Consider the following 72,089-nt stretch of genomic DNA (forward strand, 5'->3'; position numbering starts at 1 on the left):
TGCATTTGGGAAGGGAGACACGTAATTAAGACTTTGGTCAAAAACATCTAATTTTGCATAAAACTGATAGGGTTCTAGGTGCCAAATATTTTGCACCCTCAGATTCATATATTCATTTTATTTTTATGTTTATTTCAGCAGAATTCTAAAGTTACAGAATCACAGAATCACAGAATCGTCTAGGTTGGAAGAGACCTCCAAGATCATCTAGTCCAACCTCTGTCCTAACACTAACAAGACCTCCACTAAACCATATCACTAAGGACTACATCTAAACGTCTTTTAAAGACCTCCAGGGATGGCGACTCAACCACTTCCCTGGGCAGCCTATTCCAATGCCTAACAACCCTTTCAGTAAAGAAGTTCTTCCTAATATCCAACCTAAACCTCCCCTGGCACAACTTTAGCCCATTCCCCCTCGTCCTGCCACCAGGCACGTGGGAGAATAGACCAACCCCCACCTCTCTACAGCCTCCTTTAAGGTACCTATAGAGGGCAATGAGGTCTCCCCTGAGCCTCCTCTTCTCCAGGCTAAACAACCCCAGCTCCCTCAGCCGCTCCTCGTAAGACTTGTTCTCCAGACCCCACACCAGCCTCGTTGCCCTTCTCTGGACTCGCTCGAGCACCTCCATGTCCTTCTTGTAGCGAGGGGCCCAAAACTGAACACAGTACTCGAAGTGCGGCCTCACCAGAGCTGAGTACAGGGGGACAATCACCTCCCTAGCCCTGCTGGCCACGCTGCTTCTTATACAAGCCAGGATGCTGTTGGCCTTCTTGGCCACCTGAGCACACTGCTGGCTCATATTCAGCTGCCTATCAACCAGTACTCCCAGGTCCTTCTCGGCCAGGCAGCTTTCCAACCACTCATCTCCCAGCCTGTAGCGCTGCTTGGGGTTGTTGCGCCCCAGGTGCAGGACCCGGCACTTGGCCTTGTTGAACTTCATACAGTTGACCTCAGCCCATCGGTCCAGCCTATCCTGATCCTCCTGCAGAGCCTTCCTACCCTCAAGCAGATCGACACACGCACCTAACTTGGTGTCATCTGCAAACTTACTGAGGGTGCACTCGATCCCCTCGTCCAGGTCATCGATAAAGATATTAAAGAGGACTGGCCCCAGCACTGAGCCCTGGGGGACTCCACTAGTAACCGGCCTCCAACTGGATTTGACTCCATTCACCACAACTCTTTGGGCCCGGCCATCCAGCCAGTTTTTAACCCAACGAAGGGTATGCCAGTCCAAGCCACGAGCAGCCAGTTTCTTGAGGAGAATGTTGTGGGAAACGGTGTCAAAAGCCTTACTGAAGTCAAGGTAGATCACATCCACAGCCTTCCCCTCATCCACCAAGCACGTCACTTGGTGTAGCAATTGAAAGTTGTAGCAATTGAATCTCTTTCATCAATATCTTTTCTTTAATCTTTTTCTGAAAATACAAAACAAAATACAAAGATCCCTAGCAGGGTTATAGAGTTAGGCTGGGGTTAAATGAATCTTGACTTCAGATACATTCCCTTTGGGTTAAAAAAAAAAAAAAAAAAAAAAAAAAAAAAAAAAAAGGAGAGAAAAGAAACGAAAAAAACACTTCATTTTAAATAACAAAGTTATCTACACTAACTTTCAAAGCCAGGAGGAGCATATTAAATTCCACCTATATTTGCGGATGCTTTGAGATGTTTGAGATGCTTCCAACCCTTTGCTTTAGTGCAACTATAGAATACCTGAAGTGGTTTGTTGCACAGCATGCTTTGCTGAATAAGATTGTGATTGCTCATGCCTCTTTGCTGGAGGGGAATGTTTTCCTGAAAGAGAGCTCAATTCTTTACTGATTCTGAATGCAGACCTCCCAGCCTTCTTTTTTTTTTCTTGAGAAAAGACAGTGTCCTGTCATGTCAAGCGATGGGGAACATGTGTTCTCAAAGGAATTACCTTCCTGTACAGCTTCCTTGAAAACAGCTGTACCGTATCTATCTTTACACTTGGTGATCTCAAGCTGCAGGTGCAGAAGGGCAGTTTGTGTTCAGATGAGTTGTCTGGTATTTGAGGAAGTTCCAGTCATGGTGGCAGAGGACATGGCATGATGCTGTGCATGTTTTTCGCTGTCAGCCCCAGATCAAGAAGGAATATTTAACTAGGAACTTAAGAGAACTTAAGCTTTTAAGGTATGGCCTAAAAACTGATAGTGCTAAGGTAATAGCAATGTAATTTGTAAGGCAAATATGATTCTGCCCAATAGCATGTATGAATTAGTTACATATCCTGAATTTAAACTAGGTTTTGTATAATGAAATATAACAGCATACAGGCTAGAATTGTGGTGGCTCGCTTGTAGATCCCAGGAGCTCCTGGAGCTCTAACTTAAGGCCATGGAAATTAAAGAAGTCCCAGAAGCTTTCAGGGGATTATTCCTGCAGTAATTACTATTACATAAAAGAGAAACCCAAAAGAGAGAGACTGCGCATATATCTTTACCTTGATCCCGCTTTTTCTAGTTCAAATTCACAGCATGATTATTTAGAATCATGAGCCTAAAGCTATGTAAAACCATAGGTCTTGTTATTTATTTAATCTGAAGGTTTTGTTTTTTTTTTTTTTTTTGCTCTAATGGTTTTTATGATCACCCACTACTTCATTCTCCACACGTACTTCATGAGGACAACCGGAGCTGAAGCTGTCTGGAATGAAGTCTCTCTTACTGGGTATTGTATTTGGACCTGAATATTTTGCATTCTTGCTTGGCTGTGATTTAGATGAATGATAAGATGTAGAAGAGTACATAATGTTAACCACATTGAAAAAAAGTTAGCGACTCTGGTTATAGTTCACATCCACTTGCTGTGCATCAGTCTCTGTGTTGGTGAGCAGACCAACAGATGGACCCCAGGAATCACAAATAGTTTATCCAGTGCACAACTCTTCCTCCCTTCTGACATCTTACAATATTCTTACTCTTTTCATCTCTTCCAATGACCCTCACTGTTGTTCACAAAGCTCTTCCTCATCTTCTTTTTCTCTCTCTGATGAATCTTCAGTAAATATTCAGAAAGGAGACTGATGCTTCCTAATTTTCACCCTGTTTTTTAATCCCGAAAACCATTCCACTTTTAAGATTTTTAATTCTTCCGCCTGTAATTTTGTTGACACAGGACCAACTTCCTTCTTTGTTTCTCTCCTTCTGGTATCTTCTCCTTATCTTCAACTACATTAAAATGCATTTCTTTCAGAAGTCAAGCAAATAGATAGAAAACTGTGAAGAAAAGCATCTGTTTCTGTTGTTCCGAAAACACGAGTAGCAGCAGGATGCCAAAGGATACAGAGTAAAACCACGGAAGTGGGGAAAAAATAATTAGAATTACTGAGGTTAATGGCTGCCAAGGATTCTGCAAAATAGATCTGTAGATCTTGGTATCCTCAAATGGTGACAAAGAGAAAGGAACAAAAAAGTCCTCTACATCTCCAGACGACAGTAATTCATCAGCTTTAAAGTTGAGAGAGAGATTTTGGGACGAGAAGGTTTTGAGAAATAAGAAGTTCCAATAATAAAATTAACCTAAAACATGTGTTGAGTAACGTTCTAAGTTTCAAGAGCACATTTCTCTAGAAAAGAGTTGGAAAAGGCATCGGCTGCAGGTTGTTTCTTGAGTTCTTGCTTGCACGCATTGAATTGTGACTAAAAAGAGAGAGAGAGAAAAGAGGAACGGCGCTTACTGTTTTTTCTGTGGCAAAGTTTGCCACATTGCAAAGACCTGCAGCTGGCATTATGATCATGCCAATTTTGGCCATCTAGTGGCATCTTTTTCACAATGAAAAATAAATGAACAATTACCAGCCATCTCTACTTTGAAGACATACAACCCTCACGGTACCACACGGTACAATGTATGTCAAGTACAATTCAAGAAACTTGCCTGGAGCTACTGGATTCTGACTGTCTTATTAATGCTGTGGGACAGAAAATGTTCTGTTTTTTCCAGTTCTTTAAGAACACATGGGAGCCAACCTCTTTCCCTTTCAACACAACTGAATAAAACAACATGAGCACACGGTGCCTTCTGACTGCTCCTGGGTTTTGGCAGGGATCGCCACATACAACTTGAAAGAAAAGGCAAATGCTGCCATTCCAGTTTAATTGAAAAGGAAAAAAAAATGGGTATTTTGCTGCTTTGCATCTTGATGCTTGCCAGAGCAAACTCACAATGTTCCTGCTGTGGGATATGTCAGCTTTGATGGCATTACCAAGTATATGTGACAACTGGAACAGGCCCAGGCTGGAGTGTGGGCTGTGTTACAAAGGACGTAGCACCTCAGAGTGCAAAGTGAATGCTTTATGTTGCTGCTGAGGCACGGAGCAGCAATTTTTTTTTTTTTTTTTTTTTTTTTTGCAGGTGGGTTGTTGCTGTTGCCTTTCTCCATGTAAGAGGTGAGTTTAGAGCAAAGATGACTTTGGTGATAGAAATTTGCTGGGTCTGGTAAAAGGTTCTGCAGCATCCATGAATCCAGTGAACTGACACAGAGGGGTTTCTTGGGGGACAGTCGGATGTCTTTGAGGTGACAGCTGGCCCTCTGTTCTGAGGTGATTTCTGGTGTCCAGCTGCACACAGGCAGCAGCCATGTCTTCTCCCGGAGGCCTTCAGCAAAGGCAGGCAGGGGCTCGGGGATCCCCATGCTGTGCTTTCCTACTGGGCTGTATTGATTCCAAGTCAGAAGGACATATGGTTCTCTCCCTGATAGCATAATAGAGCCAGATTGGAAATGTTTTATTAACAGATAGGACAACCCTTTACAATGTTTAGTGAGATAGAAAGAAGGTTGTTTTGATCCAGGAAGAGACAGTTTTGATCCAGGAAGAGACAATTAGAGACCTGCTCCTCCATCTGGAATGTCACAAGTCCATGGGACCAGACAAGCTCCACCCTAGGGTGCTGAGGGAGCTGGCGGAGGTAATTACCAAGCCGCTTTCTATCAGCGTTCCTGGTTATCTGGAGAGGTCCCAGAGGATTGGAGGCTTGCTGATGTGACTCCCATCTACAAGAAGGGCTGTAAGGAGGACCTGGGGAACTACAGGCCTGTCAGCCTGACCTCGGTTTCAGGGAAAGTTATGGAGCAAATCATCTTGGGTGAGATCACACGGCACCTGCGTGGCATCCAGGGGTTCAGGCCCAACCAGCATGGGTTCATGAAAGGCAGGTTGTGCTTGTCCAACCTCAGCTCCTTCTATGATCGTGTGACCAGACTAGTAGATGAGCGAAAGGCTGTTGATGTAGTCTACTTAGACTTCAGCAAAGCCTTTGATACAGTCTCCCACAGTATTCTCCTGGGGAAACTGGCTGCCTGTGGCCTTGACAGGTATACTCTTCTCTGGGTAAAGAACTGGCTGGAGGGCCTTGCCCAGCAGGTTGTGGTTAATGGAGTTAAGTCCAGCTGGCATCCCGTTACAAGTGGTGTCCCCCAGGGGTCGGTACTGGGGCCTATCTTGTTTAATATCTTTATTGATGACCTGGATGAGGGGATTGAGTGTACCCTCATTAAGTTTGCAGATGACACCAAATTGGGAGGTAGTGTCGATCTGCCTAAGGGTAGGGTGGCCCTTCAGAGGGATCTGGATAGGCTGGATTGCTGGGCTGAGGTGAATGGGATGAGGTTTAACAAGGCCAAGTGCCGGGTCCTGCACTTTGGCCACAATAACCCCATGCAACGCTATAGGCTTGGGGCAGAGTGGCTAGAAGACTGTGAAGAGGCAAGAGACCTGGGAGTGTTGATCGATGCTCGGCTGAACATGAGCCGGCAGTGTGCCCAGGTGGCCAAGACAGCCAATGGCATCCTGGCCTGTATTAGAAATAGTGTAGCCAGCAGGGCCACGGAGATAATCATCCCCCTGTAATCAGCTTTGGTGAGGCCTCACCTTGAGCTCTGTGTTCAATTTTGGGCCCCTCACTACAAGAAGGACATCGAGGCCCTGGAGTGTGTCCAGAGAAGGGCAACAAAACTGGTGAGGGGCCTGGAACACAAGTCTTATGAGGAGCAGCTGAGGGAGCTGGGATTATTTAGTCTGGAGAAGAGGAGGCTCAGGAAAGACCTCATTGCGCTCTACAACTTCCCTTCAGGAGGTTGTGATAAAGAGGGGGTTGGCTTCTTCTCTCAGATAACTAATGATAGGACTCAAGGAAATGGTCACTAGTTGCGCCTGGGGAGATTTAGATTACATATCAGGAAAAACTTTTTCTCTCAAAGAGTGGTCAGGTGCTGGAACGGCCTGCCCAGGGAGGTGGTGGAGTCACCATCCCTCGCGGTGTTCAAGAAGCGCCTGGTCAATGTGCTACGAGATATGATTTAGTAGCTTTGCGGGTAGTATTGGTGATAAGAGAACGGTTGGACTAGATGATCTTGTAGGTCCTTTCCGACCTTGTGTTTCTATGATTCTATGATTCTGTAAGTTTAGAAACTTTGTATGTGTAAATGATGACCCAGGCCTGGAGGATGTGTCTGAAAAGATTGGGTGAGGAACTCACGCTATGCATGTGACTACTCTGTCTGAATAGTCAGGCATCGGAACGGGTTGCCCAGGGAGGTGGTGGCATCACTGCCGTAGGTGTGTTTAAGGAAAGGCTGGACCTGGTGCTTAGGAACATGGTTTAGTGGGTGACATTGGTGGTAGGGTGATGGTTGAACCAGATGATCTTGGAGGCCTTTTCCAACCTTGATGACTGATTGGTTCAACGCTGAGTATGCATGCCTAAGTTGACTATTGACCCATCCACAAACATTGGAAGAACCTGGTGCCTGAAAGACCACCAGTAGAAATAAATGTGCATACATACTTTAATGAGTTCCAGGAAATAATAAGATGTATATTTTGATTGTATAGAACCCCTGTAGCTAGACAATTTGGCACACACACTAGGTGGAGTGATCCCCTATGTGTCTGACACCTCAATTAAAAAATGCCTTCCTTCTAAAACTCCAAATTGAGTCTTAAAGAGCGTCTTTGACCGACTCTTACGGTATCAGTATGACTGAAAGTTTGAGAGGCCAACCCCCATTGCCACGCACTGCTGAGGGCTCCCCGGGAGGGCCTTTGCGGCTGGCAGTGAGGAACGAGGAAGATTTTACCCCGAGCAAAGGCTCCTGCTCGGGGCCAGGGACAGGTTCGGGATTTCTGAGAAAACTTCAGAACCGCTTCCTGCCCACCGGCAGCCCCGGAACGGCCATTCGGCAGCCGCAGGGCGGCGGCGGAGCCGGGCGTGACGGACCGGCGGCGGCTGCGACGCTTCCTGCGAGCGGGGCCGTGCCGTGCCGGGCAGGGCCGCGGCGCTGTGGGGCTCCGCGGGTCGCCATGCAGCCCTTCACCGTGAACATCAAGCTGGCGGCAAGGACCCTGACGGGAGCCCTCAGCGCGCCGAACAGGGGGGCGGCGGACTGGTACGGGGCGCCGGGACACGGTGGTGGGGGGACGAGGAGTTGCTGCCAGGTCCCCTCCTCTTCCTTCCCGAATTGCTCGAGGAGAGGGGGTCCTGCTCTCCGGGTGTCGGGGAGAGCAATGCCACAACCACCTCAGGGCGGGTGGGTGTGTGCCAGGCCCTCCCGGCGATGCCCTTTTGTGGGCGGAGCTCTTGGTGCTGCAACAGCCGTTGGAGAGCGGGTGGCTCCTGCTGCTGCTGTTGCTGGGGTTGTTTGAGGCTTGAGGTCCGAAGTCCATGCATGCCTCGGTGTTTGTTTGCATGGCTCTGAGCGAGAAGTTCGCCCAGCTGTGCTAGGAAGCAGTAAGCGAGCGCTGCTGAATCCTATGGAAACAGCTTCAAATGAATTGGCCTGAACCCAGTCGTTTTGGAAAAGTGTGACCTGTACGTTTGTTAGCTTGCAAAGCAGTGAACACTAAAGTTCTTGGAAGTTTTTAGAAACTTCATCTCCTTTGACTGTGCTCGCTCGCTCATTGTTCTCACCATATCCATGTATATATCATTAGAGGCCACATTAATCATTCCTCAAGTCAGACTGCATCAAAGACTAACTATTCTTGTAGTTCTTCACATGCTTCCTCCCCCCCGTGCAATTATATAAAAGCAAATATGCTCCTTACATATAACATTTGGGAATGCTGTGCATGTATTCCAGTATGATGTTTTAAATTTACAGAAGAGGATTTTTATAGATGGGCACAAATGTGTGCTTTATGGTTTCATAGGGACTCATCAGCATACAGTTCAGCAGACAGTGCTGCAATCGCATTTTATAATGCTGTTGAGTTTTATGTTAAGTAGTTTTTAGTGTTTGATATTTGTGTCTGGTAGTGTACACTCAACTTACCAAAAAAAAAAAAAATCTTAATCTTGATGTGAACTGCTTTTTGTTCTTTTTTGCTTGTTTGATGATGGTGTGTGCTTTTCTAGGGGCTGGCAAGGTTTGATTGCATACGGATGCCATTCCCTTGTGCTGGTAGTTGATGCCAATACTGCCCAGACTTTACAGGTTTTGGAAAGACACAAAGCAAATGTTGTCAAGGTGAGATACGTTTTAAGGTGCATTACGTGATTCTGGTGTATATCTTATTTTTCTAAATGATTTTCAATACTCATATTGCACTCAATTTTCACACAAAATCTGTTGTAAAGTATCTGTATTTAACATGATCCCTTTTATGGTGAAATCAAACCATGCATGCTAAAATTTGGGCTGAGATCAATGTTATACTTTTAGATATATAAAAATATATTTGAATCTTAGGAAGGAGAGGTTATTTTTCCGTTATCACAGAGCAAAGGTGTGTAGTTGGCAGCAACCACAGAACACGCAGCACTTGGTAGATCAGTACGTTCCATGACTTCTGGCATTGTGTTTGGGCAAGCATACTCTTAACCTCATTTGTCTTCAGGCTAGCCTTTAAAATGAACAAGACATCAACTCCAATGTCTCTAATTGTGTAAAATATATATATATATGTATATATATATATATATAAATAAGTGAAATAAGTGGTATGGAGGCAGCAGCTATAATGATTATTATGTTTTAAAATCTCCACTTAGCTTAGATAACAAGTTGTAGCAAAATATTTTTTGATCCAGGTAGTGCTAGCATTTTCATGTACTTTAGATAAATTCGCTAGTTTTGAGCAGTAACGTTATTTCAATAAGAAACCAAGTATTGAAGTCCAAATAGTTTCTATATAACTTATAGGATAATTTTTCAAATTCACTATCTGGTGGTTTATTAACAGAAATAGACTAAAAAAGTGACTTACTTGTGAGGAGAAAGAATGGAAGGAAATTCTGCTCCACTTTAAGAAGTAGAAATTATTATGAGGTCATAATCAGTGTAGATACCTTTATGTAAGTTTCTGAAAAACTTTGAATCCTATCTGCCTCTATTTTTTTGTTGTTGTTAAGAATTTATAAATGCTAAAAGCATGTGTAGGCTGTAGGGGAAGTGTAAAAGATCTGCTGTGTCTGTTTGGCTGTTGAACTCTTTGCAGTAGAGATTCATGCCAGCAAACATAGTCTGCAGGGGATCTTCTCCACAGAAACTTGTGCTTGAGTTTTGAAAAATTTCAAAACATGCCACTTTCTGTAACAAAAAAAAAAAGAAAAAAAAGAAAAAAAAGAAAAGAAATAAGCAGTTGTTTCATTTTCTGCAGTTTGTTTCGCTAATGTTCTTTAAAGACTACCTAGCATTTGTCTGTTACAACTGTGTCTGGAATAGGTAACGGTTTCGCTGAAAAATGTTCTACGTTAGCTGTCAGTGTGGTAGTCCTGGCTTTTTGGGAGGCTGATAAATTTGTATGGAGTGGATTATACCTGTTTTTGTACCTCTACAATGAGTATGTGAAAGAGTGTTTTTACAAAAGAATATGTAAGTACATGATTTAAATTTTTTGGTCTGTCACAAAAAAAGAGAGTAATGAAATCTACATTTATGTCTGTTTTGCTGAATTAGTAAACAGGGCTAATAAGGCTGTAAATTAGGTGAGATAATTTCTGAAAAATAATTTTTAAAAATTTGCCTTAGGTCCTTGTTTCTGACCAATGCTGCTGTATTTTGAAGTCAGGGTAGAGAGGCAAAATGTTTTCTTTTAGCAGAGGATCAGGTCATGTGTGGGGACATTGTTGGAGCAGAGTGACTGCAATGCGAAAAGAGGGCTCATGGTGCTAGAGAACAGTAGGAGCTCTGTTTAAGACTGCTGGTGTAAAGGCCTTCTTTTCATTGTTCATAACTTGGTGACAGATCCTCCCTTGGGAACTGATGTTTTCCAAAATTGGCATTTGCTTCAGAGAAACATATATTTAACTGAGGAAGAAATAGCTGTGTAGATTTCAACAGCTGTGTAATTTTAATACTACATAGCTGCATGCAGGCGCCTTCAAGGATAATTTTATTTTGAGCAGCAGGGAAGCAGGAGTTACAAAACTGAAATCTGCAGGTAGAGGAGACTCTCCCAAGAATTATTCTGTTATTCCAGTAGAAACATGCTTTGGGTTGTTAGCCAGAACTCTTTGAAAATTGCTTACTGTGCATGTGTAAAGGTTTAATTTATTCAGCCGAGCTTTTGAGATGCGTACTGGTAAAACCTCTGACAGGGATAGCACAAAGGTGGCTACAGTGCCCTGAATGCAGTTATAAATCTAACCCATGTTGTATAGTTAGTGGTACCTAATGATAATTGTATTTTTTTTTCAGTGTCATGATTTCAATATCTGTAGAAAAGAGTTGTGTTTGACCTAACACTTTCTCTGTCAGGTACTGCGACAGCATACAGCTAGCTAGCTGCAACATCATTTTTGTAGTAGATAAATTCTCATTACCTTAGTATTATTAAGGTTTATTATTCTGTTAGTGTCTTCATTCTCCCTTAGGGGTAGAACTTGGCCTTTAAAGCGGGTAGCAAAACAATTCTGTATTGAATATGTAGGGAAGGAGCCAGTGTTACCTGTTACAGTCTCTGGAGACTTGTAGATGGAATGTTTCAAATTTCAGGCTACATCATTTACATATGTATTGCCATCTTCTTGCAAGTCAGTGCAGTTGGCAATCCGAAACCAGAAAGGGGTATATGAAAATCAGTTTTGGTGACATCTTGAATAGGATAAAGAAGATAGCAAATGCAGTTTCTTCTAAATATTTGAGTAGACTTCTAATATTTGTAGTCTGTATTTATGGATTGTTGTAGTTTGTCTTCAGGAGCAAGGTATGCTGATTTATGTAAATTTGAAAATACCGTCCATGCAGACATGCATCGCGGTTGTAACATATCCTAAATCTGCACGACTGATACATGTTTACACAGATGTTATTAACTGTTGTTATCCTTTTTGATGAGTTAATTATTTGTTTATCCATCTGAAAAATATTTTGTATGATGTCTTTGTTATATATGTTTCCATCTCTTGACTACTTTTCTTCTGTATCCTCAGGTTAAATGGGCTAAAGAAAATTACCATCACAATATTGGCTCTCCATATTCTTTACGTTTAGCTTCTGCTGATGCTACTGGAAAAATAATTGTATGGGATGTGGCAACAGGAACAGCTCGTTGTGAAATACAAGAACATGCAAAACCAATTCAAGGTAATGATAATGTGTGACGTTTGAATGGAAGTTCCTTTATGGAGCATCATGTACCAGTCAATCACCTAGGGCTATGAACTGTGCTCAGTTCTGACAAAGAATTTTACAGTCAGTATTACAAGTCTGTATGTTTGCCTACTCACTTTCTTTGTAAATGTAAGAACATTTGTTCTTTGTAAATGTCTCCCAGAGAAATGCTGTGAGATTTAATCCATATGGCAACATTTTTTAAGATCTGATGAAAAGTTATATTCTATTTTTATTAATATTATTGACTGGAGTAATAATGTTTATGGTGTCAAGTATATTTTACTATTTTTGAATTGGGGATGTAAGACAGCTTGCATTGTACCTGAACATTAGTGGTATCTGTTGTACTGTAGTACTTTGTTGTAAGTAAAAGTTTCAATTGTACAAATCTGCTTTGACAATTATGTTCATTACTGCTGATTAAGTATATGAGCATGACAACATAAATCAGAAAGCTTTCTTTTTTGTGCATCTGTACAGTTTTCTGATTTGTAGGATCAGGGCGGCTTTTACATGCACAGATAGCAATTTTACGTGAAAAGTGAAATGGAGAAAGAACAATATATTGTGCGAATTTTAGAGTAGATGACAGTTTTAAACAAAGTAGGTTTCATGCATAGTTCGAGTTAGTTGTATGAAGTTTTGACACTGAGTATGACAGATTTGAATTAGCTTTCAACTGCAGTCAAGTAGTCCCAGTAAATGGGAAGGATTAACGCAAGTGAACAGTCAGGAGAGAGGAAATTTTGAGAGAGTATAAATAACTGGGTTTTGCGTTCACTTGAGAAGACGATTCAGTGGTGATACTTGCTGCTTTTGATTCTGTTCCGTGGATGGTAGCCCAGTGATGCTGGGAAAGTCTGAAAAATATGCAGTAAATTCTGCCTGAACAAATCTGTGCAGCTGGATGTTTGAAAATTCTTCATCTTGTTTCCGTGAAAAAAGATCATGATCTCATTCAGGGATTCTCAGCGTATTTGTGCCCAGGATGCACGTATTTTTTAAATGCATACATTTTACAAATCTCTGCAGGAAGCAAACAAAACGAATGAATCGAAACCAAAAAGAAACCAGAAGAAAAGGAGAAGGAACTATATATATATATATGTATTTCATGTTGTAAGCTATAGAAGATCTGTGCTTGCCTGTGCTACATGTAGAAATACCTAGAAGCCTGGTATTGAGATCAGTGCTATCTTAGTTGGGCTGATGAAGGATAGAGAACGGTAAATGTAGCCACTGGCCAGGTATAACACAATTAAGAAGATATGGAAAAGTAATTGTCTTTTTTTCTTGGTCTTTTTGTGTTTGTTTATTAGTAAGGTGCCATCCGTCAGATGCTCCCTTTCATTAGTTAATGTCTCGCACTTCACCAGGGAAGAAGTTGAAGTAGTGGTTAAAACTCACAGCAGGGCATCCAAATATCTAGGTTTAATTCCTGCTTGCATCACACAGCCATTATCATCTTTACTGCTGCTTTAATGAGTGCAGCTGTAGTTGATGATAGTACTGTATTAGAACTGTTTGGTTCTAATTAATTGGGGTAGGCACTTTTTTGTGTACAGGAATCCCTCATAACAGAGCTGTCCAAGAGCTGGTTTGAGTACTGGAACGCAGTTAGAAAGCCATGCTGCTGTGGCTGGACTGCTCTCGTTACCTGAGCTGGTGATGTGAGGGGTCTGCTTCCAGCACCAGGTGAGCTCTTTGGGTTAGCTGGAAGGGATAACTCTGCGAGTACAGCAGCATCTGTGTGCTCTGCTGCATGCTCTAGATTTCTGTTTATTGCCACTGCTGCCCCCACTAGCAATATATTTCCATGTTATTTCTGTAGAAAAATTTAGAACGCTTTGTTTCTAAAGAGACTACCACAATGAATTTCTAAAAATAATTTATATAAAAACTTGTTATGATGCTTGTGTTACACATATTTTTTGTCTTGATTTCTATTATTGGAAAACCCACTTAGTTTGTTTTTTGTTATACTTCTGTTTCTGTGAAGCCCGTGAGAGTACATACAGTACTGCAGTGCCCTGGAAGTCTGCTAGTGAGACACTGAATGTTTATTCTTTCCACTGCAGTTAATTTTTTTCTGTTTATTTCTTCTTTTTTTGTGTTATAACTTGCATTTTATTTATCAATGACACCAATTCACTGAATGTTTGGTGTGGTTTTGACCATGCCATTTGAAGATTTTTCCAGGTTTGCAGGCCCAATGAAGGCTTTTCAATCTGCTGTTCTATTGGGTGAAAAATAAGGTAATATGCAACAGAATTAAAGTTCTGTTCTTTAATCAGTCCCTGGTTTAATTTAGCAATAGCTTCTAACAAAAGCAGTTTCTTTTGCTTCCATCTGTTTCTGAAGCCTCTGGCTATTTTTTTTTACAGGCGTGTAGAAAATGGTGCAAATAGAGATCAAGCACCAAGGTGATCTGGTGCTCTCTGTGCTATCTGCAAGAACGTGGCAGGATAACAGCTGGAGCTTCACTGTTTCAATAAAAAAAAATCAGTGCTTCAGTGTTAGGCACTTGTCTTTATTTGATCCAGACTCTATATTCACCTGGGAAGCACTTAACCATTTGTTTACTTGTAGTTTAACTGATTAGGACACGAATGGATTTATTTTTCTTTTTAAATTTTCCTTCTGAGACCCTGAGACCCATTGAAAAACACTTATCGGCTCTCAAAAAAAAAAAAAAAAAGGTGAATTGTTAAAACAGAGGAATGACTTAGGAAGGACTTTTTTTTTTTCCAACATCTTAATATATATGAGTATGCTGTAGAGACACCGTGACTTGTTGAGGCCATGCAGTAGTAGGAGCTGGACTTGAGGGGACACTTCATTGCCTGTCTGGCCTGTGTAGCATGTACATAGCTCTAACACAGTTCCTTTCAAGTAACAGAGGTAGCTCTGTGTTCTTGTTGACTCAGTGGTAGAGTTTACTTTTCATCTTATTCCAAGTTTGATTTCTTTTTTTGTAGAGATTTATAAATTTACCAAAAATGAGGACTTGTGTGTGGCCTTCATTTTAGTTTAATAGACATTTCTGCCTTTCTCTCACCTCCCCTTCCTGCCTTATTTTTGTTTGATTAGAACAAATTTACCAAGGTGATCAAGCAATGGGAATTTACTCCAAGTAAATCTTCATGGGAACTTAAAAAGAAAAAAGGTTGGGGCAAACGGATGTATGGAAGTATTCAGAGAACACTTGAGCACCCTCCTCTGTGGATTTATTGGTCACCCCCTTCTCTTCTTATTAAGTGTATATAGACTATTAACAAAACAGGTATAAAAGTGCTAAGGTAAAGCACTACTTTTAGGGTTGGGGTAACAGACCCAACCCATCTCCAAATGCAAAAGGCCTTAATTGTTCCAGTACAACTTTACCAGTATAGTTGCCTCTGGTTCTTCTGGCTGATCTAAGATAGAAAACATAGGCTTTTATGCTCATTTATCTTGAATGTTTAAATGATGCTGAGTTGTGGTGATTAGCAACCGTGCCTCTTCAGACTGACCATAGTGTTTAAGGGCATATTTATATTCTTGATTGTGTATTACAGTCAGTTTCATTTTACTCCTGAACTTAAGCCTCTTGCTAAAAAGTATTTGAAGTAGAGAAAACATTCATTTCCAGGTCACATACTGAAACCACCCCTCTGTTAAGTAGGGATGGTGTATGATTCTTTTCATTATGACTGATGTGGTTCTGTAAAATACAGCATGTTTTTTTCAGGTAGGAATTTGCTGGCTGAAAACAACTGACATCCTTCAGATAGGATGTGGGCGCTGTGCGTGTGTGTGGACATGTATAATCCAGTGCATTGTTGCTTGTTAAAAATATAAATTGAGACCATAAAATGAATTTATTTTTTAGAATTGTGAAATAGAAGTACCTGGTTACTAACAAGTTGCTAATCATTTCTTTAAAGACAAAGTGTTACAGAAGAATAGTTTCAGAATAGAACTATTTGTGAAAATTTATTTCAATGTTTCCTTTTTCTTCTTTCTTTTGACAGACATGCAGTGGTTGTGGAATCAAGATGCTTCTAGAGATTTACTGCTTGCAGTTCATCCACCTAACTATATTGTACTGTGGAATGCAGACACAGGCACCAAACTTTGGAAGAAAAGTTATGCAGAAAATATCCTGTCTTTTTCATTTGACCCCTTTGATCCATCACACCTAGCTTGTAAGTTTTTATGTATAAAATAGTAAGAAAGGACAGTTTTAGTTTGCCATTGGTTAGTTGGAACTAGCAAAAAGAAAAATTCTATATGATAGTATCAAGAATCACAGATAGTTGTGTTGTAGTACCATTAGTTTAAGTTGGAGAGGAGCTTTAATGGAAGGAAAAAAAGGCGTGCTCTAAGAAATACGGCCAGGGAGTTTGCAGGTGTGACCTGAATATGTGTGACCAGGAAAAACATTAAACTTAAATCTTAAACTAGAGGTTGTGACATTAAAGTAATCGATTAGTGAGATTTATGTTGTTAATGCCAGGAAGAAGTTTCAAAACAAAGACGGGAGTCTTCAGCCAATATAGAATTTGTCTGAAAAATGATGTCATTGGGATGGGGAGGGAAAAAGTGCCCATGAATAGAGAATACAACTTAAAGATCTGAAAAGATACGTTTGTGACTTCAAAAAGAAGATGGAAGACATGGAGATGGGAGCTGGGAGAAGCTGGATACAGAGAACCCTGTTAAAGTGACATAAAAAGCTATAAAATAATTGGATGCTGAGAGTGAATCCAATGAGATGAGAATGAACCCAGATAAATGGCATCTTCAACAGAAAGGTTTTTGTTGAAGGATGAATGTGAGCATCAATTTTCGAAAATTCAAATGTTAAGGGGGGTGTAACGCACACATTCACATTTTAGCAGAAAGAAACTAAGATAAATAAGTGTCACTGTTTTTTCACTTATCTTCATTACTCCTGATCTGTAGAAGACAAGCTGCAGTTTCCAGTCTTTGTAGGTTTTATTATTGTTATTATTTGTCATACCATTCAACCTAGAAAAAGAGCTTTTTGGTATAAATGTGTAGTAAAATCTTAGCTACATCTTTACAGCTCAGCTGAGTCTTTATGCCGCCACATAAACAATGTGCTAACAATTCTTTGAGCAATGCACTTCATGAGAACAAAAAATGGTTCTATAGCCAATGTGGGCAACTCTGCTATTTACATTATGAAGCTTCCTGAAAAACAGTTTATGACAGAATAACTGTACTGAACAAATACGAAGGGACAACCCAGAGGTTTCTACCGATAACCTCCCCCCCCCCCCCTTTTTTTTTTTTTGTACAGACTTAATTTTGAAATAATTGCTTGGATTTTCATTAATAGTAGTTGACCGTCTTCTGCTCTTTTGGTAGAAGGTGCTTGTAAGATAGAATTATGAATTTTTCATCTTAATGTATTAATAATGCTATTATAACTTCTCCTCACCAAAATTTTATTAAAATAAAACACCTCAACAGAATTGCAGAATTTATTTTGTAAAATCTGTTTTTCTTGGTACAGTGCTTACAAGTGAAGGAATAGTGTTCATCTCCGACTTCTCTCCTTCGAAAGCTCCTGCCAGCTCAGGGAAGAAGGTTTACATTTCTAGTCCCCATTCCAGTCCTTCTCACAAGTTAGCTGCTACTACAGGGGCCAAAAAGGCCCTTGATAAAGTGAAAATTTTAATCAGTAATGAAAAACCAAGGTAGGTTGCAAATATTTCTTCCCAGGTAATGTTTTTTTATACCTATGTATTATATAGATATTATTAGATTATTATTAGATTAAATATTGTAAGATAATACTTTTTAAAAAAAACAATTTATTTAAGGAGTAGGCAGACTGAGAATAGCAATTTCTATTCTTTGTCTTCATGGCCCTGAAACTAAGGTGCATTTGAAAACATTGTAAAATGTGAGGAAAGTCTGTTTGGCTTCTAGTAATTGCATGCTTTAACCTTTGTTTCTTAGTTGATGTACCTTAGTTTGATACAGTTGATGTACCCTTTCAAAAAACAGTTCTTCATTTTAGTTGCAGCTTGCTTTTTAAAACATAACTGTGCTCTGTGTGCCTATATTATATTGTCATGCAGGTGTACATTCAGAAACATCTTTCTTGCGGGAGGGATGGGTAAAAGATGAAAATAGGATAATGTAATTCATTTTAATTATGGAATGAGAAAGGATATAATAAAATAAAATTTCTTCAAGTACTAATACCTGTGAAGAGCTGTTATCCCAAAGTAGTTTGTGATAGTGCCGTAACAGGCATTTTCTAAGTTAAGTGTATAAACAGAATTTGTACATACATATTTATGTGTTTTATGACCTTTTAAAACCAAAGATGTTGCATTTTAAGATTTTTTTTAGAACTTCTTGACCTTTTTTTTGTGGTGCAATTAGTTTTTCCTTTCTCACTTTTCATTTATGTAGTAATAGTGACTAGAACCAACTAATCAGAGTGCATTGTCAGTTAGCACTTGACATGAAACTTTAGTATAGGTTTGAAATTTATACTCTGTTTTAATAAACTGTTTATATTGCAAACTGAGGAGAAAACTTAAAGATATGTTATTTGGTAATCATTTAAGATATTAAGATTTTTATATTAGGTTAAAGGTTATTTTGTTTTCTGTGATGCCTGACGTACTAGATCAGATAGAGCACCAGATTTTCAAATATTGGGACAGTACATATGCTGCTGCAACCTTTTGTATGCTCCATAATAACAGTATATCAACAAAGATGCCATTTTTTTTTTGTATTCTTCCAACTATATTTTAAGCGGTATATGAATATTGCCAAGGATATGATAGTAATTTCTTTTATCTCTTCCTTTCTCTCTGGAACACCACAAAAGACCAGAATGGGAAAAAAGGAAGAAAAATTGTAGCAGCAGTGATTTATCTGGTTTTATATTAATTTAGGGAAACGTTGAGGAAAGAGGAGCAGGAAATTGTCAGGAAAGTGATTACAAACAGAAGATTCATAGTCCTGGAGAAAGGAATGAGAAGCAAGAACCATGTAAGGGGGGTTTAGTGTATGGCAGAGTGAGATTAAAACCAGACAAACAAAACCCCTTGAAAGAGATGATACGTTAAATCAGTTAAGAGAGTTTCTGAACTGAACGCAGTACGAGGATGATTTTCTTCAATGTGATTTACGTACAGTTCATTGCATTATGTGTACCTAATGAACCTCTTTACACTGCAGTCTATCACCTATTGATCAACAAAATAATGAACATTCGTGTTCTTTACTACTTTCTCTGAGTTTGAAAACTGGTGTTTTTGATAAGCTAGTTCAGTTCATTTCAAAATAAAGTAATACACATAGTACAAATTTGAAGGAAGCGGTATGTTTAAAGGTAACTTCCCATGAATACCAGTAAATGGCATGGCAGCTAGCACAGTTCATAACTGAATTGCTTTCTGTTTGTGTTGTGCAAGAATTATACTTGTACAATTTGACTCACCCATTATTTTAAAAATTACTCTATAATCTTATTTGGACAAAAGGCAACAGTGTGTGTCTTTTGAAGGTAGGTGATGCTGTTCATTGCTGAACTAATTAAATAGAAGTCTGTAGTTTCCCAATTATCAAAATGGGGAATGCTTGAAAGAAAAGCACCTCCAGGAGCATTTGCACTGTTAATTTTATTTTGAACTTCAAATATTTGTTGATACCGAACTTAATTAAAGTTGTTCTCCTTTTCTGGACCACTTACAATTTATTTTTGACGTTTTGCAGTGCTGAATCTGTAACACTTAATGACTGCCTTCAGTTGTCATACTTGCCTTCGAAAAGAAACTACATGCTATTACTGTATCCCAGAGAAATTCTGATTCTTGACTTGGAAGTGAATCAGACGGTGGGTGTGATTGCCATTGAAAGAACAGGTGTGCCTTTCCTACAGGTAATGAAAATTTGATAGGTGTCTGTCATTGTAATGGTTTATTACGATCATTTACAAGTACATGACCCACGGATAGTTGTGTTTTGATGAATACTAGAAGATGAAAAGAAGTTAACTTGCCAGGAGAAATGTCTTCTGAACCAAGCACTGTTTAATTTAGTTTTCTGAAGTCTGCTACAAATCCACTTCATTTCGTGGTGTTACAGAAGTTATCAGTGTGGAAATAGTGCTGTGGAGAAAGGACATTTCATTTTCTTCTGGTTAAGCTGTTTAAGTTAGGGACTCTGTGAGCTGATTCACTAGTTTAATTTCAGTTACCTGATAATAACGGTATTCTGGTTCATTAAAAAAAAAAAAAAAAAAAAAAAAAGGTGTTTTGACAACCTCATTAAATTCTTTGATTTCCATGGATGGTTGTGTCTTAGGTGGGATTTGAGTAATATGGTTTCCAAGATTATTAAGAGCCATGCTTTTTTCCTCAATAAGCTATAGTATATTTTTACACTTTGATTAAGATTTGGAAAGTAGTCCTTAATAATGAGTTAAAAAATATAACAATTTCTCAATCATAAAAATAGATGATATGCAGCTCTTGCCTTTTTTTTTCTTTCTTTCTTTCTTTCTTTTTCCTGTCACTGATTCTTGACTTTGCTTTAGTAGCTATAGAAATTCATTTAAGTGTTGCCTTAATGGTAAAATTTTTGTGATTGTCTTGAATACATCATGAATATTAAATTACAAGCATATTTAGCAAAGAATAAAATTTTGGTAATACATTATCTGTTTGCCTAGGTAATTCCGTGTTTTCAGCGTGATGGGCTATTTTGCCTACATGAAAATGGTTGTATAACTTTAAGAGTTCGCAGACCTAACTGCAGTATAACTGGAACTCCTAATGAAGAGCCAGGTAAGTTTTGTGCCAGTAATGGCCAGAAATTAACTTTGAGGCATTTTAGTTAATACTTTAGCACCAGTGTCAACCATCATGCCTTGTACAGGATGGTTAATTGCAACTTTTCCAATGTTTTTTCTCTTAGTACATTAAATTTATACCGTGTTCTACAAAAAATTGTTTTTGATTCCCCTGATACCTAATGCAAAATAAGATATATCCTGAAAATCTTTTCATCACTAAGTATTACTTTATTTGTGAAGTGGTAATGGTTACATATACGGGAAAGTTTTAAATACAAGATTATTTGTAGGTTTTACCTTTAAGAAAAAAAATACTTTGCAAAAAAACAGACATTTTGGGAGGTTATTTGGTCGGTTGGAAGAATTGATTTTAGAACTAAGATGTGGGCTTAAATTTACGTTAAATTCTAAATTATTAAACCTTTGCTTCTTTTATGAAATATAACTAAGAATGAATTTTAATATAATGAAGGAGACAGGAAGAAAGAAGGTAAAACACAGTTATGTACAACTAAATAAGTGGCATTTTTGGTTAATTTATTTTTTATGGTTTTGTTAGTTTGTTAATTTTTTAGTAAGCTACAGCATTACTTGCTTCCAGTTTTACCAATAAACCAAATGAGATTTCAATTGTGGAGAACAGATGTGCTTTCTGCGCAGATGTGAAACAGTATAATTTTTTAGATTTTTGCAAGATTCAAGCAGAGTAAGCCACTTCTAAGACAAAGTTAAACTTTGAGGAAATTTTCAGGGTCATATGTTTTGTACAGCATAATCAACAGTGTAAAGTCTGATTATGTTTTGCTTATTGTTGTGCAGGAAGCATGTAGATTTCAGCGAAAGAACTCTGTCACTCTACAATCTTACCTCTGCTGAAAGATCACATTGCATGTTTTCTGTTTTAATTGTTGGTCGTTTGTGGCACATTGATGTTACAGATCCGGACCCAGTTCAGGAACTGACTTATGATTTAAGAAGTCAGTGTGATGCAATTAGGGTAACAAAAACAGTTCGGCCGTTCAGTATGGTGTGTTGCCCTGTGAATGAGAATTCGGCAGCTCTCATTGTCAGTGATGGCAGGGTAATGATCTGGGAATTAAAATCCAGTATTTCTGGCAGAAATATGCGTAACAGGTAATGGGATTTATTTTTCTTTTCTGTTACATGTACAAATGGCACTTAATTATATTCTGAAAGTAATGGTATTGTGCTTCTGTGCGTGATGTGCTATACATGTGTATGAATGAGGGGAAGAGGTGTTTGGAATAAGGAAACAAAAGATAAGAATGAATATCACATTATTTTAGGGGAACATTTTCTCATTTGGCTTTCTGCAGACTGTATAATTTTCCTCAGAAATGAATCCCTCAGTTTCAATCACATGAAAGGACTATGAAATTAGTCTGGAAAGATTATTTTCTTAGCAGGAAGAAGGTTTTTACGTAGATTTGTGTGAATTTGACACAAAGCAATATGAGTGCATAGTAGGTGTCTTGAATATGTCTGTGTAAACAATGAACAGTTTTATATGCCAAGTCTTTACAGTTCTAAATTTTGAACACTCTCTAAAAATGCTGTATGGAGTAGTATATTTCTTTGAACATGGAGTGCATTGAAGTCATTCTGCTGCAGTAAAGTTTTAATATACTATTGGGTAATATAAATAACTTACCGTCATAAAAAAAAAATACAAAAATCTTAATATATTTTTAAATGCCACAAATACCAGTTTTTCAACGTAGATTGTTTTGTTGCTCAGTGTTTTAACATTTTTATTCTTGTTGTTCCCCCAAATACTGTTAGATGGATTCCTTGTGATGCATAGCCAATACAGCTGTTTAGGATCTATATGTTGCTCAGTTTTACTTCTTGGATTGCTAGGCTCATTTCTAAAACATTGATTTTTGTCATGATTGTATAACGAGGAAAAATGTAATAATACTGTAAGAACCACTGAGCGTAGAAGAATCTGGATATGGTTGGATTGTACCGAAAAGTAAACCATATTTCTAGTTGGCAGGAGTCTTTAATGGGTTTTTAAGGAGTCTTCCTGTAGTAGCTCGTGATTTTGGTGGGTTTGATAGTCTTAATTAAAATTTGAAGTCAAAGTCTGTTAAACTGGAATTTTGAAGGAAAAGGCTTTGTACGTGCCTTAAACTGAATTTTTGTGTACAGCTGTCTGCAGTCAGTAGTCTTTGGTCTTTGCTTATCACGGGGGCCTGTCCTCAGCCCAGCTGGATATAATTCATCAAGGTTGCAGGGGCTGTTTGAATCCCTTTCAGCTGTGGATTGTACTGGAACCCAGTCACACCTCTTGGGGAAAATAACTCAAAAAAAAAAAAATATGATGCATAATAGATATCTCACAAGAATATTAGCATAGGTAATGTTTCTGTTGTAGCTTTGTATACAAAAAGGCAGTTGTTTTCTATGTTTAGGTGAAAGGCATTGCTTCAGCTCTAGGTATTGTTAACTGGAACCCATGTAAGAAATTTTTTCTGAGCGAAAGTTTGGTAATCTGTTCTTAAATGTCAAAATATTAATGAATGTTTCTTAGCTGTATTCCTTAACGTAGCTCTAAATATTAACAATGTATTGAAAAGCCTCCATGTAAAGTTTCAGTGCACTTCAGAACAAGGAATATATCTGTCTGTTTTTCTCTTACAAATATCTGTGTAGGGAAAATTAAACTTATTTTAAAATATGTACATCCTTGTGTGCATTATCTCCTGGTAAATGTTGGGAATAATCTTGTCAAAATATTCTGCAAGTAATAAGCAGTAGATATACTGAACGAGGAACTTCGGAAAAAGCTAAACTAAGGGCTTGAGTAAGCAGGTCATCCAATTTGCTTTAGAAACTTGTTTTCATTTCTTTTACAGCAGTTCAAGTGCATCACCTTTGTATTCTCCAGTCTCGTTCTGTGGAATTCCTGTAGGAGCATTCCAAAATAAACTTCCTGACCTCTCACTAGACAACATGATAGGTAAGAATATCTTCTATCTTCCACTAATTACTGCTACTGGTTTTTAGGCCTTTTGAATCCTTGTACATTTCAGCTTACTTAAGATTCCATATGTTAGAATTATTTTCTACACAAATTAAGTAGTAATTCTGAAAGAAAGAAATATAGTTCTCGTTTGCTAAAGAAAATATTAGATTAATAATTTCTAGGCTTTTATATTGAGAGCCAACATTCAAAAAAAAACAAAAGTAGAAAGAAAAAGACTCTTGAATTCTGGAAGAAGACTGAAATTATTCCACTTTTTCTTCCCCCCCCTTTTTTTTTAAATGTTAGGAAAGAAAGTTAATATTGCAGTATTGGAGAAATTAGCTGAAGTACTGTGTTCCAAAAAGTTGTATCATACTGAGTTCAACGAGAAGAAATGCCTCTTTAATAAGCTTTGATATTCTGTATGTTTAGATGATCTGTAATTTTTGTTTTATTGTGATAACTTGCTGTAATACCAGATGAAAATTGAATACTAACAAGAGCTTTAATTTTTAAGCAGGGCAAGGGACAGTTGCTGGAGAAGAACAGTTAAAAAGTTCTTTTCTGCAAGAAGTGCACCTCAAATTTTTGCTGACTGGACTTCTTTCAGGACTTCCTTTGCCTCCATTTGCTATCCGTATGTGCCCACCTCTTACAACAAAAAACATTAAACAGTATGAGCCACTCCTTGCTGTTGGTAAGTATCTTGACTAGCTTATCGATTGGTCTGCAAATTATATATTCTAGATTAAATACAAATATAGTATTAACAAAGGGAAAAAAAAATCTAATTTTGTTCCTGTATAATTAATCACAAATAGTGACCCTCATATTAGTTTGCATTCAAGGTTCGTAGAATTCATTTCAGATTCATTTTTCCTGCCTCAAGCTAAAGTAATGCTACCTGAAAATTTACAATATCTTAGCAAGATTGTGTTTATCTTATCATCATATATATGTTCTAAGATTTTTATATAAGCTGTAGCTGTTAGAACAGGTGAAATACTAAGATTAAGAAGCAAATGGATAGGTGTAGAGTGCATTTAGAGCAACGTCTGTAGCATTCTAAACTTATGGTACCTGAATGGCTCTTTAGGTTTCCATTGCTGTGTTTAAATAAAGTTGATGAGTGTAAAGGAAAAGGAGGATGAGTAAGTCTTCCCAGTGTCTAAAAGAAAATTGTAACTTTAAGTGTTTCAGGAGGTATTTGATCTACTTGAAGCTAATAGCTACTAAGTTACTAATTTATAATTTGAAAAAGGTCGTTATTTCAGGGATGAGAAAGCAGAATTACTTTAATGATTTGGTAAAATCTACATATGATTCTCCCCAGGATTACTGATGGATAACAGTTAATATTCTTCCTTGAGGCATTTGCTCATCTTGAGTAATCAAAACAAAATCATTCCTTTCTCCTGCTACTGTGTATGTTGTGAAAATACAAGGAGAATCAATAGATTTTTACAAAGAAATCAATAGAAATCAATAGATTTCTACAAAGACAGATTTCAGGGAAATGTCTTGACCCAAACTGTTTTTGCTGGCTGCACGGAACCTTGGAGGGTATAATATTTGGGATTTAAACACTAGAAATCAAAATACGTTTTCTACATTTTTTTTTACAATAGTTACATGTGGAAAAAAGGAGAAATAGCTGTAAATCTTGCGTTTTCACTGAATTACGAAAGACAAGAATAAAACTGGTCTGTGTGTGTGTGTGTATATATATATTAAAATAATCACTTTTTGTAGGTACAAGTAATGGCTCTGTCCTGGTGTTTCATCTCACAAGTGGTCTCTTACACAAAGAGTTAAGCATCCATTCCTGTGAAGTCAAGTAAGAGTTTCATTTCTACCATAATCCTTCTGGGAGACAAAATTTAAAACATCTTATGTTGAAGAAGCAGTGTGTGTGTGGGGGGGTCTTGTTTCATTGTTAATGGCATTCAACAAAATTACCTGTTGAGTAGTCTGACCTGCCAGTGATTTTGCTGCATATAAGCAGTAATGCAGTGTCAAAATTAGAGTGAAAATTACATTGAACTATAAATATTTAAATTGTTTCTGTGCCTGCTGATCCAGGATGCATATCAGCTACTTGCAGTCTCTTTAGCACACTGTGGTACAAAGAAGTCTTTTTAGCACAAGAAAGTCTATTTCAGAGTCTTATTTGTAGTCATGACTAGCACATTATGTTCTTTGAAATAATTCTGTTTTGTACACCAAAATTTATTTCTTTCGCTCACTTGTGTCTGAAATTTCTATTGAGACAGGTCTAGCCCTAACTGAAGTCAAAATAATTTTACCTTTAAAAGATTTTAGGTATTGAATACAGGACTCAGTATTTGTGTAACCTAAGTAGGAACAGAGTAAGTTTTAAAGCTGTTGTACATGTTTGGATTTTTTTGTTTACGCAGTGGCATAACTAGTGGCAAAGGTATTCAAGATAGTGCTGGCTAGATATGTATTTCCAGACAGGTTTAAGTATGAAAATTAAAATATTTATTTTTAGTAGTAATATTAGTAAAAATGTATATCAGAGTTGTGGCATGAAGCCTTCTTCAGGCTAACATCTTCATTTTACTGTTTGTTATACAAAAAGATAAGAAGAACAGGTGTTTCAGAATAGCTAGATCTAAGAGAGTTGATTATGTAAACCTGCTTTGAATCTACCACCAAAATCACAGGAGCATATTTGTACATACTTGCTTTTGTGGTGTGATTAGTGGGCACTAATCCATTTGAGGGTTGGTTGTTTTTTCTTGTTTCATGCCATTAACTACTTAACAAAATTATTTTCATTTTATATTCTGTTATGCAGCCTAGGTGGATACTATTGCTCTTTTTTTTTTTCACTACAATGATTATAGAATTCAAAATTAAAACCACAACTAGCACTTCACAGATTTAATAATGGGGAGACAGAAGGAAATATACTTTTGAAAAAAAAATTAATTTTATTTTTATCTTTTATTTCATTTAGGTTCTGTGTATTATTGGAATTATTTTTACTGGGTACTTTTCACTTTGCAAATTTTTTGCAACGTTTGAAAAACTTTCAGAATACATTGTATTCCTAGCAACTGTCCTCGCACTAATGGTAATTCTAGAATAAAAAGTGATTGTGAATTTTGTTTAATGCTCACAGTCATAAACTGTTACCTGATTAAATCTTTTAAATATTTATTTTAGTTTCTTTGTCCAGATCTTAGTGGTCTGAGGACTTTCTACATAATTTTCACAAGTTCAAGGGAGTGCTTTAAGCAATAGAGAAAAAGGCACTGATTTTTTTTTAAATTAACATTCATGGAGTGCAATGCTTTTTCCTTCAGTGAGAATTTTTGCTTTACATCTAGAATGTAGATAAGTTGCATAATGCCTCTATTTCAGTTTTAACTGAAAATACAGCTTCAGGGAACTCCATTATTTTAGTATGATAATACCCTGGAATTGTAACTCAATGCCAACAGAATTTTCAGTGCCTTGTAGTTTAAGACAAAAATGTAATAAAACTAAGGATCTTAATAATGGCAACTGTCATTTTTATGTCAAATGTGCTAAAATATCGGCCAATGAGATGTCTAGATGCTAGCAATTATGACACTTTTTTTGGAGATGAAAGTGATGTCTTTTTTTTTGGTAGAAGATACATATGTGGTCACCTGCTGATTTTTTAATTTAATTTTATTTTTTAATCAGATCTCTGCAGATCTGTATTGTGTTTAGGAGGAGGGAGAATAGTTCTTCTGTCCTAGATAGTTCATATGCAAGAGTAACCTTGAATATTCATTTTGTCCATGATTATTACTTAGCTATTTCCCTGTTTCATTAGAACTGTGTGGGTAAATACTTTTCCTTTGAGTTCAGTTTGCTTTTTCTTAGGAGTACAGGGCAAGAAGAAGCAGAAATGCTTCAGAGCACATGGAGATGAAAAGTTAATCAGGCTGTGCTAGGAGCATAAGTGAGGCAAAAAACAGAGGAAGATCATAGCATGTGTACTGGCTGGAAGAAGCTGTGAGGAGGAGGTCAGTTTGTTCCTTTAGGATACAGAGAAGTGTAATTAATTCTTAACCATCCAGTAGCTAATCCTGTTACCTGACCTGTCTTCTAAGTGGAGCAGTCTAAATTTTTTATAAGCTATTAAGGTAAGATAGGTGATGATAGTACATGTTCAGCACAGAGGAGAACATATACTTCATGTACATAAAATGCCTGTGGTGTAGCTCCTTGTTTGCTGAAAGTGGTGTGTTTGCAATGCTCATTCCCCTGTAGGTAGCTATGACTAGAGCAGTACTTCTACACTTCTCCTAGAGCAGTACTTCTCTCTCTTTTTTTTTTTTTTTTTTCCTGAAGCTCAACAAGCTCAAGGTGGCAACAACCTTAATTTTTAAAATTAAAAATTAAAATCTCACTGACTATAAGTAGAATGTTTATGGCCTGTAGGCAAAACTTGAGAATTGCTGTATTACATCCAAGTTTTGACAGCTGAATTGAAGATAATTCTTTGGGAAACTGCTTTGCGAACAGTCATCACCTTGAAAAAAAACACTTTTCTCACATAGAAAAAGATGAATGTAAAGTATCTGCCACTTCTGCCATACTTTGCTCTACACTTTAGCATGTTAGTGTGCTAAACTTGTTTCTGTGCATTTGTAAACATGCATCATCTGATAAGGGTAAGCAGCGTAGCAATGACATCCTGCGTATTCAGTTGAACTCCAAAGTTGTCATTACGGAAGGTTGTGGGGGGCAGAAAGTGTAAATGGGTTCAAGAAATGAGTGGGCTGTGAATGGCTTGGAAGTCTTTCAACGGCTTTTAAACAATCTCTGCAGCTCAGGAACTCTCCAGATTGGTACTTAGCAGGAGCTAGATGGGTAGACTAGAGGGAGATCCATTGCTTACCCTGGAAATGAGGCTCCTTCCTTAAGAGTTTGCAAATACCCAGCAAGTCAAACAGGACATGGGTGAGATTTGATTTAAATCAGATGCTCTACGGCAGCTGTAAACAAGTCATCAGATTTCTGAAAGGATGTTGTTGAGCCATTTCACAGGCGCTGCTGGATAGTTACGTTTGAAATCAAAGTTTGATTTGTGTTGGCTATCTTCAGGAGGGCCCTGAATTACCAGAATTAGCATGTTATCCATTGATTATCAGGAATCATTGTGAAGACATTACTTTCAAATGGTGAGATTTGTAAGATCTTTTCAAATAATAATAAAATTTGAGGCTGAAATGTCACACGTTACTGCAATCGTGGTTTTCTATTAAGTCTTTCTTGTAATGTTTCAATTAATAATTGTGTATTTCTTGTTTTGATTGAAGTTACTGGTTAAAATTTCATAGGCCCTGGTGGGGAAAGAACTGGGTCCTAAATTTTTAAACTTTTCTTGAGAACTTAGGAGTAACACTTCACATTTTTTTTAATAGCTTGATCTAAGAAAATAAAGATAAACATGGCTATAACTTGTATGTATAAAATATTATGGAAATGCTTTTTGTTTTCACTGATACAAGTTGCATTTAGGAAACTTCTACTTAATATGATGTAAATTGGATTTATTGACAGTAAATCATAAATATGTCCCATATTTCACCTATATTCTTGCAAACAGACCGTGATTTTAGAAATGATGTAACTGAAGACCTAGCTGTCCTGGAGACAGTTTTTAAGTAGTCTATGTTTGAAAGATTTGAGGAAAACCTAAATCCTTTCATATCTGTTAAATTTAACTTGGACGCAGTCTCAGTTTTCTTTCGGATTAGTTCTTGTTTTAATTTGCAGGTAAAGCACTCAAATATTTATGCTGGCGCGAAGTGTGTGGGCTATGGGGAGGGACAGGGCTGTTGTGTTTTGGAACAGTACCACCTAGCGTCGCTCTCCATCCTTTTGCTGCCTGTGGTGTATCTCAAGAATTACTGAGTGAAGAGTTTCTGACTTTAGGTTGTAGACATTGAGACTTTACATCCTTGTAACACCTCAAGGTATTTCGGTTGTGGCTGCCTTTGCATTATCTAAAAGGGCAAAAAAAATTTTTGGTTGTCAGTTTGTTTCTGATACCTTTGAAACCTGTTCAGGGCCTCCCTTGTTTTATCACCTTTGTTTCTCCTTTCTCTGGACTGCAAGATACATATCTCCCTGCCCTGGTATCTGTATGAATATTTTTCCCTTTCTCCGTGCTGAGTTACTTGATAGTTCTTCCCATCTGGTAAATCACCGGTTTAATCAGAGCAGTGCCTTTAGTCTACTGTAGTGCTGAGTATGTGAGGGATTTTTCACAAAAGCTACCTATGTTTCTAACTGAAATTTTTGTTTAACCAAAGAACTTAATTATCAGTGTAGTCCTAAAAGAAAGCTCATTTTAATTTTCTTTGGTAACTTTGTTATTGTATTTGTATTGTAGTTGTAAATGTGTAGCTTCTTTCTATGCTTAAATATGTTTCCATAAACTTTAGAAAATTGCTTCTATGCCATTTTCAAATTGAAGAATATGCATGAAATAAAAAGCTGTTTTTCAGTCTAGGCTATTTTCTGACCATTTGACTATTTCAGCTAATATGCTCTGTGTGCTCTCTTCTGATGACAGGGGAATAGAGTGGATAAGCTTGTCTGGTTTTATTTCCTTTGCCACATCAACACCTAACAATTTGGGGTTAGTAAGGAACGAGCTGCAGCTGGTGGACCTACCAACAGGTTAGTATTTCCCGAGAAATCTGTACAAGAGGCTGACTGACACATTTGCTGGGGAGTCACAAATTAAAGTTCTTACAACTTTTTTTTTTCCTTCTGTTGTCATGATAAAATAGTACACAGGAACTTAACTGATTGTGCTCTTCCTTGTGAAAACCACATAATGTGTTCCAGCTGGTGCTCTATAGGCAGGCTTGGAACAATACCTTTGTACAGCTACCCGAGGCTTGGACTAAAAGTATGCGCGTCAGCAGGAACCTTAGGAGCATTCACACAAAGAGTATTAGTGGTGTAGATTGTTTACAAAATGCGCGTTTCCAATGTGTCAGATCCTAAGTCCATTGTTTCAATGTGTTCTTCTGAGTTTAATATTCTTAAGTGTTTCTTGAAAATGTCCTTTGTTCATTTGTTTAAATAAAACAGAAAAGATACACAACTTTTAAAATTTGGTTCATATGATTGTGATTTTTCACTCAGCTTGTAATTCAGTATTGAAATATTTATAATAATGAGACATAAAAGGTGCAGTATTTCCACAGGTAGACAAGTTCCAAGTAAATGGGAATACCTGATGCCTTAGCCCATGGTTTGCTTTAAAATGTTATATTTCCTCTTATAAAGCTTAAAAGAATGGCATAGCTGATTAATTGATTGTTGGTTCTTCCATCAATAATTATCCCAACTTTCTATTTTAGGTCCAGGGGAACTCTGCTGATTTGTATTTAGTTCATGAGCACTTAGACAAAATTCTCATTTATGTTTCTGAACAGAGATAAGGAAGAAAATTCCTAAGGTGTTTGATCATTACTGAAGAATACAGAGCTGGAAGGTTTCCTATAGGCTGGCCCCTGACATGGGAGTTCTAGCTAGGATTCTTGATAACTAGGTTTATTCATATTAATGGCATGAGATTAGTAATTTAGTTGTGAGTAGGCACAAGAGAAGTAAGTTTGAAAACCTGAGTTTCCCTTGAAAGCTCAGGAGGGAGAGAAGCTTGTGTAAGAGATTCTATGATACTCTGGTGTTTGTAGATCATTAGCGAAATAATGGTTCTTCTGAGTGTAGAATGAGTTGGTACTTCACCATGGAAATACTTCTAAGCTACTTCTAAATATAATATTATAGCAAAGTTTATTTCTCTTACAGAATTTGAAATTTACTCAGAATTTTTTCTCAAAATTCCTCCTTGGGAAGCCAAGAGTGGATCTCATTGTATATGAGTGGAAAATGATAACTCTTTGAACACTGTATAGATTTACATAATGCTGATTATGCAGTTTCAGTCGTTGTGCTCCAGAAACAAGTTAGGAATTATATTAAACTGTACAGTTTCCATTATGATTCAATCCTTTGAAATACAGTAAAACTTTGACAGTGACAAAACAATGTCAGATATGCAGGTTGCTTGGAGATGTTCTAGTTCAGCATGGTTAAGTATTTCTGTTTTCCTCCAATGTTATTTCTGTGATCCAGGCAGGAGCATTGCATTTCGTGGGGAGAGAGGCAGTGATGAGCCAGCTATTGAAATGATAAAGGTGTCTCATTTGAAGTAAGTATATTGTAAGCTTTTTACTGTGGTATATGCAGATCCTCATTGCTTAATAGAAATAACAGAAATACCAGGAAAAAACACTTCAGATAGGATAGACGAATATGCAACAGCATCAAGAGAAAGCATACTCAAGAGCAAAAGCTGTGTTTCTGTAGTTGACTTTGTCACACACTTCAGAATCCAATCAAAAAAGATTGCTTTACTTTCTTTTATAAATGTAATTAAAATAGCATTGAGTTTAATAAGACATTATCTCTACATTTTCAAAGTTTTCTCTTTGCAATGGAGAAAAAACAATAACGTTCTCTAGCTTGTAGAGAAATATTTTGGGAATTGTGCATGTGGTCCAGAGAATTTAGGAATTCAGCCATATAAGGTCTTGCCAATACATTAAAAATTAAGAACAAAAGTGTGCTTAGATAGAGAGACTATAGAATGTTAAGTGAGAACAAGAAAGTTTAGTTTGTATGAATAGAAATTAGTTCAGTTGAGAAGAGTGCATAAAACTATAGAGCTTGTTTGTATTTTCATGCCACGTGAAAAGTAGGAGATTGAAGGTGTTATTACTAATCTAGCTGTACAGTTGAAAGGTCTGAAGACATGACTGACAAATGGTTCAGTGTAAGAGGATTTTATGTTCGTTTATCACTGGATTAGGGAAGTGCGTCTGGAGTAGAGAAATAAATCTATCCAAACCACAGACTTAGTATGTCTTACTGATAGATTTGCAGTCATCAACTCATGCTGAATATGGCTAAATTAGAGGTGCTGCTGCTTTCTCTGGATTCCTTCCCTTGCCTCCTGTACAGTAACTGAGCAGTGCCACCAACCTGACAGAAATTTCTAAGTCTTTTAGTCTTCAAGGAGGACCTTTTTTCAGACAGTCTTTGCACCAAAGTAACTCAAGAAAATCACAAACTTTGGGTTGGGATTTGAGCCAAATTAACGTACTCTGTACCATCTTAGTTTTTGAGTTTTTTTTTTGTTTTTTTTTCCATATCAGCACTTTTTGAGAGCGCTGACAGGAAAAACGTGTGAGGTAAACTGCTAAAATTAAAACAGAATGATTACTTCTGATGTGGTAAATTCTTGTGTGTTTCAGGCAGTATCTAGCTGTGATATTTAAAGACAAACCACTGGAAATCTGGGATGTCAGAACATGCACTCTACTCAGGGAAATGTCTAAAAACTTCCCTACAGTGACTGCTTTGGTAAGGAATAGTCTTTCTTACTGTTTGTTGAATGTAATTTGTTGAGATAGTATAAAAAAATCTATGAACAAATCTGTATCAAAATGTTATATATATAGCATATGCATAAGTGCTTTCCCCCTTCCTTTTCCCTTGTCTGTTATCAAATTTGGTAAGAAAAAGAGATACTTGATGGATACTTGGTCTGCATTTTGAGTGATGGAGGGATGTGTCAGAGAAAGCAGTCTTCATTGAAATCATTATAATTAACAGAAAGTTCCCCAGTAAATTCAGGGAGTAAATGCTTGTAATGCTTCCTGAACAATTTTTCACAGGAGTGGTCACCTTCTCATAACCTGAAAAGCCTGAGGAAGAAGCAGCTAGCAGCCCGCGAGGCCATGGCCCGGCAGACAGTTGCATCAGATACTGAAGTTAGCAGTGTCGAATCATCTGTTATCAGGTATTTGTGATTCAGATTTGTATGTATCAGTTTGTATGTATTTGTATGTATCAGTTGTTTTTCCTCTCTACGCTGTTGTTCTACAGAACAGAACATTTTGAGCTGATTTTTGAGTATATATCAGGTAAAACAACTTTCTGGGCCTCCCTTTAGCTTTTAGGTGGGGAACTCTGGTTTACTGCTGAGTGGGAAAACCAGTATATCAAGTGGGACTTGTGTCTATCGCAGCCCATTAGTTACCCGGTTCTTGAAGTAAAACCTTTATTTGCCCTTTGAACTTTTCCACAAGTGTATAAATAAGTTAACTGTTGTTTCTGGTAAACTGTTTTGTAGGAAACGTGTATTTTTTTGCTGCTTCTGTGCATTAAAGAGAATTTGCCTTGCAATTCTGATTTCAAGAAAGAAAGACTTGTCTCATTGTGTTCGCTTTAAAGCTTGTTACAGGAAGCTGAAAGTAAATCAGAACTGAGCCAGAACATTTCTGCCAGGGAGCACTTTGTGTTTACGGACACTGATGGGCAGGTTTACCATCTCACAGTAGAAGGAAACTCGGTAAAAGATAGTGCAAGAATTCCTCCTGATGTAAGTTCCAATTTTCTATATAATGCTATGATATGGTTCCAAAATTATGGAAAAGTTAAAGAATATGTTTTCAGATTTATTATTTCTGATGTGCATAAAATGAAGTCTGACATGTGGGCATTTCATTGCAACAAGAGATAGAGAAGCGATTTCCACTGCTTTAAACCTAAGATTTTTCATGAGGATGACTGACATGAAAAATGCTTACATTGAATAGAATTCTTTCTGTTTTAACTGAGAAGCATTTGTTGTATTAATTTCATAAATATTTATATATGTTAATGAAATACTAATGTTGAAGTATTTGTTCCTGTTTGGCTCTGTTAATCACAATATTTTATTCTGCTTCTGAAACGTTTCCAGGGAAGTATGGGTAGCATTACATGTATTGCCTGGAAAGGGGATACCTTGGTTCTTGGAGATGTTGATGGAAACTTAAACTTCTGGGATTTGAAAGCTAGAGTATCCAGGTACGAGTGCAAATTAAGTCTGGCAAGCATGAGATGATGAGCATTAGAATGGTTTTATTCCTTCATCTTTGTCCTTCACTGTAGGAGATCATCTGTGGTATATGAGGGGAAAAATGCAAGGATTTCAGAATAAAATTTCAGAAAATGCCTACTTTATTGCAATTCTTTACATTTAATCTTTTGTATTTTCAGATGAAGTAACATTTTATCAAAGTTATAAAATTAGCTAGATATCTTTCTCATTAGGTTAAATCTGCAGTGACTTCTCAAAATGTTAAGTACGTAGTAATTTTTTCGGGCATTTAATCTTATTACTTTTCATGATACTTTGGATAGCCATCTGTGCCTGTGTGCATATATACGGATTGTTCTCCTCATTCTATACAATATGAGGATGTGTAATGTTCACAGAAAGGATTTAATTGCCCACAATGTTAGGTATGGAATGATGATAAAAATTCTTGTGCTATTTTATTCTTAGGGGGATTCCTACACACCGAAGCTGGGTGAAAAAGATACGTTTTGCCCCAGGGAAAGGAAATCAAAAACTTATTGCAATGTACAATGATGGAGCAGAAGTTTGGGATTCAAAAGAGGTAAACGTGTTGTGTTTTGTTATGTGCTTTTTTGAAAAATACACTTACTGCTTCTGAAAATCATGAAGAGTCGGGGATTAAGTTTTACCTAGTCATGATTTCTTGCTGATAGTTGTATAATAAAGTTGTATGGCTTTTCTCAGAGGACCTACAGTTCTTCTAAAACATTTTTAAGCTGTCATCAACTGAGAAGTACCTTTCACTCAGAAAGCTGACAGTGTCTCAGAGATGCTCTTTGTCATTCTCTTGTAATGTTTTTGAGACAGACATTGAAGATACCAAAGGGCTCAATATCAGAATTTTAATATTTGGACAAGAAAGTATTGTTACTAAAGATTTCTTAACTTCTGTGTATATTAAAGAGTATGTGTATGGATTTAATATATCGGAATACCAGAAAGTTAGGTAGTTGTTAATTAACATTGTCTGGCTTCTCATATTATTAAAAAATTCTGTAGTAAAGAGATGTAGTAAAGAAATGTTCAGAAATCTTCTGGGGTTTGCTTCTTAGTTCTGCCAGGGGATTGTAGTAACCATGTGGAAGGAAAGATAAATATACTTATTTTAACTTAGCCCCCTGGAGTAAGTTTAGGTTACAAAACAAGATTATTTTTTTTCTGCTCGCTTCATAGTGAGCGCTAGTTCCTAACTCAGACACTGAATTTGAGCAATAGGAAAATCTCTACTGATGGTTATAGTTGGACAGCAGATATGACCAACAACTGTGAATTGTGTAAGAGGAGCAGAATATTAATTAACCCATGAGTCTCTCCTTCAAGACCATTTGAAGAGTTTTGATGCCATTGGACATTCTTCCAGTAGGTTTTCCTCCTCTCTTTCTGGGATGAGAGAAGGAGCTTCCTACATGGAAGCATTTAAAATGCATTAGTGATTTCAGGTGAAAATCTTCCTAAATATCTGTAAAAATAATAGTGTCAGGCCTGTTATCCTTATAATCCTCTCCTTAGAACTTCTCTGTTGCCAACAACCAGTTAACCATTGTTTCCACATTTTTCTCTCAATTCCCTCAGTGCTAATGAAGAGTAATCATGCTCTATAGTTGTCGTACATTACATCTTTCTTAGCTCCATGTTTTATTCTAGAACAAGTAAAGGGAAACAGCGGAATACTGATTGCAGTGGAGGCTTTCTTAATATTTCTTTATATTTCTTCACATTAAAAATAGTAATGTTCTGTGATATTACAGAACGGTTACAAAATCTCTTAACTACTGGTTAAAATATAATTCAGGTTTTGTTTATCTCTGAGTTTGTGAACAAGTAATCACCATATTCCATAATGCTACGTTCATATTATGTCTAAATATATTTCTAGGCAAGGTCAATATTTATCAAGAAAGTTTATGAAGAGCGTGAGTTAATTGATGAGACGTTGCTTCTGCCTTGATGTCTTTATGTTAGATTAAGGATTGGAATTAACAAGGGAATGTACATTTCCACCAATTTGCCAAGGAAATCTTATTTCAGAAAAGATGACAAAAAGACCGTTATGCAGCTGTGCTCAGAAGAATTTTTTCTTAGTTCTTGATTGGAAGAAAGGACTGGTTCAGCGCAACCAAGTGCCATACTTCAAGGTTTCTAAATTTCCTACTCTCCAGAGGAGACCATCGTTAAAATGATTTATGACTAACTTCACCTTTTATTGCAAATTTTGTGGTATGCCTCATGGGCATGTGACAGAGTTTTACACTGCATGATGGAGAGCCTACTAAAAATGAAACATATCTCAACTTTTCAAGGTACAAATGGTGAGCAGTTTAAGAAGTGGAAGAAATGTCAATTACCGGATCCTGGATGTAGACTGGTGCACTTCAGACAAAGTGATTTTGGCCTCAGATGATGGGTGCATTAGAGTTCTAGAGATGTCCATGAAACCATCATGTTTCAGAATGGATGAACAAGACTTAATAGGTATGTTGATTTCTTTTTTGTTGTTGACTGTTAGATAATTCATTTTGAACGTGGACAATAAAAATGTTAACCAATTTTAATAAAAAATAGAATTGTTGAATGCAGACAATTAGGTATCCCTATAGTGTTTTTCATAGTTGCAGCTAAATTTTGTAGGCTTAGGACATGTGGGTGTTTTTTCAGTACAAGCTTAATCTCCTGAGTAAACTATATTTTTTAATATCTTACTTGGAATATAAATTAAAAGAATATCTAAAAAGCATCACTGAAATAGGTTACATTATTTTGAAATATTTGATATGTCAAAAGTCTCTTCTGTTATTTGCAGATATGAAAGGAAGTTTGTAGACTGATTCATTGCCTTTTCATAGTAGATTTTCCTACTGACTTCTGAAATATTAATGCTGTTTGACATTTTTTGTCATATGTTTAAGTAGAGAGTTAAGCAGAGAATTTAAATACTTAAGGTACTTTTTTTTTTTTTTTTTTTTACATTGTCAGTCTTAAGGGACAGACAAACTGTGTAGATAAATAGTAAATGCAGGAAATTATGAGTTAGAGAATACAATTTTTAAAGCAGGAATCAGTTGAAATAGTTGCGCAGTGAGTTGCTGTTCAAAATGAGTAATGCTTTGTCTAAATTGCTATTATACTTGTTAAATATTTTTATTCAAAGTAGTGTCAACTTTCCTGTAAAGAAACCAAGTTAAACCAGATAAATGATCAGCTTAATTACACAGTTCTTTGTGTACCTAAATGATAGTACCTTAAAGATGATTTCCACACATGCGCAATTCTGTTATTGATCTGGGAAACTCCAAATGAAAATTAAAACCAAGTCCTTGCCGTGATTTAATAAATTACAGTTTCTTTCTGGTAAGCTGCTGGTAAGTAATAACCCAGTAACTAAAAAACCTTGCTGGACTGAAAATTCTGTCAATTGACGTTGTTTGCTTTACTTGTGACAAACCACACTGGCAGTAATAACACAGACTTGCATTCATGCTTGAATATATTTGCACAGAATCTTTACGTAAATAACATTCCAAAGATATACTGCCTTGTTCTACTACTTATTAATTTTCTTCAGCTGGGGGCTTAAAAACAAGTTTCAGTGTTGTTTTGTAAGCTGACAGCCTCTTAGGTTACTTTCATTAAAATAAAATATTTTTATTTCAGCTGTCAAACAAGTAATTTGTCATGTTGTTTCTTGGACATCAAAATTCACTTCTCTGTAATCTAGCTGTAGCTTTTAGGCATTTAGCAATATCTTCTTACAAAACCCTCAGAAGTTAATATATTGCAAGACTTAAAACAGCCTGCTGGCATCTGCCTAATGCAGATAGAAGTTTTTCAGTTTCATATACCAAAAAGTGTTTTCCAATTGGTAGGAAAAAAATAAAGAAATTCTGAGTTTTAAAATGAGATTTATCAGAGTAGGTTATCTCCCAGTATAAATAATAGCACTCTCTACCATTCTGTTGAAATATCAATATATATGTAATTTGCTCATATTTATAAATTCTCACATATCAATTCGAATAATTCTTACTCAAGTGGGATTTTTTTTAAACCACAGTACAGTGTAGCATTGTACATTTTTAGGCCCTCAGTACTGGAATAACTGACTTCCATTTGTTAATTGAAGTAGAGATGTATTTTAATGGTTGTAAGTTTATTCTTTTAGTAGTGATGATAGCTGCTTAAGTACAGCAGAATGCTCAGTTTTGGACCTACCATTAACTTTTTGGCCACCCTGATAAAAGGGAGAGGTGTTTCTGAGCTACAGTTTGTTCCATGTCTTTGATGTTGGTTATCACAGGAGAGTGACCTGTGCACTTGACCTCTTGAGAACTCATGTCAAAGTAAGGCCAGGCTGCTCTGCAAGGAGTGATGGAATAATACTTGCACAGGATCATCCTCAGAGGAAAATGAGATTGAATTACAACAGTCAGTTTCACCAAGAAGCATCACCAAACTGATGAAGATAAAACAATATTGATGGATAAATAAGTCTTCGGTATTGTTACCCAAGTCCCATTCTTTCCAAGGCAGCTACTCCAAAATATTCTTATTTTTTTCTGATTCTTACAATAAAGTACCCAATAGAAAATTAAAAAAGGATGAATATGGTCTGTATGTCCTTGAGCTTGATCCCAGAACAAAAGGCTGGGGTTTTAACATAGTAGTCTTAGAGTACTTAAGAGGTTCCCTTTCTTTAGAGAAAGACATGATAGATTTTGAGGGCTTTTGTTAAACACCTTTGCTTTTACTGTTTTACTTTAAGCCCAGGCCATCTGTACAGGTTCCCTAGAGCTTGTCTAATCAGGTATTGCCAGGAAATAATTAAATTGCCTCATTATTGTACTACTGAGGAATGTGAAGTTCTTTCCTTTTTTTTTTTTTTTGGTGTTCTAAATAACTGCTTTTGTTGTGAGCATTTTGGTCAGTCCTGCCATGCCTCATTAATCTTCTTAAAGCATGTAGATTCTGGCTATGATGCACGTAACAAGATTGTGATGTGGAGAGCTATGGTGTGGGGTGTTTGTAGGAAAACATAATTTATCACAGCCTGTTTTATCAAATAAATGTTCTGTAATGTTGAACTATAAAAATTTAATGTTCTAAAACCAGGCACGCTGAAATAACGGTACGCCAGGATTAAGGTTGCCTGTGATTTAGGTGTCCTTCTGCCTCTATACTGCTATATCTTTTAATTGCAAAATCACATCTACAGGATTCCTACATCATTCAGTGCGTATGGAGTACAGGGAATTGCTGAATACTTATTTAATAATGTAACTGGTTCGTATGTGTTTTACTCCTAAGTCACTGGGTAGCATTTTCTATGGATCATCTAAACCTTGTATTGAATACAGAATTACTGATTTTTTAAATGTGTATGACACAGATAGTACTATAATTTTCATTTTGTCTCTTTGCAAATATAAACAGGTATTTAAGTTCACAACATCCCTTTGGGGCGATGAGTATTAACCCTCGTGGTATATTGCAGAAGCTACAATTGCAAAGTAAAAGTAAAATGTACATTGTGCTATATTTTGGTATAGCTGTATATATTTTCAAGCATGCCTTTGTAGTAGCAGTAATTATCATGTACAGCTGTACTTAATGACAGTATATAGCATTCCAGAAGTCTGTGACTAAATTTGATATGGAATTCTGAAATGCTCATTTGAGCATGGTTGATAACTCTGTACCTTCTATGAAATGTTGTTGCTTGAATGTAACAATAAGCTTTTATCTCTAGTAACCCATACTGTGGATATGACTGTGTGACTTACGATTTTCTTCTGGTGCTTACAAACAAGGTGGTACATTTTATGGTTACTGAACAGAGTATTATTGCATGTTAGCCACTCAACGATGAATCTTTTCCTTTTGTTTCAGAACCTGCATGGTGTCCCTATCTGCTTGTTCCAAGGGCTTCATTAGCTTTGAAAGCATTCTTGTTGCATCAGCCGTGGAATGAGAAATATTCTCTAGATGTTATGAACATGTAAGGAGACGGTTCTTTGAATCCTACTCCTACATCTTTTATCAGTCTTGTGCAAATAACTCTTGGGCAACCTTCCTCACTCTTTGGGATGGTCAGAAAGATAATAGCTTCACTTTAAAAGTAATAAATAGAAAAGGATTTAAGGTCAGCTGTTGTGTTTCTTTCAACTTTCAGTAGCCCTTAGCTATTGAAAACTGATGTCTGCTTTACAGTATTGCCAGGTTATATTACTTCAGAGAACAGTGTGTTCTCTTCATGCAAAAAGTTAATTTAAGAATAGTTAGAGTTGGTTCCCAGAGTCTAAGTGAAAGTGTCTTAACTGATGTTAATATAAAAGGTATGTTGTTACTTATAGTGAGCCATGTTTCACATCATAGTGGGAGCACCTTTCTGTATCCTTTATTGCATTTACTGTTGGTGATCAGTGACCCATAAAATTTTGTAGCTGCAATAGTTGCATAAGTATATGCTCAAAAGATTCTGCCAAACAAGACTAGCAGTATATAAGAATTGCACTCAACATAGGTAATAAACATAAAAGCTCAAATCAAATATTCACTTATTTGATACAAATAAATATGAATCATATAGCAAACAAGTTATTGACCATAAGAGAATGGTAGGTCATGGGACAAACAAAAATGAACAAAAGGAGGTAGAGGAGTCAAATTCTTACAAAATCTTCAAAAAAGGGTACGTGGAAATTCATAATGCCTGCTTGCGTTGCAGTGAGGATGAGATTACTGCTAGAAGGGCTAACTAGTTGCAGGTGCTAAGATAACATACTTTGTAGAATAAGTAAAGCAGAAGAACAGGGTTGAAGATAAGACTGCAAACAAGGAATCAAAAACAGGAATAAGAGGTTTAAAATGTAAAGGAGAGATGCAGGACAAAAATGTAATTGCTAAGCCTTCAGTATTAGTATAAGAGAAGAAGGCGGTTTAATAGTGGGCTTGATGTTGGCATATTCATTAGCATCAAGGGTAATGAATAAAAGAAAAGGGGGAAAAGAAAGATTGGTTGTACTGAGTGAAGTTGAAAGACAGCAGACAGTCTTCAATTACTATCGTGAAACTAGACAAAAATCTTGCAAGAAGTATTTTCTTAAAAATATGCTGGATTGTTTCCAGATATGCTCTTGTGTTTTTTTGACTAATAATAATGCACTTTCTTTACAGATAATACTGTGAGCTTGATAACATAAGAATCCTTCTTTTTTTTTTTTTTTTCTAATTCAGAGATTACCCAGAGAATGAAAATGTCAAAAATCTCATTCAAGAGCAGCTGAATTCATTGTCAAAGTAAGAGCTTCCTTATTAACATTTTAGTAAGGTAGTGAATTCAGATAAGGCAAAAAAAAATGTGGCAATTGACAACTTAATAAAAAAGAATGTTTTTTACTTCTCTAAATATAAGCTTTGAGTAATGACAAATATTATTTTAAGTGGTTAATTTTTATTTTTATGTAACTCCAAAAGGTGATTCATTTTATTGAGATCTTATACATTTATTTTCTCTTATTAAAAGATAAACCATAATACAAAAACAATTATTTTTTCAAATAGACAAACTATCTCAAAGTATTTTGTTAAATACTGACTCAATAGTCAAAATGTACTGTTCTGAATACATATTGTGATTGAAGTCAGTATTGATTTTTTAACGTTAGTTTACTGTAGTAGTGATTGCCAACAAAAGATTTAAAGATACAGATTAAGATTAGTATGTAATTTGTAACAGGACTATGTGGTTGTAGTTGGCTAGGCAATACTCTGTGATGTATGGTACTTTCTTGGTCTACACTGTATTGGACACTGCTACTTAAATACTCCAAGGTTTGTTGCTCAATCAACTCTCAGAGAAGGAAAGACAAACCCTTCTAAAAAATCTTCTATTGAGGATGTACTTCCAGAGTAATGTTCATGTTCATTGCTCTTCTTACATAGCAAACAGATTTTGGCATTCCATTTAAGCTATGAAAATTGAATTGGAAGCTTTTCCATTTTCCTTTTTCTCTTTCATTTAGTAGGATGGAAAAAAATAACTTAGGGTATTTTTAGCCAATCTGAAAAATATATAGAAAACCAAAATTAATGCACTGCATAATTACATAATTATTTGTAATTAATTTTGTAATTTGTAGAATCAGTGAAGATTAAGTTACAGCTTTGTATACACCCTTGTGGTTGTTTCCATTATTGCAAGAGTAAGGTGTTCCTGACAGACTCACTGTTGGTATTTAAACAGGTAGAGTGACTTACTCCTTGAGATTTCAGACATGTTGAGTTTTTTCAGTTCGCAAAAGTTGTTTTTTTAAACACATGGCATATATTATGTAACAAATGAAAAAAAAATACAGTCTTACACAGCATTTTACATATTACTTACATCTCTTTCTTTTTGCAGTGACATAAAGAAACTGTTGCTTGATCCAGATTTTACTCTGTTGCAAAGATGTCTCCTAGTTGCCAGGTAGCAGATATTCAGATAACTATACCAAATGTTTCTTAATAAAATTCTGATCCTATAAATGCATGTGAATTTGTTAAAACTTAAGGTGTCAACTAATTCCGGGTTAACTCAGTGCAGTTGCTGGAGTACTTTGTTACACGTGTATTAGAGTATTTTTCAGGACTGAACTTGAAAATTTTACATTATTGAGACTGTGTTTTATTTGATTGTTGGATATATCTTCAGTCAGTCTTCATCGTTCTTTCATAAATGCTGTAATGTAGTTAACGTTATACTTGTGCAATGACCCAAGGCATAATTCAGAATTTCTCAACACAGAATAGATTATATTGTAAACAAGGGAGGGCCTATTTTCTTATTTGAAATGTTTTTTTTCTGTCATTCTTCTGCCTAAATTGTAGCAAATTTTAGTCTGTCTATATTCGGAGATGTTTTTTCAAGCAATTATTAGTAACTTTATTGTAGTTTTAAAAGGATATTAATGATTAAATGTAAAATAATAATTAAAAAGAATCCACATATTTGTAAGCTAGACGTTCAGTGAGTTTATTTACTGTTGTAAATGTTTTTGGCCAACTTCTTACTTACGTAGCTTGCTGAATATTATGGTATAATCTTTTTGTGTTGTTTGTACCATTGATAATGCAAAATACTTGTGCCCACAATAATGCATTCTTTGGAAAAAGATATTTTAAATTTATAACAATTTTTATGTGAAAAGTACAGTCATATTTCTCATGCTGATTTCTATCTTCTCAGACTGTATGGAGATGAATCTGAACTGCATTTCTGGACCATTGCTGTCCACTATTTGCACAGCTTATCCCAGGAAAAACCTGCAAAACCAACAAATGCACCTATCCTTCAAGAACAGTTGGTTAATCCATTGGATATATGTTATGACATTCTATGTGAAAATCATTACTTCCAGGTATTTCAAGGAGTTAAAAGTAAACCAAAACCAAACCAAAACAAAATTTAATAAGAATGTGATCAGAACAACAAAACCTCAGCATTGTAGCATTCTGATTATCGTAGAGCTCTTCTTTGCACATATTTAACTTTATAATAAAACATACAACTCTGAATGAAATCACCCCCTATTATTTAAAAATAGGAAGTTCTTGGAACTTCTAAAATACTTCCTTATTTTTTAAATTGCTTGGTTCTCTCTCTTTTATGTTAATATTATCTTTTTATTAATATTATCTAATAATATTATCTTCTGTTAATATTTTTTTTCTTTTTCATGCAGAAATTCCAACTTGAAAGGGTAAATCTGCAGGAGGTGAAGAGATCAACATATGATCATACCAGGAAGTGTGCTGACCAACTTCTTCTCTTGGGCCAGGTTTGTGGGTAATATTTGAATTTTTTTTGTCCTTCTCTCTCTGTTTTATATACTTACCCTGCTCAGCTAAAGTTATGTTTGTTTTAACTCGTGTTGTTTCATAGTTGTCTTCACCCAGTGCATAGTTTTTACTGTCTTAATGCATTACATTGCAGATGCAGTGTAACGACATGGTATATTGTAATGTTTGGTGGTACTTTCTTCAGACTGTATGATTTTTATGGGAACCCAATAAAAATCTTTCCTTGCACTTTGTGACTAGAAAAGAAAAATTGCATTTTGAGTTGCCCAGAGGTAACTAAATAACAATATTGTTGGGATAATTTAGTCTTCACTTAGTATGCTCGTTTTATGTCATAATGGATATGTCTGAGCTGCTCGCTGAATGGATGAGCCTGATATGAATAGGCTGAACATAAACGACTTTTATGCCACTGTGCATTTGAGCACGTCAGCAAACATTCTATGTAAAAGGTGGCAGAAATACTTAGTCTCTACTATCCGTAGATCATCCGTAAATGCCACTGTATTAAATCATTGGGCTGGATTTTAATATGTATTTAATGTGGCTTTTCATTATTTCTGTAACTAAGCCATCAGTTTGATTGACCTCACCAAATTGACCTCTCTAAAAGTTAGGTACCTCATAATAATGAAGAGGTGGAGTGATTCATGTAATATATTAATTGCACTTAGAGACAGGTGTCTGTAGCTGGTGTAACAAGCCTCCCTGGTTCAGCTGTTTATGGAGAGGCAGCTACTCTAGAGTAGTTCCAAAATACCAGGTATTAAATCAACCTTTGAGATCCTGGCCAGTTTCTATATCTTTACAATTACATTTCTTCTGCTTATTTTAAAGGCTTCTCTTCGTTTTATAACTTTGCAAAAGATTCTGTAAACAAGGAAATAAATGTTCTGAATTAAACTTTTCTTTGGCCCATAGTAGAATTTTTAGGCTGTGATTAAGCGTTATATTCATAATGAATGTTTAAATGCTGTCCTCACTGAGGATGCTTTTCTGAAATAGAACTGTAATCATTACTACCCTGGTATATATATCTGTAGTCTGTTTTTGAATAACCTTCATTGTTATTTGTTCCATGTCTTAAAAGGGGTAAAAAGACTGTTTAAAAGTGAATATGTTATGGTCAAAGCTGTTGTTTTTTTCTCTTGCCAGACTGACAGAGCAGTACAACTACTGTTAGAAACAAGTTCAGAGAATGCCCATTACTACTGTGATTCACTCAAAGCTTGCTTGGTAACCACTGTCACCTCATCAGGTCCATCTCAAAGCACCATTAAATTGGTAGCAACCAACATGATAGCTAATGGAAAGCTCTCAGGTAAAATGTGTGTTGAATTTTGTGTTTGCTTGTATATTAGCAATTCTAATCATTATTAAAGCCAGTAATGCATCTGGGAGAGGAATACTTCCTGTTGTGTAATAGATCTTGCAAGTTGCATGTGTTGTAGTATGTTCTTTCTACAGCATTCAACACAAAAATGAGCGCTAACTTGGTTATGAAGCTCAACTTGAATCATAGAATGGCTCGGGTTGAAAGGAACCTTAAAGATCGTCTAGTCCGAACCCCTAGCTTGTTTTGATTAATTTTCATTGGCAAATGTATTTCTGGAGTAATTATCTTATCAACTGTTTGTTTGCATGGGAAGGGGCTGAACGTGTAAAACTACATATTTTCCACTTGCCTAAGTAAAGAATTATTTAAATTCAGTGTCTTAGTACTGAAGCTGAAATACAGGTTTAGTTTTCCTTCCTGTTCAGAACTTGTTTCTTGCAACTACAGATTAATTTTGCTTGATGTAAGAGATGTACATAATATGGTGATTGACCAAAAAAAGATACTTTCTATTCTGTGGACAATTAACACTAAATGGTTAGAAATTACAGTATGGACAACATTAAAATAAAGGGTTATTTATGAAAACAGTATGATATATACAGATCATTATCTTTTTATGACGAGAAATCCAGTGAACTGCTTGTCATTTGTATTTAGGACAAAGGTAAATGAACGTTTTGCAAGGTACTTCTAAGCTCTGCAGCCTAAGAAAAAGATGTGGTAACCAATACCCATGTTATATAGATAGCCAAGTGGTAGAATTTAGTTTTTCAACATCTTCGTATGCTAAGAAGGAATATTATAGAGATCCTTTTGCTGGGGATGAGTGATCTGCTCACAGTATATAGTAACTCTTTCTTCCCCTAATTATGTCGTCTATTTTTTATTTTCCAGAGGGTGTACAGTTACTGTGTCTGATAGATAAGGCTGCTGATGCTTGTCGCTACTTGCAAACGTACGGCGAATGGAATCGTGCAGCATGGCTTGCAAAGGTATGTAATTGCTCAACTTTCTGTGGTGTAGCATAAACGACCTACTTAGTATATGTAGGTATGAAGGATGCTGAGGGTGTTAAGTTCTCCAAAGTTCAATCAATCAATATATCAACTAATATCATTGTTTCTTTCCATATGTTAAGCTATAACAAGCCAATCCATTTAGCTAATATTCACAGGTTCTTCAGCCTTTTGTGACAGGACTGGGGCCTAAAAATGGTTTTCTAACTTTTGGATTTATGAAGTTGCATATAGTCACAGCAGCACAGAGTTCATTGTGAACTGCAAAAACGAATTCCTGGAAATGGATAAATAATTAGGCAGTGATTTTGTGCTGAACTCCATGTAGCATGTGTGCTGATTTTAAAGTTAACACCAACCACATACATTTGCACCAACTTCTGTTTTACTATGGCGACCTTATTAAAGTAAAAGTACCTAGACTTAACATTAATACTCTACATTAAATTATGTAATGGACAGGAGTCACTATGGATTATCTTTCCGTGTGCCTAAGAAAAGTTTCTGTTGTTTCTCCTGCAGAAAGTATGGAAAAAAAAAAAACATTCTCAGATTTTCTAAATGAGTGATTCCATTCATAAGAAAAATAAAGAAATTTTGTCTTTTAGTCTTCAGTAGATAAACATTCTTAACTTCTTAATACTTGAGGTTTTAGTAAAATCTTGTGGTAAAAAATGATGTTAATCACGTTTAAATGTCAGAGGACCTGAGTGGACTTTTTATATCTATATAATTTTTCTTTATTATATTTGCTCAAGAGATTAGTATACTATTTAAAATAAAATCAGTAATTTAAGATGATTTTCCTTCTGCCCAGAGGACTGAAAAAAGTGAAACAAAGCTCTATTTAGTTAGCAGTTGAGGATTCAAAATTGTCTTTCCCATCTCTTAAAGGTTCGTTTGAATTCAGAGGAGTGTGCTGATGTGTTAAAGCGTTGGGTAGATCACCTTTGCTCTCCACAAGTCAACCAGAAGTCCAAAGCCATTCTTGTCCTCTTGTCACTTGGATGCTTTACAAAAGTTGCAGAGATGTTGCACAGGTAAAGCTGAAACAAGACAATCTGTATTTTGTCTTGTCTAAAACTGTTATTTGAGCATTTGTGACTCAAAAGTCACAGGGAAGAGAGAGAGTCTACAGTTTGATTTCTGACATTTGTTTCTATTTGAGTGTGTTTTTCTTTAATTAACTTCAATTTCAGCGGTGTGTCATTTCTGTGGGCTTGAACTGAGCTTTCTGCTGCATTTCAGGAAATACACTGGCATTTTAATTTACTGCAGACTTTAAGATTGCTGGCACCTTTTGACCAAGCAGTAACAATTTATAGTAGCTGTGATTATTTCTCAGTGAGTTGAGCCTTGATCTTTCAAAAATATTACATCAAATGTCAGTTTCTTGAGTGCAAGGAGGAAGGGGGTGTACAAGATGCTTGGTAAGAGGGCAGTGCCAGAGTAACAGGTGCGAGGGCAGCGCAAGTTCCCAGCATATGGGAACAGTGTGGGTTGTTCCTACATACTGCCCAGGATCAGCGTAGCAGCATTCACTACTATGAGAAAAGCACTGAGAGGTATCATGATGTAGTGATGCTTAAGGCCTATGAAGCACAAAAGTGCAAAGAGCAAGGTAGACCAATACTGGAAACTGAGAATAGTGTGTGATGGGGGGGAGTGCGAGTATGTGGCAAAGGGGCAGCTAAATGGTGGTACTGATTATCCCTGGTGATGTTCAGAAGCGCTGGTCAGCCCTCCAGATTTGCCACTCCAGAGCTATGTGCAAAGTTTTTGAAAGCCTGTGTGCAAGTGTTTTGATGCAGTGTCCAGGAATATTTTTCTGTTTTCCTAACCTAACAAATTATTCTTTTCTTTTTCCTCCATTTTACAGTATGAGGTACTTTGATAGAGCGGCTTTATTTGTTGAAGCTTGTCTGAAGTACGGGGCATTCGAAGTTAATAATGATACAAATATCCTTTTTCTGAAATCCTGTTTATGCATCTGTTTACTTGCAAACAATTTTGTGTGAACTAATGTTAGATGAACTAATCTGCACAGGAATAGAACATCCTATTTTTGTTTTCCAGGAAGTGTGCATGAAGGAATTGTAAGGAAATAAGTGAAAAGGAATCACTTGCATAAATCTGTAACACCTCTTCCTCCTGATGCTCTATGAGGCCAGTGGCACTGGAAAACTAACAAAAAGTAAAAAAGAAAAAAATAAACACAGGAGAAAAAAGAACAGATGATAAAATGTTCTTTGCAGAAGTCAGACATTGTTACTTTAACCAAACTGATTTTACTATATAGTCTATCTTTTAAACACTAGCTCAGGGAAAAAAAAATCTCTTCCTTAACAACATACTGTTTTATTGACTTAAGTCTTTTATGAAGGAATCAGTTCTGAAACAGAGAAAAAACATAAAATTAAAGGTCAAGATTCAGGATGATCTGAAAATATAATAAGCATTTCAAAAGATATCTATGGTATTCTTCATTACAGTCTGCACTTCTAACCTGGTGTTCTGGAATTCTGAACAGGTGCTCTACCATTTTTATTTAGGTATATCCAATAAATAATAATGCTTATGTAGATAATCCCTGATTTGTGTTTTATGGAGTCATCACTGATGTCAACTTGTAAATTAGAAAAGCTAATAAGTCATGTTGATAACTCCAGACACATCTAATTAGTGACCATGAGCTAACAGTTTAATTTCTTTCACAATTTATGATGTGTTACGGTAGTGCTTATGCTTATCTGAAATTTATCTGTTTCAGTTTATAGCACTTCACACGTTGTCTGATAAATGCTAATATACATACAATAGTAGAATTTAAAGCAACACTTTTGTCTGTATTTTTGCTGAGAAATATTGGATTAGCGCAATTAGCACTTTCAACTTGGGAGAGCTAATGGGTAAGTTTGAAAAAAAAAATGTAATTTTATTTTTTCATGTTTGTTTTCCTTAATGCTTCATTTACATAAACTGATTCATGCTGTATATGCAGATTATGCCAGGAGCTTGAAGCTTCTGGGCTTTAAGCAAGGAGCCCTTATCTTTGCCTCAAAAGCTGGAGAAGCTGGTAAAGATTTACTGATGGAGCTCAAACAGCCTGAAGAGGAAGTGACACAAGAGTAACAATTTTACCTTCCCTGTTAAGAGGAAACTTCCTATCAAACTGGGTTGTCTATCAGATTGATACTCCACTGTGTGAAAATGAATTTTCTCTGGAATCGCTGTAATAGTTCACGTGTGTGATTTGAGCAAATGTTGTTAAATTCGTGTGGAGGCAAGATTAAGAACTGTTTTATGTTTATTTTTAAATTGTCTTCATTTTCAAGAGAGGGGAAAAGAAGGCGATGATGAAACTATACAAGAATATATTCAACTTTTTCAACTATAGTACAAATCAAACTTAAAAATATGCTGAAAGAGTTCTATACCTGTGTAAAAGTCTACTCCATTTACTTCTAAAAAATCAAATCTTTATAGTTCTTCACTACTGTTGTATTTATATGTATAAATAATTCAGTCTGTACTGTAAAAATATAAATATATTTAAAGAATAAATATAGATCACAAAACACACTGTTCTTTACTGGAAAGTCATGGATTCTCAAATCCATTTTTTCTCTTTAAAATTTCTGTTGTTTTAAATGAGTTCATTCTATTGTCATTTTCATAACTGGTTGGAATGGAATCTTTTAACAAGTTTATTTACAAAAGGCTCCTCACATTCCAGAAATTCATGAAATGTCCTTTTCTCTTTTTTTTTTTCCCCAATTAAGTCATTGTTATATTCTCTATTGTTCTTAAGTGTATGCTCCCTGCACACTTTAGGGATTAAGTTCTGCCTTGTCTTGACTGGTTAATGGGATCAAAGAATAGGAAAATAATCCTACCTCAAAAGCAGTAAGATGGGCTCCTGCATTCAGGAGGTTGCTGATGCTCTCTCCGCAGTTACTGTTTTATTTGCTGTTTGAATGTGTCATGAATTAACAGGCAGAAAAAGTATTGGATGAAGTCAGAATCGTTGGATTTTAAATTACTTTTTATGGTAAACACATCTCATGGTCCAGATACTTAAGGATGCCACCGACAGCATCTTTCCTCATTTTTGTGCCAGTATTTCAGCAGAAAGAAAACATCTTCCCACAGTATTGTAATGTTTAAATGCTTTTTTTTTTCTTTGTTGTTGTTCTTTGTTAGATGTATCTTTTCTATTTATTGAGATTCCACAACTGAAGAGTAGTGTATGCTAAAGTTAAATTGCACTTGCAAGTTGAAGATTGTGGCATGTGAAAATTAGTCTTGGCTAAAAAAGCTTTAGTCTTTAAATGAAGTTGTTGGAGCTACTGAAGTTTAGTGAAAAGAATCATAGCCTGCAAAAGGTTTCCCCTTTAAATGCAATTCTAAGGTTTTTCTACTTATAGTAGTAGCATATTTGATTCCCCTTATGTTCAAATATTTGTAAAATGCATATTCTACACTCCTTCCTAGAGGTGCACCAGCTTCATTACATCTCTTTACTTCTGTAAACCTTTTAAATCAAATCTAAAATGGGATTTCTGATGAAATTTGAAAGGTTAGGAATTTCAAGAATGACGGTTTTTATACAAATGTGCGTTTCATTGCTCTAAACACAAAAGGAAATGTTTAAACCGTAATATATCTTACATGGGTCCTGCCACATCTTACATACATTATAAAGGATGTTCAGTGTCTTATTACCAACACCTATGTAGTTACTTAAGCTTGAGAAAATAAGTGTACAATGAAGTTTGCCTTAAGTATTAACCTTGTGAGCAACAAAGTTAATCCAAATTATCTGTCATTATTATGGGCTAAATACTGGCTCACATTGAAAACTGAAACACTCCTCAATTCTTAATCTTGTTTTCAGAAGCAGTACTGAGGGACAAGGTCATCGGAGAGTTAATGTAAGCACACTCAAACTTGTTCTTTGACAAATCACATAGGATCGCTTGTCAGTGGAAGTCTGGAAAAAAAAAATCTGCTTTAATATACGCTCAGAGTTATGAATCTGATCTAACATTTTTAAAAGAAAAACATTGCAAAGGCCTTTTGATACTGAACGTTTATATACTTTTAAGTGTAAAGGTTGCAGAATACGATGTGGTATTCCCTGTTGAAACCTTTATGATGACAATACAGCGTAGAAGTGGTTGAAAAGTTTATTTAGATAATAGTGTAGTCACACAGTAACAAAAAAATAAAAATAAAAAACCTTTGTAAATCTCTGTGTGTCTTTATTTAATACAAAAATGTCATCTGTTGCACTTGGATGCTGATTGTGTAATTGTTATTTGCCTTCTGGACTGGAACAATGCTCAGGGCTAGTTTTAGTAGAGGAAGTGACCAACCTTTGTATGTATTAGTCACACTTTCCGTAGTAGTACTTATGAAATGTTTGCTTTCAGTAGCGCTAATTGCTAACCTTTACTAGAAAACAAAATATTAGTATGGGCTAAATTAAAGCAGGATATTGTTGGTGTTCTCAAATCTTGAAAAGCATGGAAATAAGTGATGAAAGTGAAGTAATTCTTTTCTGCTTTCATGCTGCCCCACAGACTGCCAGTGCAAGACTCCCTTTGCAAAATATGAAATGCATTTAGCAGTGCTGAGATCCATACCAATGAGCTCTCCTTTCACTTTTGTAGTTCAAGCAACTTTCGCTTTAGCTCTTAGGATGCTTTTGTCACATTGGCTTAGAAGTTTGTTTTTTGTTTTTAAAGTGCAGATAAACATCTGATATATAATTGGGGTTGTACAAATAAAAAAAGTTTCCAGTAACTATGATTTTAACTCCCTTAAATCCCTTTGAGAGTTTTCCTTGAACAACTGTGAATAGTTCAAGAAGCAGGTAAAATTTATAATCTGTATTTTCAGGGGTTTGCATTTTGAAGTTTCTGTCAACGTTGAAGTCTGTAATGCAGCCGTAATGATGGAATCTGTGTTTGACCATTCTTAGCAATGGAGAAACAGTAGAAGAAATGAGTTTCAAGTTGAAATAGAGACTGTTTACTCCTCTCTCTTTGAACATGAGTCTTACATTAAATAAGCTTGATTTTAGATTATCTGAGCAGATTAATTGGTAGTTATTTTAAGTTACATTTTTGAAAGGACATGACCTCTGTCTATAAGAAAGAGGAGTTTTTTGAACTAAATCTTGGGTTGTCTAGATTGAGAACTTCTAGCTGGAAAACAGAGCATGAATAATGGTGGTTACCCCTTTCATTGTATTACATGAATCATTTTAGACTTGTATGACCGGTGAAACAGCATGCATGTGATTGATCCTACAGGTGTGGGAGATGCAGAAGTCTTCATCTCATGAAGCATTCTGAAATGTGCACATCTGCTGTGTGAAGCTCATTCAGTCCTGCAGTGTCTTTTTCTTTCTAGATCTGTGTTCACATTCAGCTTGTGTGCTTACAGTCTGATTGAGATTTATGGTAAATTCTGACATGGGACTCTTGTGGTAGTACTTAGTTTTAAAAATTGAAATTATTTCAGTCTTATACTGGATGTACTAGATCTAGATGTAAATAAAAAGTCTAGAAAGATAGTATAGCAGCTAAAGTTCAGTACAACCAAGCCCTAATTAAAGTTTTCCTTGGAGCATGGTGTGCCTCACAATACAGGCAGTGTATGTAAATGAATCACATTGATTAACAGTGTCTAAAATTGCCTAACTCGGATCAACTTCTGAGGTGCTTTTCAAAAAATTAGATTATGTATGTCATATATATATATCTGCACATGTGCATATATACATTTGATTCACTAGGAAGAATCTATGGAAAATGAAAAAAATATTGCACTGTATAATTTGCTTTCAATAAAATTTAAATCAGTCTGCCAATTTATAGACCTTGCAGCCAGATAGCGGCTTATATTATATATCAAAGAAACCTAATGCAGAATGATGATGTGTTCAGTGTCTGAGTAAATATTCCTAAGAGGTTCTGTTTTGCAACTGTTGACACTAGAGACAGAAAACAAGGACGATTGCAGATTCTTTAACAGGAAAAGTGTTTGGTTTGGGTGATCACTACCTTCTCAAAATTGTATTCTAAAAGCTCAACTGAATATGTAATTGCTGGTGGGTGATAAAATAACAACACTTTGGCAAAGAGTATTGTTGTTTTTTTTTAAATTACTTTCTCTGAAGAAGTCTGCACAATTTTGATATTAATGTAAGCCCAGTAAGATAATTCACTACAGAGTTCAGGGAAAAAAAAAAAAAAAAGAAAAAAAAAAAGTTGTACCAATAGATCTGAACAGTGGTATAAAATTCTCTGGTCATGTTGATCCTGTCCCACTATAGTATCTTTGAATTGTGACTTCTTGACGCTTAAGTTGTTCAGTTTCTACTTAAACACTGAAGATGAGTCACAGCCATGCTATTTTTTAACTACCTCAGCTGCTTTTGCTAGAAGGCAGCAATTTTAAGCAGAATTAAAACAGAAACAGCTGAGTTTGGAAAGTGTTGGCACACAGTGTAGTTTCCTGCACAAGGCATGTCAACTGCTTCATTGGTCTACTGTATGAGGACTGGTGAAAACCAGTACCTACAATTCCTGTAGGAAGTCAGGAAAATCAGACAGGAGAAAAATAATTAAGCTTGCGTTGGTTGTGCTTAGGTCTTATCCTGCAAAAAAATTCACACGGAGCTGTATTTGAAAGTGAGAGAATATCACAGCAGCAATTCAGCGGGATGAGATGATGCTGTGGAAAAATCTCTTCCTCCTTGTTCAGCGTAGACAGGTGGTGACAGATGGCAAAGCTCAGCATAAACTTGTAAGAAGAGGAAAAACTAAGAAATTGGGAAGGAAGGAGAACTTAATTCTTGAATTTGTATTTCTTTGAAAGTCCTTTTTCTTAGTGTCTGGGGAAAAGAATGCTTTAAAAGGCTCCAGCAAAAATGAAGAAATGGGAGAATAGCAAAATAAAATCAGCAAATAGACCCTGCTCATGCATATGCTCAAGGTATAAAACTGCTTTACAGTCAGAGGTTTAATACAGGATTAATCATAAGGAGATTCAGTGGAACTGTGTTCTTGCCTCTCCGGGGTTGTAGTACTAAAAAATTGACTTAAATAGCCAGTCAGCATGTGTTCATTTCCCCAAAAGAAACAGTGGTGGAAGAACAGGAAAAGTATGTTTATTCAAAGAAGAGACTCAATATATTCAACTAACATATTTAAAATGCCATTATAGAAGGTAAGTGGTGCCCCCCTTTGCCTACCAGAGGAAGGGAAATTGAAGTTTGATTGCAGAGCAGCAGATGCTATGGTTGAAGCCAGTGTTGTCTGTTAGATACTCCAAACTTAGAAGGTGGTCAAGGCAAAAACATGCTTCAGAGTGACTTCATGGGCCAAAATTAATGATTTTTCATTCCGAGGATTGAATCCATAGGTTGAAAACGCTTTTTTTTTCATTTCATTGTTACCACTGCTGTATTTGGCAAATAATGACTTGCTGCAGTTCCCACAGACAAACTCCATCTCAGTGACAGCTTTCAAGAGGGTTATTCAGTGTGATAGCAGTACATATTGTTCAAACGAGATGCCGGCAAGTGCTTTAAAAAGGCAATGTTTGGTCATTGCTTTCCACCCTACAGTAGCAGGATCTAATGGAGTTATATTAGACTAGTCTGATTCCTGTGTCACTTGCTGTAACTTACAAAAAGCTACAGGCAGCTCGGTTCAATTGGAAAAAAAAAAAAAAAAAAGTTATCTCATAGTTATGGCCCTGCTGAGTCAATCTCTCATTGCTGTGAGGCCTGCTTTTTGAATCCAATCGTAGACACATGGATAATGGTGTATTTCGTTGATCCTTTGAAAATGTTTTCCAGCATTGTTTCTTAATCAAATTTTACAGTAGGCTGTAATAAGCAGTCACAGGTCTTTACTCAAAAAATGTGCAGGATGTCTGTCTTTATGCTTACTTGATATTATAAAACAGGTTTATATTATTATTATTATTATTATAGGTAATAATTACTGTCAAGTACCTGTGTTTTTACCTTCTCTAAGTTTCTACATCTTCCACTTTTTTAGACACATTTTATTGTTTTTGGTTTATGTCTCTAATAATTAAGAAATTAATCTGATGTTTTATGCTAAACTACTTGCAGGACTAGTATCTACTCTTTACATCCAAGCTAAGCCAGAAAGTTTTGTTGAGGCTTTCCATACAGTGTATTTTCTGCAGGCTTTATATCCCTTGTCTGGATTTTCCGTGTAATTCCTTTCTGTGTCATCAGCAATAGCATTGTCTTGCTTTATGGAAAACTAGCTGGATTGCTAATATAGGTATCATCCTCTAAGACCACGGCTTCAATCCCCTCACTGTGCTCAGATAGTCCTTAGTCACCTGTCAAAAAGTTGGTCTTATGGTCTAGTTTCAGTTCTCAACAGAGCTCCAACTCATCAACTCATTTGATTTGATTTTGGTGTTTTCTGATGGTGTTTTTTTTTTTTTTTTTTTTTTTTTTTTCCCCTCTCCAGAGAGACAGGGTTTTTCTAATTAAAGAGGTCAGTGACACTTCTCTTGCTGCCTATCTGTCACTCTGCTCTCTGCTTTGGGGCCAAAGGCAGATGCTGCTGAGCCACAGGCTGTGCTGCCAGCACGCAGCTTTTGTCCGGCAGGGGCTGGCCTGGGGTGCGGCTTGGCAAAGCATGGTTGGAAAGGTTTCAACCCAAAGCCAGAACCACGTGCTGAGGAATGGTTTCTCTGTGTATCCACATCTACACCAAGCCAGGAACACCCTGCCATTACTCTGCAGTTTCCATTGACCTGGCTGAGATAAGTCAGGTCTCTTGAATGTAGATAGCATAAACTAGTCTTTTCCCTTGACTGATGGGAGAATTGCCCCAAACTATTGCCTTTTCCATTCTACTCTTGATTCTACAAATAACCTGACATATCTTGGATGACTTTGTCTATATCTAATGTCTTGCTTTAATAAAGGAATTTGTGGTGCCCATCCTCTCAGCTAGGAGCTGTGAGCACAGGGCTGAGCGAGACCCTGGTGACCTGGATGAGTTTTTGGGTGCTCTCTTGCATGTGTGCTCTTCTCTGCAACCTCCTGCTCACTTTGCACTGGTGCTTGTGTCATGAGAGAAGCTGAGCTGGCTGGATAACAATGTTTTCTGTTTGTTTGTTTGCTCAAAGTGTTTTCTGTTTTGTTTGGCTTTTAAAGTAATGTTTTGCTCTGTTGGTCCCCTGATCTGGTTAACCCTTCACTTACAAGGGGCCAAGGCACAGAGATGGCAATACGGACATGAGGGTTTGGAGTTAGGGTAGCCTGGCTTCGGGTTGCATTGAAATTGAAAGCTCTGGGGAGAGAAAAATATATGAAGGGTTTATTTTTTATTTTGAATTACAAAATTTGACTTAGAACATCTGTATTTGGAGATACCAACAAAATCATTTGCATTGCAGGTACATACATCAGATGGTCAGGATGTGTTCCATCAGTAGTTAGAAATCAGTAGAAGGTAAGAAGTTGAAAGCATCTGAGTCTTTTTTACCTTACTGCATTCTTATTTCAGTAATTTCTTGCATATGCAATTTTAACTGCTATCTACAGTAACTGAAGTATTTTATCTGGACTTCCAGTTGCTTGCACAATGTTAATCCCTATTGCACACAGGATTAATTTCAGAGTTCTTTTATTTTTTTATTCCTGACACTCCAAAAGTGAAGTTTTTGTTCCACAGTCTCTAGGGACTGTTTTGCAAAATACCAGCCTTGTTTTATATTGTTGTTGTTGTTGTTTTCCCACGTTACACAACAGAATAGTAGCTGCATCAAAATACTCTACAAAACAGCTCATTTGTCCTATGTTTGAGAAGAGAAAGCAGACATAACATTTTTTCCAAACTGGAACAAAATGGAGTATTTTATTTCTCCCTTCCCTTCAGAAAAAATATTTCTTAAATACTTATCAAGCCAGAGAGACTTTTCTTTATGACTGTTTCTACAAGCTCTATTCTGTGGTTTACCTCAGCATCTGCTTTCTTTTTCCACTCTCCAAAGTTATGCCTGTTTTTGATTAAAAACGAGCTGAAAGTCAGATTAATGCATTGCAAGAAAAAGCAGCCTTGCTAATATCAAAAGAGACCAGGAGGGTAATTTGTCAGTGATCGCCCAGTCCTGGATGTGGTGTTTTCTGGTAGCAGCCTTTTCTCCCAGTAGGACTAGGCTAATATATAGGTTTTGTATTATTATTTTACGCCACAACCATCTCATCAAAAAGCCAAGACACATTCTTTGAACCCAACTGAAATAATTTGGTTATCCTTTCTGACTGCTTTGCAGGCAAATTCCCCACCACAAAATGACTTGCAAACGTATTCTTCTCTTTCCCACTCCACCACATTATCATTTTTTATGAACTTTTAAAAATGTTTGTATTTCTCTGAAGTCCCAGTGCTTTGTGATAAACTCTTGCATGTCTTCAGCTTTCAAACCCAGGAGGCAGTGTGAATAGACAAAATAGATAAGTTTACGCACTTTTAAGTTCTATATTGTCTTGCTGGATGTCTCATTGCAGACCCTTCCAATATAGGTTGGTATCTGGATAGGATCCCTTGATAGGATCCCTTTCTCCTTTCACCTTGTTTTCCCTAATCCTCATACTCCTCCCCAGCCCTCGGGGCATAAGCAAGTCACCAATGAAAGCCACAAAACGTGGTATTTCATTAAAATCCTCCCAGGCCAGTTTCCAAAATCCTCCCGGTTTCCAGCTCATGCAGGAGAGGGCAGCAGAGCTCAGGGAATGGAGCAGCTGGGGTGGGGACAGTCACTTGCCCGGTGAAATAATGCGGCCCCAAGGGTTGTTTTGTACTTTCCCACTAGGAAGCATTCACAAGCGTTCAGTCCTTAAGCGGAACAGCTCCAAGGAAATAGCCGAGCAGGAGCAATCAGATTTTGGTGCAATGTATAACCGGCTGCTTGGACAGGGAAGAATATTGAGGGTGTCCAGTTTTCTTATAAGGCACCAAGGTGTGAGAGCTGGACTTGTTTCTAAGCATGAGGCCACCCCTCCCTTGAAATTGGCTTTGATCTGATGTGTAAAAAATGCTTGAAAATGCATTACAAGTACGATTTTAAACATTACCTTGCATCTAATACAGACGGGGTAGGGTTTGTTTTAAAATATGTTGTTGTAGTCAAGTCTAGTTCAGTCTATTTCTGTGTCAAAGGACTGTCTCTTAATTATTCATTATTTACAATAAAGGGGAGATTTTGCTTTCTAGAAAATACCGAGAGCAGATCTGATGCACACAAATTACAGCAAGTGTATCCAGTGCTCAGGTGATGAAAGTAATCTCTTTCTGCATTTATCTGGAGGATCAGAGGATGCTTATGCCAGTAACCCACGGTAAATTGTTGGCAGCACTCCTGCGAGGCAGCTCAGATCACAGTAGCTTATTTTATGTGTGTAGGAAGAAGAAAAGAGCATAGAAAATTTACAACAGGAAAAGTTCTCTCTGACAGTTTTAAAATTTATATACCTCAACAAGAGCAGTTTTAATTCAGTAGGAAACCATCCCTGAATTGTCAGCTGGTGAGTTAACACATACAGATTGCTTCTTTTGGTAGAAGCATCTAATGTTTATTGCTAGTGATGAGAGGCCATAGTGGTTCTGACTCGTCAGACCCAGCTCAACAAAAGACATGTTTTTCTTTGGAAAGAAGTCCCAACGGAGCTTTCAGTGGACGGTTTTTATGGGGAGGCTTGTTCTTAATGCAAAGCATCTCATTTGCTAATTCTTCAGCTAACATGGAAAAAAGTGATGGGAAAGCCAGGGCAGTGAAGAGCCTGATGTTGAGAGTACTCTTGCCTTTACCTTGCCAGCATCTCCAAGGAGCTTGGGTCATCCTCCAGCTTCAGCGATCTTTCATTTCCTTGTCCTTTTCACATTGCAGGATCATGAGTTTGTACCTTCCATGTCGCTCACACAGCTTGTCAGGAAAAAGCATAACTCACCAGAGGAAAAAACAGAAGAAACACTCTGTGGAATGTCTTTACACAAGAAGGGCTTGTGAAAAACATGAAGATAAGGATTGGCTAATGCTTTCTTTGAATACAGATGATTTATCTTATTGAAGCAATTCTACTTTAAGGCACAGAGCTGCTAATGCTCACACCCTGAATCCAGGGATTGAAGAAACAATTAAATAAAAGGAGCCCATGGTCCTTATTGAATTGGCCCCATCCCAACAATTAATTCACCCTGGGATCCTGCTTGGTGTCTGCCTGAGGACCACAGGATGGCAGTGTGCGAGAGCATCACTTGGGCGACAGCTGCCCTCCGCTTCTCTTGCTGGAGCTTTGTGTGGCGAGGAGAGGAGAGGAGAGGAGAGGAGAGGAGAGGAGAGGAGAGGAGAGGAGAGGAGAGGTACCCCCTTACCCCCCAGTTTGGAAGGCTGTTTTGCCTTTGCAAAAACAAAACAAAACAAAACAAAAACTCTTTGCAGCAGTGCTCATTTTTCACTTGTTTGCTCGCAACTTTGAAGAGGCACTGGACGCTCTGAGCAGTAAGCAGTGCTGATTCTTGTCTGAAGCCAGCTCAGACTGGTGGCAGTTGCACCCCAGCAGAAGAATAAATTGCTTGTATAAATAAAGATGATGTAAACACGGGTGATGTCAGGAAAACTCCAGCCCAAAAAATCTCCTGGGTTCCGTGATACAGTCTTTTTCTTAGCTCTCCTCTTATAAAAGGGCTAAGAAATGATTTTCCTTCTCCTAGCCTTAGCTGTGATCCCAGCAGCCATGCTGGGGCACAGGGCTGGGCTACGTCAGCTCCCCTGATTTGTGCTTATGGGCCTGCATATTTTGGGGGTTTTGTCATTCATCTTTGTATGAATCGGGAATATCTGCTCTGAAAGAGTCCATTTCATTTTCTTTTTAAAATGCGTATTTCTGGCTACTTCTTGCTCTGTAGGTGAGAACATCCAGAGAGGCCTTTCAGCGGGTTTATTCACAGCTAAGGCCAAATCTCACAATTCACCATCAGCTGCTGGGACGGTCTGATAGTTCATGAAGGCAAGGATAATTAAAAACCACATTACTGAGATGTCCACAAAACTAATTAAATCAAGTTTGAATGCCATATCTGATGTTTAATGCATGAACACCTGAGCACTGTGCATAAAACCTGCAGACCCCGAACGGGACTGTGGAGCGTCACAAAGGACAGACCGGCTGCTGAAGCTCTGGGAGAGCCGTGGTGAGCAGGACAGCTCGCAGGTAGGAATTGGGGCAGGTCTGCAGCACCAGCAGGAGTAAGAGAAGAGAGTTAGGGAATGGTTTTGCTTTCTTGATACTCCCCTGTGCTGATTTTGCTCACTCAGCCTCTGCATTGCTGAGCAGAGGAAGCTGAACTGATTTTCTCTCAAAGCATCTTCTGTCTGGTTCTCCACCCCAGGTCAGGATGGATGTTGAGGGCAATGCTGGTACTTGGGCACCTTGTCTCCTTAGGTGGGTTTCTGAAAGGGCCTGTGCATGTAGGACACATGCCATTTTTTTCTTACAATATGCAATGCGACAGTAGGATGTTTTGCATTATGTTCATATGAACCAGCACCAAATCCAGGACCCACCCATCTAACTTGGCATAATGTTCAGAATAGTAATGACAATATGGAAAAAGAAAAATCAAAAAAAAAAAAAAAAGACATCTGCACATCTGCTACTATTTTATATATCTGTGTATTTTTGGCCTTACAAGAGTAAGAATATTTTCATGGCAGCCAAATGTAACTTTTGGAGGGATACATCTTTGCATATTAAGTATGTATCTGTCTTTCAATATGCGTCACTGACTTGATCAGCAAAAAAAAAAAAAAAAAGAAAAAGAAACAAGCCCAAGTTGTTTTATTTCAAAATTTCAGCAATTACATTTTTTGTAGAGATATTTGACCAGCTATGCAACCATTCAAAAAATAAATAAAATAAAAGTACATTGAAAAATCAGTTCATGTTGAGTATAGCCCTCTGTCATATAGAATTTTCAGTAAGAGTTACGTCAAAGCTATCTTTATCTGAACTTCTTTGACAGTAAATAATCCATAGGAAAGTGTGTTTTCCCGGGACTGCTGTTGGCAGCAATGGGTTTTCCTCTTCAGGGGCTTGTGGCAGTATTGCCACTTTGGAGAACTTTGTACGTGTATTCATTTGCCAGTCTAAAGCTTTTTAATCAGTACATTGAGAGTAAGCAAGTGATTTAGATGTGAGCTGGACTCTGTGGTTCTTATGGGTCCCTTCCAACTCAGAATATTCTGTGATTTCAGATATTGGCCAACTCATTTTGTATTAAAAAACACATGCCACTTCACCACTAACACAAAACAAAACCAATATTTATGAGGCTGGGATATGGCAGGGACTGAACATTGCATTGCTCCAAGAGTTGCTATCATCCTTGGTTAGGTGCCAAAATAAGCATGGCTGGAGCTAAGGACAGTGACAGTTTTAATGTTGTGCAGCTCAGAAACTATTGTAGCTTGAAAGAACAGAGGAATCCCAGTAGCAGGAGACCTTCCTTTTATTCTTCCTTTTGTTTTTTTTTTTTTTAATTTTTTTAATATAGTACTTTATGGACCATGAGCTAGACATTATATAATTTTAGTTTAAATCACTTGTATTGCTGACTGTTGACTCATCTGTTTTTCAGGATCCCATTTGTTGCTACTCATGTTTGTTGTTTGTTTTTTTTTTCCCCGCCTGACATACAGTGGTGCTGGTTTCTTATTTATAAGAAACTTGTAAGGCTTTCTGCTGGCATATCTTCCCCATTCTTTTCCTGTTGTAGAGTCTTTTAAATCATAACATGTTTTCACAGAGGAATGACTCACACTGAGAGGCTCGGTTCCCTCCAGAACTTTTCCTTCTCGTCAGGGCTCTGTAGGGTTTCATCCCAGACTGCTCTGTCCTTAAGTTCCGTGCTTCTTGCATACGTAACTTTTGAAGATGGTTTTCTTCTCAGTGTCTCTGTGGCAGAGGGTTTTGTAGCACTGATTATCTCAGAATGAATACTTTGTTGGCATTAAAGGCCTCAATTAAAGGCCTTTTGGTTTTGTGATTTTTTTTTTTAATATTCAGTGTGCGAATCATGGGCTGCTTTTTAACTTTGTATTCCAAATTTTCATTATGAAAAATTTTGTTGTTTTCTCTGAGTAAGATTGTTACAGGTCCTCTGTGAAATTCTAGTTCAGGTATCAGTTATAAAATTGAGTGAAGAGTTAATTGCTTGGGCTCAATCCCATACTATTGTTCCATCCTCTGACTCGATAACTAAAATCTTTAAGCTGAGATAGCTGATGGGAACATTGAGGTGAATAACCTACAAGAGAGCTTTCCACATTCACTGTGATGCATTTCCAAGATGTAACTGAGTGTAGCCTTACTGCAGCCAATTGTACACCAGCTGAGGATCTGCCCAAAGATTTCTTATGCACCACTCCCTCACTAAATTCATTCATGCTAAGTTACTCAAAAAGAATGACGTGAAGGGGATTGTGGAAAAGAAAAAAAAAAAAAAAAAAAAAAAAAAAAGCAAACAGCAAAGCAAATTCATATTTGCTTTGAATGTTTGTAGAAAAGGGTTGGATTCTTTCCTGCAACTTTGGCAGGTTCTGATTCAGCTCTGGCAGTAATTATTCAGAGCGGAGATGGATTTTGTATGAGAGAGAGAGAAAATGCACATAATTCACAGGGAGTCTTGACAGGCTATGCAATTAAACTGATCTCTGACATCTCTGGACAGTGGGAAAGGATCAAAATGAAGTTCATATTTGATATGTAAAAATTCTTAAGGTCGTGGTCTTCCAAGGTGGGATGTGATTCTGCATCTGCCCCACAGTTGCTGGTTAAGCAGGAGGTCATCTTTTAGAAAGATGCCCAATCCAGATCTGGAGCCTTAAGTAAAATTACAACTTCTGCTAAAAAAAAAAAAAAAAAAGCATAAACTGTATTTCCAGAATGAATCAAATGAAGCTGATCTGAGGGCATTTCTCTGTGTCAGAGACGGAGAAGAGCTGCTGGTGGCTGGCCAGGCCCCGGCCCCCACGCAGGGCCAAACAGCTCAGAGCTGGAGGTTTGCTGTTGGAGTCACCCCACTCATGAGGCTGAGCTGACTTGCTTCCTGCCCACAGGTCGTGTGGGCACGGTGGGGTGCAGACATGTCCCAGGGTTTCATTGCTCTCTTCCCCTGGCTGCACAGTTTAATCGTTGTCCACTAAAATTCTCTATACGGGGGCTCTTTTTGAAGACAACGCGTGTAGTGAAATTCAGCGTTTCTGCTGCCTTTGTGTTACTGAGTTATTCTGTTTCTTTTGAAGAGCCCTGCTGAAGTGCTGCATTTGAGTTTTGCCAAAAGGGTTGCTGATCTGCTTCCCGCTTAGGCGTGCTTTCAGGAAAGCATCATTTTACCAATGTCTTTCTGAAAGCTGAACTGAGATTTTCATTGTGATCGTATTTCAGTTTCTGAAAATCATTTCTGAGCTTCCCAGCAGCAGTGATTCTTTCAGTAAAGACTTTCATCAAGCAGCCTTTTGTAATATCAGGCATGTTATCTACCCAAAGCAGAAATAAATTCAAAACATTTCCCATGCTGCTAGTTGATAGAAAGTGATCACTCTCATGTGTCCTTAGTCACACATTCTGGCGGCATTTCTAGACATAAATAATAGTTTGATTTGTTATTTTTCTAATAGGTGTCAGTGGTTAGAATGGAAGCTAAATTCACACGTGCTGTTTTGCTCTCCATTTCTGCATGCAAGGCTCAGAAGCAAGCATCGTTCACTGCTCCCCTTCTATTCACATGTTCAGTACAGAATAAAACAAACTTTCTAGTGATAGTTGTGACTGATAGCTATAAGGAATGTGTTTCCCTGTAGATATTGTTTACAGAATGCTTAACAGAGAGCATGAAGTTTTTGGCATGGTGCAGCTAGGACTCGCTTTTTCCTATGCTATCAAGTGAAATCCAGAACATGAATTCAAACTGAAATGGAAACATTATGGAGTCATTACTGTTTGTTGATGGATCTGTTTTTGTTTGCTTTTTTGCTTGTTTATTCTTTTGTTTTGTTTGGTTTGGTTGGCATTTGTTTTTTTTCTTTGTTTCTTTGTTTGAATGCAGAAGCTGTCACCTCTCCTTACTGGTAAATCCTAAAACCTAAGTGCTATTTAAAACATCCCAGTGTGAAGAAATTAAACTTCCATAACAAGCTAGTAAGGTAAGAAAGCATATAAACCTCCATATATACCTACTGATATGCTGGTGGGAGAGAAGTATTCTTGCTATCAAAACACCCAGAGCTGCTGAGACCAGTTTTCCAGAGCTGGCCAGATCCAAGAAGACTTTCAAACATACATAAAGATTGACTTCCTGAAAAACAGGACAATTTCACTAAAAATAAACAATAGAAATCATCTTAGGGCAAGGCAAATTAAGTAGCTGGACGAACAGAAAGAGCACAGAAAGTTCTTCTTGCTTACAGAAAGTCCTGACTCTTCCAGTGCAGCCTGGCTCAATTTTAGTTTTTCTTTTTCTGAAAAGGTAATAAATAGGAATCTCAAATAAAAACAAAAAAAGGGGGGGGTGGCAGGGGGTGGGGTGGGGGAGATCCCTGCTGCTATTTTTTACCTTATAAACCCATTCAGATGTACAGGAGCAGTATCATACAATCAAGAGGCATAAACAGAGGGATTAGTCCTTATTGAGGTATTTGGTAATCTCATTTCTGGATGTCTAAAGTCTATGAAACTTTATTGCATGGCAGCAGGAAAGAAATTATAAGAATTGCTGCTTACAAAGCCTTCACTCCAGAATTTTACCTTGTCACGAGGAAACAGAAATAACCTCTTCTGTCAGGGATGTTCATAACACACTGAATTTCTCATTTATTGTAGCAGCTGCTATACTGAGGAACAGTACGTGCTATCCACAGATGTTTGATCTACAGTGTTATGTTTTATATTTCTTCTACTAATTTTCTTCATCGTCAGACTGCTTTTGGTCCACAGCAGACTATGAGCTTTGTAGAGAGCCTTCTGATCTGTTTGACCAGAAAGTGACTCTTCCATCTCCATTTGCTAAAGCCCCACATATTTCTTTACCATCTTCTGAATACAAGTTATTACTTTTTACATTATGTACTGAAAAGTATTCATAACTTCTGATCAGTTCACTAGCCTGCATTTCTGTTGACAGATGTTTGTTTGACCCTGTGGTCCAGATAAAGAAATCATCTTTACTGTAACCAGACTTCATCTGGAGCAAGCAGGTCAGGAGGTGAAAGCTGAATAAAATACTTCATTTTCATTAGAAAATGCAAATTGTTTGGACTGAAATTTTCATAACAATGCGTCTGATTCCAAAGGCAGATCTTATGACTGAGATTATCATGTTTAGGGTGGGACTCAGTCAAACGAGGACACCAGAGGCAAGTCAGCAGCCCAGTGGTGCCATGTACCTATGAACACCTGATGACTGATCTGGCCACCAAGCTCCTAAATCTCCTGAAGTTGTTGTTTTCCCATTGCATTTTTTGGGCAAAAATCCACAGATAACCTTTTGGTTTTCCAAACTTAATGATTGTTGAGAATAAGTTCCTCTTTCCTTGGCATTCCTAATTTAAAATCCCTTCATTGACCTCTCTCTCTCTCCCCACATTTTCTCCAACAGCCTCTCTGCAGCCAGAATGGCGACTCGAGCTTAAACACTATTATACCTTTGCTGACTCAGTATATCAGAAAAGACCTAGGCAACATCTGCTTGTGATCCTGTAACCAGATCAACAGACTTTGAGCCAGCACTGGGACATGAAATTAAGGTAGGGTGTACAAGGCCTTAGCCAATACTATTCTCATCATCTCCAGAAGTTTCCTCTGAAGTGGTTTATCCACACTCCAAATTGGATCAAGCCAAAAAGGGAGTGATAGCTTTAAGGCATACACAGTGTATATTTAATAAAAGGAAGCTTTCAAGAGAGGAATGTATGAGCTAATGCAATCCAAGAGCAAGAGTAATTCATGCTTCAACAAGCAATATGCATTTTAGTGTCTGTAGCTGATAACTTGCCCCTACTTGTCAATGCTAATTATCTCCTGCTAAATGAAAGTTAGGCTCTTAGCGGTCAAGAGATTCAATGCTTAAATGAAAAACTCCTTAGTTGCCAGCTAATAAGTTTCTACATGTGAGGGACATGTAAATATGTCTATTTAGTACAAGGTCAGTTGGTGCGCAAGCTCCAGCTGGATAGTATACGTGTGACAAAGAAGAAAAAATCATAAAACAAGACACATTTCAAATAACAGAGCCAATACAACATGGCATGTGATAGTATCTTTGTCATTGGGCATTCTGAAGTAAAAATTGCCAAGGCAGATTTTGTAATCTATGCCAGAGATGGCTTTTTTAAAGAAGCAAAGACACACACATGCTAGGAACAGCACAGCTGGATTGTCCAAGGCCAGAAGATTAAGCGGCTGGCTTCTCATTGTCTCTTACACTACCATTTTCTGTCTGCATTAAATATTTTCACTCTCTGTATAAAATATGTTCTCTAGTGCAGCTTAAAAGGCATTGCCTTCTGGGTCTCAACTGGCATCAAGACATTTCATTGTGTCCAGCCATAAACTCCTCCACACAGATTATACATCTCAACTACTAAAAGCTTTTGTAAAAATAAATAAATAAATAAATAAAATAAAATAAATAAATAAATAAGGCATGCTCCTGAGCTAGAGGAAGGAAAGATGAAAAAACATTTTTGGCTTTTATAAAAGATGTATTTGGAATTAAAGCATACCATTACAATGGTTATTTGGAAGCTGTGATGAGGATTCATGAGGTCTTGTCTTGGAAACCTCTTAGGATGGCGACCACACACCCTCTTGGGGAAACCTGCTCCACTGACCTTATGAAGAACATCTTTTCTATTGGCATGTTAAGCCACTTGACTTTGGATATTTGAAATCATGAAACAGATGTAATCACCAATATTGACTGATACTTTGATACTCTTCCATTTCTGTGAGGAGACATGACTCTCCATCTTTGGAGGCAGTGCTTTGTCACTAGACCACGCTATTTTGGGAGATGATTTGTCCAACCTATTTTGATGGAGCTATTGCAGCTAAGAACATATCTTTCTGTGAAGTAAAGTGAGTAGGGTTGTCTGTTGGTTGGCCCCTTCTTGACGAAAGCAGACAGGAACTGTTGCTGATGTTTTGCTTTTCGGTATTTCATGTGGGGCATGAAAGCAAGCGTGCTCTGCTACTGCCTGATAAACGGAGTCCATCAAGTAGGGTAGGAAAAAAGAGTAGCTGTTTTGTAGTGCCAGATGGAGCTCTTGCAGTCTAGACCCTGTCTAGACTCAAGGAGCTTTCCTAATGACTTTGGTTGCCTTCACCATTGCAGAACAACTGATCAGGGTTTCAGAGGCTTTAAGCCTGTACTTCCCGTGAGCTACCAGCTGTGACATTTGGCTAGGTCACAGACCTCACTGTCTGGTCTGTACTGGGGACAGCAGAGGAGTGTTTTGCCATTTGTTTCACTTCCCATGCTGCAATAGTACAGCAAAAGACAGAAAAGTTGTTCAAACTAAGTTTTAACTTCAAGCAGTGAAAATAGCTGAAGAGCAGCAAAAGCATGCTCTGGAGTAGCAGTCTATAGAGCCTTAACTGTTTGGCATGCAGGTATTTGACGTTTCAATAGGACTCCTCACACACTCCAATTTAAGCATCTGTTTAACTGCTCGGCTGACCAAAGCCAAGAACTCTGAATGTTGTATAATCACATCTCATGTTAGTACCTGTACAAGTATGTATTTATTATTGATGCTGGATGTCTGGAAGTAATTTGATCTCTGTTGATAAGTCCCTGGGGTTTGTTTTCTCTCCTTCTCTCTCTCATTTTCTTCTTTTAGAATTTAGCTTAATAGATCATATACAAATATCAGTATTTATTTGTTGGTGGGAATATAGGAGGTAGACATTTTGAGCTTATTTGCTTGTTGATGCTGACCAAGAAGCGGCCTTAGGAATGGCATGTATGTATCCAAAACACCACAGACTTCTTTGTACCTACCAGTCATTAGGCTATGGCTATTGATTAACAAATTCTTTGAGGAGGATGTATTTTTATCATAAAGAATTACAATGTAATCGTATATTTTGGTACTCTTTTCCATGCATAGTAAAGATTTGTATTATTGTTTAAACGTTAAAACTAAAATAATTGCCTCGTTCTCTGACACAAAGAAAACTGTTGAAAGATCTTAATATATGCCAAGGTAACGGATGTGTTTACGACTGACTTTTATCTGTAAAGATTGACCAGATAGGAAATTAAGGCTAATGTTTTAAAAACAGGGGAAAAAAAAAAGGGGGGGGGGTGGGGGCGGACTTTTTTTTCAGAGAAAATGCAGTTGTAAATGCCCAGCACCTTGTCTCCTCCTTCGCTATCACCACATCTGCTATAGCTTGGACAATGCCATTCAGAATTTATGCTTGCCTTTTCCATGATGGAATCATGACTACTGCATCAGCCAAGAGGTAGGTGAACTGGTCTTTCTTGCCTCCATGGCTCCCAGTTCTCCCAAGATTGTGTTGTTCACTCCAGGCTCTTGTCTATTCTGTGCTGAGATATCATCCACTTCTGTTGTTGAAGATGAATGGTTGCACAAACCTTATAGAGCTAAAGGGAAAGGAGGAGACAGTTAGACTTTTGATCACAAGACTTTGGCAGTACTTGTTTGGTCTCCATCGCTGTTGTTTCTGTCAGATGGAGTAAACTCTCTTACAGCTCTTCCAAAAGATGTAACCACTGTGCTTTGACCAGTTAGTTAGGCACCTTTGGTAACAGGGGTTTAGATATTTTACAAAGATTTCCGTTCTATGCAATTCAAAGGACCTCATTTCTGCAAATATATCTCCTACGTGGTACACTTGGTATCAGCAGTAGTCCCATTTAAAAATGAGTATACAGTATATATTTGTACTTTCTAATAATGCATTAGCATGGACTAGTTGCTGCTTGGTTTCCTAAAAAATGTTTAAGAAATTGCTTCTCTATAAAGCCATGTTAGGGCAATTCATTTCTTCAAAAATATTTGAATTTCCATCTAAAGCACGTTGTTTTTTCAGAGTGCTGCTTAACAATTGTAATGGCATTGTTGTGTCCATGCATGAGTGCAAAAACAGATGCCCAGCAGCATTTCTGTATGTATGCATGTGATTAATGTACTTGGGATCAGATAGTGTGGCTCTTAACTGGACTGAACCTAACTTTAATTTATTTCAAGCAGAATTCTCAAAGAAAAGAGGAGCCTGGCATGAGGAATAAGGAGAGGGCACAGAACAAGGTCCTTTACCTTCATCTTTCTTACAGATGCCTCCAGAGATTCATTTTATTTTGACTATGATGGTGAAAACAAATTCACTGCTTATGCAGGTTGAGATCTTATCAGACAAACTTTAGTACAAAGTGCAGTTAAAATTCAACCTATAAACCCTTGGAAATAAAGGCTTATAAGGACATTGCTGACAGAATGTTTAGTATTGCAACAGAGGGGATGCCGGCATGGTTGGCTAAAATAATCGTGTTTTTTAAGGTAAAAATTTGGATCTGGTTTTTACAAGTGATGTCTTGAAAATAGAGGGAAAGCATTACTTAGGATGACTCATAAAAGTGCTTTAAAAATGCTGTTAAGATTTAAGGCATAATGTAGATCCTATAAATCTACGCTGCATTCTTTCACTGGGAATGACTGACTTTTATGAAAACTAGGGATTATAAATCAAGAACCTAAATAAGGTGGTGCTTTTTTTTTTTTTTTTTTTGACATGTAAATATAGATTATACATTAGTTGAGCCCTGCCTTGATGCCTTGTGGTTCCACGGGGGCACACAAAGTAAGCATTAGTCTCCTGAGCACCAGTTTTACTTTATAAAAGCTGGTAAGCAAAAATATAGTGTAGCATTGCTCTTGGGAGAAACATTTTTAGTGGTTCAGGAGGGAAAATGTTTCACTGTGTTGCTCAGTCCTCAGTTTTTTGCCTGCCTGTTCATTCATCTGCTGTGCGGGTCTGTGTGTGTGTGTGCATTTTGAAGGAAATGCTTTTATTTCTGAAAGCACCGAGACTTTCTGAACACAAACTGTAACAAGGAGGACAAACTCCCCCCACAACTGCAAGCAAGCACACGTACACACGGGCACGCACCCTTTTCAGTGCCCAGAGGCAGAGCTTGCTATTTCTGAAGCTGTTTTCAGACGCAGTTTCCGTGCCAAACTACTCTTCAAATCCACTCAGCGTCCTTAGGAAATGCCAACAGCTTTCCATCACGCTATCACAAATGTATTTGACCATTTGCATCTTTGGCCTACACTAATCTGTTTTTGTGTTGTGTCCCTGTCTGCACCCCATAATTTTGGGGCACAGACTTGTGCAGGGGATGCTCCTCAGCCCCAGGCCCCTTATCTGAGCCATGAGCAGCCCGATGCTTGCAGCAGCCAGCTTGCTCAACCTGATCTGCTTTATGCTTCCATGTCAAAACAAGAAGGGCTCTTTGTGGCTGAACTAATATAAAACATAGCTCGACTAGATGGCTGACTTTTAAAGAAAGGGCATCTATCACTTTTATGTGGCATTTCAAAGAAGAAGGCATTTAATAATGTTGTAAGACAAAGAAGGGGGTCTGTCTTAATGTTCAACTAGCCGTCTAATGATTAACTTCTCTTAATACTTAATCGGCTTGTGGTAGAAAGAAATAACAGCACCATGGCATTGTTAAGCTTTGTATTAAGGAGTATGTTGCACTAAGGTGATGCAAAAAATATGTGCAGGTGGCCTACAATAATATGTGATTTGGCTCCAAAACAAAACAAAACAAAAAAATGCACACAGGTGATACTTGCAAGCATTAAGTATTTAAAAGGGGGAGAGAGCACTGGGTGCAGACCATGACTTCCAAGTGGAAGGCTGTGTCACCTTCCCCTGGTCTCTAGGTCCAGTGGGGGAAACCCTGAAGATGGGGGTATGATGGGAACATCATACTTTTTTTCACATGTCTCTAAGCCAGCCTTATGGGCAAATACTTCCTTGAATATGTGTTGATTTGCATAGGATAATAGTTATTTTCTCTCCATTTCTACTTCCTGGAGAACTGGGAATTTTATGTATATTCTTTTTAGCTGCTATGGAAGTTGCAGATAAACCTGTCTTCAGACATCTAAGGATGTCTAACTTTCATTGTTCTCACCCTTGACTCATATTTTTGCTGAAAAATCTATGTTCCTTCATACGTCCAGTTTGTTTTAATGGAAGCATTTGAAAATGAGGAAGAACAGGATGTGTTGACTTGCCAGTGCATGGCCAGTAAGTTGAAAGACCCAACATGGATTTCTTATGGAAACCATCATAATATGTAGTTTCAACTGAAA

At 37.2% G+C, this 72,089-nt stretch overlaps 1 protein-coding gene across 5 annotated transcripts; it reads left to right on the forward strand.

The window, feature by feature from the left end:
• The first annotated feature begins 7,212 nt into the window (after nt 1-7,212).
• On the forward strand, nt 7,213-51,799 carry WDR11 (WD repeat domain 11). 5 transcript variants are annotated; one of them, XM_040563992.1, is made up of 29 exons: nt 7,213-7,415; nt 8,384-8,495; nt 11,402-11,555; nt 15,599-15,772; nt 17,110-17,293; nt 19,338-19,503; nt 20,296-20,410; nt 21,357-21,552; nt 23,301-23,404; nt 23,928-24,107; nt 25,163-25,247; nt 29,997-30,103; nt 31,574-31,649; nt 32,755-32,863; nt 33,178-33,302; nt 33,737-33,884; nt 34,248-34,354; nt 34,836-34,950; nt 36,710-36,881; nt 40,293-40,401; nt 41,640-41,702; nt 42,808-42,873; nt 43,633-43,804; nt 44,129-44,224; nt 45,402-45,567; nt 46,480-46,577; nt 47,496-47,641; nt 48,481-48,560; nt 49,576-51,799. In XM_040563992.1, exons 1-29 carry the CDS (start codon nt 7,330-7,332, stop codon nt 49,731-49,733), a joined length of 3,669 nt encoding a protein of 1,222 aa, XP_040419926.1. In that variant the 5' UTR covers nt 7,213-7,329; the 3' UTR covers nt 49,734-51,799. The 5 variants fall into 5 exon arrangements, 4 of the variants coding, with proteins under 4 accessions (XP_040419926.1, XP_040419927.1, XP_040419929.1 ...); XM_040563993.1 differs by having other exon boundaries at nt 7,243-7,415; nt 23,931-24,107; XM_040563995.1 differs by having other exon boundaries at nt 7,246-7,415; nt 23,304-23,404; nt 23,931-24,107.
• The last annotated feature ends 20,290 nt before the right edge of the window (nt 51,800-72,089 follow it).

The sequence above is a fragment of the Cygnus olor genome, chromosome 7, assembly GCF_009769625.2.
Source record: "Cygnus olor isolate bCygOlo1 chromosome 7, bCygOlo1.pri.v2, whole genome shotgun sequence".
NCBI lineage: Eukaryota > Metazoa > Chordata > Aves > Anseriformes > Anatidae > Cygnus > Cygnus olor.

Bases quoted from the DNA above. Each gene is read 5' to 3' on its own strand.
- WDR11 (XM_040563992.1), top strand. From the start codon at position 7,330: ATGCAGCCCTTCACCGTGAACATCAAGCTGGCGGCAAGGACCCTGACG. The intron at 11,556-15,598 runs GTAATGATAATG...TTCTTTTGACAG, and splicing joins ACATGCAAAACCAATTCAAG to ACATGCAGTGGTTGTGGAAT. The intron at 40,402-41,639 runs GTAAGGAGACGG...TTTCTAATTCAG, and splicing joins TCTCTAGATGTTATGAACAT to AGATTACCCAGAGAATGAAA.